At 51.1% G+C, this 68,677-nt stretch overlaps 3 protein-coding genes across 12 annotated transcripts; 2 read left to right on the forward strand and 1 right to left on the reverse strand.

Annotated features, from left to right (window-relative positions):
- The first annotated feature begins 1,430 nt into the window (after nt 1-1,430).
- Nucleotides 1,431-5,629, forward strand: MARVELD1 (MARVEL domain containing 1). Of its 4 annotated transcripts, XM_045438464.1 has the most exons (3): nt 1,431-3,613; nt 4,672-4,888; nt 5,029-5,629. In XM_045438464.1, exon 1 carries the CDS (start codon nt 1,567-1,569, stop codon nt 2,086-2,088), a length of 522 nt encoding a protein of 173 aa, XP_045294420.1. In that variant the 5' UTR covers nt 1,431-1,566; the 3' UTR covers nt 2,089-3,613; nt 4,672-4,888; nt 5,029-5,629. The 4 variants fall into 4 exon arrangements, with proteins under 4 accessions (XP_045294420.1, XP_045294419.1, XP_045294421.1 ...); XM_045438463.1 differs by having other exon boundaries at nt 4,672-5,629; XM_045438465.1 differs by lacking the exon at nt 4,672-4,888.
- An 11,037-nt stretch (nt 5,630-16,666) lies between these two features.
- ZFYVE27 (zinc finger FYVE-type containing 27) lies at nt 16,667-36,643 on the forward strand. Of its 7 annotated transcripts, none has more exons than XM_045438471.1 (13): nt 16,683-16,877; nt 18,119-18,316; nt 22,517-22,587; nt 24,187-24,373; nt 27,214-27,309; nt 27,655-27,767; nt 28,502-28,641; nt 29,226-29,297; nt 30,882-30,902; nt 31,067-31,211; nt 33,588-33,634; nt 33,942-34,023; nt 34,438-34,729. In XM_045438471.1, the coding sequence occupies exons 2-13, from the start codon at nt 18,120-18,122 to the stop codon at nt 34,710-34,712; spliced, it is 1,446 nt and encodes a 481-aa protein (XP_045294427.1). In that variant the 5' UTR covers nt 16,683-16,877; nt 18,119; the 3' UTR covers nt 34,713-34,729. The 7 variants fall into 7 exon arrangements, with proteins under 7 accessions (XP_045294425.1, XP_045294429.1, XP_045294427.1 ...); XM_045438468.1 differs by lacking the exon at nt 34,438-34,729 and adding an exon at nt 35,023-36,643 and having other exon boundaries at nt 16,771-16,877; XM_045438469.1 differs by lacking the exons at nt 30,882-30,902; nt 34,438-34,729 and adding an exon at nt 35,023-36,643 and having other exon boundaries at nt 16,667-16,877.
- Nucleotides 36,644-42,330: 5,687 nt separating this feature from the next.
- On the reverse strand, nt 42,331-48,577 carry SFRP5 (secreted frizzled related protein 5). The gene is made up of 3 exons (XM_045438474.1): nt 48,004-48,577; nt 45,811-45,888; nt 42,331-44,124 (listed from the first exon to the last, which is right to left on the reverse strand). The coding sequence occupies exons 1-3, from the start codon at nt 48,524-48,526 to the stop codon at nt 43,778-43,780; spliced, it is 948 nt and encodes a 315-aa protein (XP_045294430.1). The 5' UTR covers nt 48,527-48,577; the 3' UTR covers nt 42,331-43,777.
- Nucleotides 48,578-68,677: the final 20,100 nt, after the last annotated feature.

The raw sequence follows: 68,677 nt of genomic DNA on the forward strand, positions 1-68,677 counted from the left end.
CACTCTGCTGACATTTACTGAGCCTCCTACATGCCAGGCAAAGGCAGATAGAGGTGACAGCCAACAGTTGCAACGAACCAGACTCGAAGTACTGCAGAACTAATGGATGCACCCAGTGAGGGCCTGACGAGCCGGGAATCAACAGTGTGGGAGGCTGGACCAAAGGGAGGAGCATCTAAACCGGGCGTGGAAGGATAAGTAGGAGTTTGCCAGCCAAGTGCGGGCCTGGGGATGAAGGGCATTCTGAGCTTAATCGGGTGAACTTAAGAGGTTTGGTGGGGTTGGCATGCTGGGTGGGAGCGTGGGTAAGAGAAGAAAGTGTAAAACAAGGAAAGTGAAAGTCAGTTGGAGCCGTTTTGTGAAATCTGCCCCCGGAAGAGATAGAACTCTAACCCGTGGTCAGCGGAGGAAGCAGGGCAACAACGGGACTGTGCTTTAGAAAGATGTCACACAGTGCACAAAGGTTGGATGGGATGGAGAGAGAAGAGAGACCAGCTGCGATTACCAGCTTCTTGTCTTAGCCCCTCTAGCCCTCATTTCTCCTCCTCGGTAAAACCAGGAAAATAATCGTGTGTATCTCTGAGGCTGTCTTGACGCTTAAATGGGCGTACAGGCAAAGGACGGTGTGAAGCATCATCAGCTTCCACCACCGGCCGTTTTGCCTAGCAGTTAAGCACACGGGCCTTGCTGTCTCTTACCTCAGGGTCCGTGTCCCGGCCATGTTGGGTAGCGCATTTTTAATCTGGGCAACCCTGGACGGCAAGGAGGCTTGGAAAAAGTCGGATGGACCGACAGGACTTGGTTTTGTGGTGTGTGGGAGGGGCAGTGGGGCCTCTGGTGGGCGCTGGTCCCTTTCTCTGATGTCTGAGAGCCCAGGAGAAGTCCGAGGTGGACCCTGGTAGCATATTCCAGACGTCCACGTGAGAATGGATGTCAGCTCAACACCAGCACTGCTCTCCTCCAGCGCCAGGAAAAGACCAGGGGGCCCGGGTGGGCGCTAGGGCAAGAGAAAGTAGAAAGAAAGGGGCCCAGCGAGAGGCTGAGAGAACGCTCCAGAAGACAGCTTTCCCCTCCGAAGCTGGACCGGAGCAGGGGAGGCCGGGCGGGCAGGGCGGCCCCAGATGTGCCAAACTTGGCCGGGGCTGCCAGAGCGGAAGGCCCGCGGTCGGCTGGGGGGTGCGAGTGCCCTCCGCCGCGCCCCGGGGAGGAAGGAATCCGAGCTGGGAGTCTGGCGCCGGCAGAAAAGGGGGGCCGGGGTGGTGAGCGAGGCCCAAAAAGAGGTGGCTGGAAGCCTGGAGGAGCGAGCGGGGGTGGAGACGGGGAGGGGAAGGGGAAGGGCGGGTAGGAGGGGTGGAGAGAGGGAGACAGAAAGAGAGGAGGGCTGTGGGGAGGAGAGAGGGGAGGAAGGGTGGGGAGAAGGGGAGAGGAAGCGCCGGGAGGTCTCGGAAGGACGCGCGGAGGCCGCCGCGGGCGCAGCGGGCACGTCGGCCGGGCCGCCCCCGCGAGCCGGGCGCCGCCATTCCGCTGCTCGGGGCGCCGCCGCCGCCGCCACCGCGCCCGGGGGCCATGCTCCCGCCGCCCCCGCGCCAGCCGCCGCCCCAGGCGCGCGCGGTCCGCGGGGCGGTGCGCCTGCAGCGGGCCTTCCTGCGCGGCCCGCTGGGCGTGCTGCGGCTGCTCCAGCTGCTGGCCGGCGCCGCCTTCTGGATCACCATCGCCACGAGCCGGTACCAGGGCCCCGTGCACTTCGCGCTCTTCGTGTCGGTGCTCTTCTGGCTGCTGACCCTGGGCCTCTACTTCCTCACGCTGCTGGGCAAGCACGAGCTGGTGCCCGTGCTGGGCTCGCGCTGGCTCGTGGTCAACGTGGCGCACGACCTGCTGGCGGCCGCGCTCTACGGCGCCGCGACGGGCATCATGATCTCCCAGACGCAGAGCCACAGCTACTGCAACCTCAAGGATTACCAGATGGCCTGCGCCTACCACGCCTTCCTGGCGGCCGCCGTCTGCGGCGGCCTCTGCCTCGGCCTCTACCTGCTCTCGGCGCTCTACGGCTGCTGCCGCCGCTACCAGGGGGAGCAGGAGGTGGCGTGAGCCGCCGCGCCGCGGGGCGGGGACCCTCCCGACACCGACGCCCCCGTCCTTCCTGCCGCCGCCGCCCCGCGCCCGTGCGCCCCGGCACCCACCCGTTGCCCCGCGCTCCCGCCGCCGCCCGCGCCCAGGCGCCCTGGCCCTCAGTTCCCGCCCGACGGCAGCGCCGCCGCCCACGCCGTTCGTTTCCAGGGACCCGGGCAAGGCCACGTCCGAGGAGGTGGCCCCCACGCTCAGCCTGGCCGCCCGAAGCGAAACCTCGCGGTTCCTCGTTCCCTTCCCTGCCGAGAGCGAGACGTGTACAGGCGCCGCGTAGATCCGGGGGAGGCTCCCAATTGGAACGAGCGTTTGGCTGCGCCACTGCCCCCTCCTTCCCTACCCCGCGGTCGGAAGAGCACCCCCGTTCCCTGGCCCCTCTTCCAGCCTCGAGTGCCGTGAAGGGCAGGCTCGCAGCCGCGGGCGGAGCTGGGGACAGGCCTCCACGGGTCCTGGGACGAGCGAAGAGTTTTCGTTTTCGTTTGGGATTGTGTGAGCATCCACCGCAGTCTGTGCTGTGACGTTGGGGTGGGGCCTGTCTGCAGAGGTGAGGTTGGATTGGAAAGGCCCGCGGGCTGCACCTTTGCACCTTTGGAGTCTCCTCTCCCTCTGCCTGCTCAGCCTTTGTCCTCGCGGTTCTTGGAGGCCAGGCCCGAATGCACACGACTTTCCCAGGCCTCACCTTACCAGCCTTCCTCTCAGGGGCTTCTACTCCACCACCCCCCACCTCCCAGTTTCTTTTTGCCTTAGGGATCCCACAGGACCGTAAGGAATGTCAGGGTGAGCCTCACCCCTTGCTCTTGGGAAAGCCGGAATAAGATTGGAACCCCGTTGCGGACCCCATTGGAACCCTGTTTCCAGACTCCCAGTCCAGCAGTTTACATTAGAGCAGTGGGTGTTCCCAGGAGCCCTGGCTCAGGAGCTATCCTCTAAAAGGGGGCTTCACTGCCAAATGGGTTTCCCAAAGGTACTGTCTCCTCTTGGAGATTCACGAAGCTCGTTGGCATATCAAAGGTTCTGAGAAGTCCGGCTGTAAAAGAAGCCCAAGTAATTTAGTTTACAGTGTTAACTGCCTCTGGACCTGGACCAATTAGTTTTTGCCACCTAAGGCTTCCAAGCATCCCTGTGCGGGCCTGGCTGTCATTCATTCCTAAGGGATACAACCCACCGGCTACAGTATGATTGAAGATCTGGGGTGCTCCTTTTATTTACCAGGGAATTTCTGTAGCTGAGGGAGGGCCTGGCCCAGTGAGGGAGAAGATGGCTGTCCCTGCCAGGCCCCTGAGAGACCTGGGAACTGGTGGATCTGAACATTCCTCTACATTGTTTGCAAAATGAAGCCAAAGTCATCCAGGTGGCTTCCAAGTCAATTGGAACATTACCTGTAAGAGATGCTGACATTGACTGTGACCAACTGGCAGGAGTGGGGCACAGTCACCAAAGAGAAGAAAACTCGGAAGCTGGGGTGAACAGCTGGCCCAGCCTCCGTAAGGTAAGGTGCTTCTTGATTTTTCTGGAGGGGTGATAGGCCTTGGAATGAAACACACAGAGCTCCCTTTTCTGAAAAAGTTAAGAGGTTTTTATTCAGAGCAAGTTGGACAGGTGGCCACAGTGTCCCAAGAGTTGTGCTAATTCAGCCTTTATGCTAAATCCTTCAAAGATCTGCTCTTTGAAAAAGTTCAGCCACGTCTGGATTAGAAACTAGAATAGGGATGGCCACAATGTGTTTGCGTGAGTGTGTTTTTAAAGCCTAGGCAGAGAGGTGTGAGGCTTTGCTGTTGCATTTGTGAAGATCTGGATGGGAGTGTGGAGGGTCACAGCATCTATCCAGGGCTCCTTTGTGCCTGGCACTGCCTGAGGCACGTGCCATGTGTTTCGATCTCTGAACAACCATACTGAGGTGAGTTCTGGTGCTCCCATGTTGCCTAGGAGGGAGGTGAGGCACAGAGAGGTTAAGTATCTTGCCCAGAGTCTCCCAGATGGTGACTGGGGAGCTCGGATCTGGACTCTGGCAGTTTGGTCTCTTCAGGACCGGGCTGGACTGGTCCTGTCCAGTAGGGAGTCAATACGTGTTAGATGCTGTTAATGTGGTTACTTTAAAAAAAAGTTGGGGTGAAGTATAAATATACATAGCATAAAATTGACCATTCAACCATTTTAAAGGGTACAATTGGGTGGCATTGAGCATTTTCACATTGTTGTGCAGCTGTCACCCACCATCCATCTTCAGAACGGTTTTCATCTTGCAAAACTGAAACTCTGTCCCTGTGAAAATTGTGGTTATTTTTGTGGTTGTTGTTGTTACTGTTATCTTCTGCCCTTCGGGAAATCCTGGAACACCGAGCCCTTCGCCGTCTCATTTAGGCTGGAGTCCTGCTGCCTTACTCCGGGAGGGGCACCGGTTCCTTCAGTATATGTGCTGCCGAAGCGAGCACGGGCACCGGTTCCTTCAGCTCGCATCACTGGTGCCAGCCAGAGCCTGGGGCTGGGCTTTGCCGGGGTACTTGGAGGTGCGTGGGACGCCCAGTGACTTCGGTTCTTCTGTTGCAGGTTTCCACGTTGCTGAGGCCGTGGAGGTTCCCATAGCCGGTCATACGGTCATGCGACCTCTCCCCCCCGGGCTTGCTTCCCTGGGCAGGGGACGCCTTTCTGGCCTGGGCCAGCAGAGGGCTGCGGAGTGGGGAGAGCCAACGACGACCTCTGCCCAGCAGCTTTCCTCCAACACTATCCAGTGGGAGATCCGAGATGAGTGAAGATTCGTTTTACTGTAACACAAGAGAAATCCTGATTCTCCTTGTGCTGACTTACTTGGGCACGAGATTCCAGACACCTGGAACTGAGCCGTGCACCTCTGTGCTCTAAACAGTGGGTTTTGGCTCCAGCTTTTTTCTTTTTCTCTTTTTTCAGATCACCATTTAAGCTGCGTATTCAGCTCAGAACCAGCCCCCCCGAGGATCTCTTCTTAGCCCCCCTGCTCACGGTGCTCTGTCTGTGGCCAGGTGACCTTACTCAGGAGTAGACATCTCCTTGGCCTTCCTTCATGCTACCTTATCCATCCAGATGTGCCTGAAACATTCCAGAGCTCACTGGCTCTTCTAGATGTGCCTTCCTGCTTGGCCTCCAGCTGCCTCTCGAGATGTGAGAAGGACCTGTAAAACGGCCCCCTCCCCCACCCCCACCCCCTCCTTCCCCTTGAGACCCTGTACCGTGGAAAGGGCTACCTGACCTGGCCCAGAATTTTTGAATACTGGAGGCAGTCTCATTGGCCTCCCTCATTAGACTCCAGGATTCAGTCCAGCCCGAGACCACTGTGGGCTCCTACCAGTCCAAAAGACTAGGACCGCTTGCGGACCCAGGAAAGGAATTTTCTAGTGTTCTACAAAGGCCAATAGAGAGGGTGGGAGTGGGTGGGGTGAGGGCCGGTGGCGAGAGGGGACGAATGTGCCTCATTTAATAGTTTAGTTGTGATGACTAATTTGCTTTTCTGAATAAAGTTTGATTTGTCTGATCTTGGTGTACGTGTCTTCCCTCCTGGCCTCCTGCAGTAACTCCGTGTACTGGGTGCTCCCGGCCTCCCTCCATCTTCTCATTATGCCGCACTGTCCTTTTGTCTGCCTCCCCAGCTTCCGATTTCCTTCTGGGAGGAAAAGAAACATGAGTTCATGGCTTTTCTGCGCACTTAGGGCAGGACACAGGGACCAAAGGGAAGAAAACTGCCTGTGTCTGCCCCTGACAAAAGCTGGTGGGAATTCCAGAGGCTCCTATCCTGGCTCTCAATGGTCCCTCTGTTGTCGGAAGCTCCACTGCCCAACTGGGAGGCACAGAATGACTGTGGTTATGGAGCCACAGAGTCCTGTTCTTATCCGACTCCGGTATTTTGCAGAAAGGGAAATGAACCCCAGGGTGGAGTGGCAGCTTGCCTCCTGTCACAGAGCTGAGCGGGGTCTCCCGGGGCTCAGGCTCTGGTGCTCTGGCATTGCCTCCTGGACACACCCTACCTGCTTTCCTCTGGGTTCCAGCCACGCCCCGGTGAAGAGATGTTTTGGAAAGGGCAGGAAAGAGGAGTTAGAAGGCTTCCTTGCCAGCTGCTCCTTCCTGTGCCCTGAACCTGAAGTCTGCAGCCAGAACATAGTATAATACTGGCAGATTGCAAAACTCACTTAGAACAGCTCCAGGCAGGGATCTGACGCTGGGTGTGTTCACACACCCTTCATGGTTTGGATTTCCAGGGTTGAACTGAGCATCCGACTTTGGCTCAGGTCATACGGTTCATGGGTTCGAGCCACGCGTTGGGCTCTGTGCCGACAGCTCAGAGCCTGGAGCCTGCTTCAGATTCTGTGTCTTGCTCTCTAGGCTCCTCCCCTGCTCATGCCCTGTCTCTCTCTCAAGAATAAATAAACTAAAAAAAGAAAAAAAATATGCTTCTCCTTGCGTGACCTTGTTTGATCTAGTCAACAATCTTAATGGTTGGCATTGTCACCCCCAGTTAATGGGGAAATAGAGCCTCAGAAGAAGGGCCTTATCCATGGTCACACAGCTGACAGCGGTAGGACTGGGACTGGGACTGGGAGGTAGATGTTCTCTCACTACCCTTGGCAGCTGGTAAGTCCTTGTTGTCCTCTGGCATCTCTGAAGTTTAGGTGGAGTTTGGTTTTCACTCTTGGAGACCAGGTGTTCAGGAATGGTCTAACCTGACATTTCCTGCTCATGGGGGGGAGGGCACTTTGAAATAAGACACTGCTCTTCAGGGACATAATTGAGCCCATTTGAGTCTGGGGAACCCGAGGGATTTGCTCATTTATGTCTATTACTTTTCCTGTTTTTCTAAGGATGGGGGTGGGGTGGTCAGTGGTGAAAAAGGAAAGCTCATAAACCTACATTTTCAGGGATAAAAGGGAAGAGCAGGGTGTGAGAGAGAAAGGTCTGGTTAGCACCACTGATTTACATTTTTATTGTTTTGTTACAGTAGTTACTTGTAAAATAAAGTACCAATATATACCCATTAAAAAAAACTAAACTATACAGAAGGATACAAAGTAAAAAGAGAAGCCATTCAATCATCCTAATCTCAAACCCTAGAGATAAACCATTGCTAACTATTAATTCCCCTTCTTTAATTTTTATAACTAATGAAACTTCTATGGATCTGTGTGCACACACGTGTATACATATATACATTAGACTCTTCTACAACTTGCTCTTTAAAATTAATGATAATATAATTCTAACCCTTTCTAAATGCCCATGTAAATAGTCAGGGACTGCCAAGAATTTTTTTGTACTTTCTGGAATCTTTGTAAATTTCTCACATTGGTTAACTTTGTCACTCCCTTGGCTGCTTCCTGTAGAGATCTTAGTAAAACCCTTAAAAGGGGGTGGGTCCTCTTTTAAGGATGAGTTGAATGGAGGCTTAGGAGGGGATGGGACTCTCCAGGTCTGTGCTCTCTGTACCTCAACGCGGCCAAGAGTAGCAAGGAGTGGAAGGACCACCGGGGTGGCTGCATTCCACTTCATAGCCAGTCTTGGGGGAGAGGAACACCAGGGACCAGGGTGAGGGGACAGCTGAAAAGAAGTGGGGAGGGCCTGAGGCTCTCTGGGCCCTGTAAGGCAAGGGAGAGGTATGTCGGGGAGGTGGCCAGAACCCAGAGGAGGGCACCTGGCAGAGGCAGCAGGAAGGTGTGGAACACCCACACGAAATCCCGGTTAGGTTCCTCATCTAGGTTCCATTTTGCCGCCCCGTCCCACAACCCCATTCCTTTTGAACTGGATGGCTATTTGGGATGCCACAGGCACCAAGGCTGTGATGGTCCTTCCTCAGCACTGAGATTAGGGCAAGCTTCCAGAGTCAGTTCCTCTGCAGGCTCTTATCTGTATCTCCCCCGGGCTGAATGCAGGGTCTCCTTGCTGCCGTCTCCAGGAGTCCTGATGGGGCGCTCTGATGCCCCACTTTGTAAAGTGCTTCTTCTTCCTCTTCTTCTTCTCCTTTTCCTTTTCCTCCTCCTCCGTCTTCTTTTAAGTTTATTAATTTATTTATTTGGAGAAACGGAGAGAGCTCAAACGGGGAAAGGGCAGAGAGAGAAAAGGAGAGAATCCCAAGCAGAGCCCAGTTCGGGGCTCGAACTCACAAACTATGAGATCAAGAGTCAGATGCTTAACGACTGAGCCTCCCAGGCACTGCATAAAGTACTTCTGAGTCAAGGTTGGCAAGAGGGGAGAAAGGGAGCTAACTTGCCAAAGTGGCTGCAATGAACCAAGAACAAGGAGAATGAATACCTCATATAACATCTCTTAGCAACCTCACAAGCCCAAGAAGTATTAAATACCTCCATTTGCTAGACGTGGAGATAGGCTCAGAAGGGTAAGCTGATTTCCCCAGGTCACTTGACTTAAGTGACAGTAACAAGATTCAAATTCAAGTCTGTGCTACCATGCCATGCTGTTTCAGAGGATTTCCCAGCAGAAAAACTGTTTCTTCCTGCCATCCAAAGACCCTATCTAGAGCTACGCTGGAGTTTGTATAGTTGTATTTTGAGCTAAGGCAGGAAGGAAAGCCTGTGAAGAAAGCTATATCGTTACAAATCCAAATTATGTCAGTTACTCTCTTCTCAGTGGACGATGAAGTTAGGTTTAATCAGCTCCCTATGCTGAAACCACGCTCCGGATTCCTGGAGACAGTCTCTCTGTCTGCCTGATGTAGGAAGGACTAAGACTGCCCCTGCACTCAGCCCCCCTTCCTCTTGAGGCCTCATGCGGTATGTATGGCCACCTGACCTGATCCCAAACATGTATACAGAACCCTCTGCCTTTCGCAATCTTGTTCTATGCTCTGTGCTGTCTCCTGTGTTCCCCTGGGCAGTTAATATGACTGGCTCTGATTTTTAGGTGAGCTCATCCTGTGATGTCAGAAGTGAGGCCAATCTCTTATTGTCTGCTCCTAGGCCTTTTACTAAAACTCTTCATGTCAGTTTCATCACTTACTACATGGAGTTAATGCGGGTGGCTACCTCACTGGTCTGTGGGAAGGGCTCACTGAGACGATGCACCCAGATCAGAGCGCCTGGTGACTGATCACTGCAGGTCAGCTCTCAGCTATGTAATGTTGACCTGGAGAGGGGAGGAGGGCTTTGGATATAATGCTTATAAAATGCTGAGCCTGAGCCACAGTAAGTGCTCACAAAAGTTAGTTCCCTTCTCCCCGACTCCACCCTGGCTCTCTCCCCACCTGAGAAATGACAATCTCACCAGCCATGGATTGATCCCTCTACTGTTCTTTCTTGCGTTCAGATTTGAATTTTCTTGAAAGACAGCACAGAAGTGTTAAAAATTAGTTATCTGCGTGAAGGTCGGGACCTTCTACTTTTCCCGAGGATCCAAGGGCCTTCTTTGCTTTCTTTTTTACTTATTGCTTTTTCCAGTCCTGGGAGCCTGCTTTGTGCTCCAAGCTGTATCCCCTTCTGCCTCCTTTTGGCCTGGAAGGAGGACTCCCTATTCTCATCTAGTTTCTTTAAGTTCTAGTCTATCCAGAGAGAGATGAGCTGATCATGGATTCTCAGTGCCAGCAGTGAGATGTTATTATGTTTGCAGGCTCCTTCATGTGTTTGCAGTCAAATCAAACTTTGTCCAGGCGCGGGGGGCGGTGGGTGTTTCTAAGTGGTTGGCTTCCCTAGCTATTTCGTATCTGGGCATTTCACAACATGTCTTTCCTCACTTCCCTGGTAAACTGTAAACTTTGCTGTATTTATTGGCTTGTCACCTTCTCCTCCCAGCCATCCCTAGGAACCTGCAGGGTGTGTTTTTTCTTTTCAGTTAAAATGATGAACTCCTGGGGCGCTGGCTCGGTTGGTAGAGCATGTGACTCTTGATTTTGGGGTTAAGCTCAAGCTCCTTGTTGGATGTAGAGATTACTTAACAATAAGGTGCCAGAAGACCTAGGTGATGGAGTCTTTTTGTAGTGACCATGATAGTAATGACAATACTATTGTCGATAATGGCATTAGTAGTAATAAAGATTACACAATGTCCCTGTATTCTTGTATTCACAGTTTGCAAAATATTTTTACATCATTATTTCATCCCATCCTTATATGAACAGATAAACAGTTCAGATAATAACTGCATTTTGTAGGGGCCCCTGGGTGGCTCCATCAGTTAAGCATCTGACTTCGGCTCAGGTCATGATCTCACGGTTGATGAGTTCCAGCTCCACATCGAGTGAGCTTGAGCCCCGCTTCACGTGAGCCCCGCGTCACGTGAGCCCCACTTCTCTCTCTCTTACCCTTGTCTGCCCCTCACTCACTTGCCCTCTTTTCTCTAAAAAAAAAAAAAAAAACTGCATTATGTAGATGATGCTCAGAAGGGTGAAGTGTTTGCCTAGATATTTCTTTTTTTAAACAGGTTTATTAGGATATACTTGATGCACATTAAACTGCCCATAGTTTAAATGTACACTTTGATAATTTTTGACATACGTATACACTCATGAAATCATCACCACAATTAAGACAGTAAATATATCCACTGTTTTTTTAATTTATTTTTTATTTTTTTAATTTTTTTTATTAAAGTAATCTCTACACCCATCATGGGGCTAAAACTCACAACCCTGAGACCAAGAGTCCCATGTTCCACCCACTGAGCCAGCCAGGCGCCCTGACATTAAACATATCCATAATGCCCAAAAGCTCCCTTGTGCCCCTTGATAATTCTGTCCCATCTCCCCTACCCCCAAGCAACCACTGATCTACTTTATGTGACTATAGATTAGTTTATATGAACATAATATATATGTATGGTATATGCTTTTTTTTTTTTTTTTTTTCTGGGCGGAAGGGGAGGTATTTGGCTCCTTTTAACCCAATAATTTTGAAATTCATTCATGGTACTATGGTAATAATAGTTCATTCATTCCTATTGCTGAGTATCATTCCATTGTATGAATATATTATAATTTGTTTATCCATCCTCCTGTTGATGGACTTTTGTGTTGCTTCAGATTTTGGTTATTGCAAGTAAAGCTGCTGTGAACGTTCAGGTACCAAGCTTTGTGTGGACATATGACTTCATTTCTCTTGTATAAATAGCTAGCGGTGGAAGGGTCAGTCACATGGTAGGTTTTATTGTTTTTAAATTGGCTATGTTCAGGTGATACTGTTTGTGCGTGTGCACTATTATCTGGCACTTGTAACAGTGATGGTAATTCTGGACTCACAAATAAATTGAGAAGGTTTCCATCTTGTTCTGTTTGGAATAGTTTAACTATATCATTTTATTGATGGGCTTGATAAAAATTGTCTACAAAATAATCTGGGCCTGATGCCATTGAGGAAGTTTATTTGTTAACTTTTTTCTTTTTTAAAAAAAATGTTTTAATGTTTATTTTTGAGAGAGAGAGAGAGAAAGAGAGAGAGAGAGAGAGAGCAGTGGAGGGGCAGAGAGAGAGGAAGACACAGAATCCAAAGCAGGCTCCAGGCTCTGAACTGTCAGCACAGAGCCCGATGTGGGGCTCGAACCCACAAACCGTGAGATCAGGACCTGAGCCCAAGTTGGGCACTGAACCAACTGAGCCACCCAGGTGCCCCTGTTAATTCTTTCAATTTCTGTAATGGTTAATGGTCTATTCAGGGTTTTTGGTGGGTTACCTACTGCAGTCCATTGGTAGCATATTTACTCAAGTAGTCTCCCATCTAATTCTCCAATCTGTAATTCGAACTTTTTTTCTTTAAAGTAATGTCTACGCCTAATATGGGCCTTGAACTTACAACCTTGAGATCAAGAGTTGTGTGCTCTATGAATTGAGCCAGCCAGGTGACTGTAGAATTAGAACTTTTTGAGGGAAGAATTCCAGGCTATTCATTTCTATATTCCCCATGAAAGGCACATAATAAATAGCCATTCAGTGGAATAAATGAATATTGGTGTTTAACTGCTGTAATAAATATCTCCCAACAATTCAGTAGCTCAATGTAATAAAAATCTCTTTGTTATTCACGTACAAATCTATTCCTCACCTAACTGTCCATTGTGGGTATCCCAGGTCAGTGGGAGCCTTCCCACTGTGATGATTCAGGACTCAGGCTCCTTCCACTATGTGGCCTGGCCATTCCCTCTGCGTTGAGCTGGCATTTGGGAGAAGAGAGGAAGGAGTAGGTTTCTGACTTTTAAATGCCTTGGTCTAGAAGTGACACTCAATGCTTCCATTCACGTCCTTTGGTGAGTCACGTGACCCAATCTATATGCAGCAGGGGGGCTGGGAAATGTAGTTCCTGGCTGGGCCTCGGCTGCCCAGCTGCAACTCTATACCATGAAGTGGCGAAAGAGACTTTTTAGTGGACAGTTAACTGTCTCCTTCACAGGAGGCCACAAAGTTTTATTGCTGAGGTTTTTCACTGCTTTGCTCTGTGAAGCTTTTTTTTGCTTGTGTCTGATGAATGGCTGTTTTCATGGCTGCCAAGAGCTATTGAGTAAGAATGTAACTGCAGACATTCATTTCCTTGCTGTGTTTGTCTGACAACTCACTGTCTCACAGCTGGAAAACTCATTACTCATGGGTACTTCTTTCCCAGGTACAAGAACATAAAGATGTATTTATTGAACTCTTTTCAGAGCAATGGCGATGAGCTATTAATCAAAAACTATACTCAAATATTAAGAGTAAATACTAGAGAAAATGCAAATATTAAAGACAACCTAAAAATACATACCAGTCAAGTATTTCATTTCACTCACTTTTTAATTGAAATATAATTCATAGAACACAAGATTTCACACAACATAACATAAAAAGTCTCATTTTTAAAGTGTACAATTCAGGGGTTTTAGTATACTCACAACGTTGTGCAACCATCACCACTATCCAATTCCAGAACATTTCCATCATTCCAAGAAGAAACCCTGTAACTGTTAGAAGTCACTCCCAGTTCCTGCCCCTCCCTCTCGCCCCCAGTGCCTGGCAACCGCTAATATACTTTCTGTCTCCATAGGTTTGTCTGTTGTGAACATTTCATGTAAATAGATTCATACAACACGTGGCCTTTGTGTCAGTTTCTTTCATGCAGCATACCGTTTTCAAAGTTCATCCTTGTTGTAGCTCGTACGAATACTTCATTTCTTTTTGCAGCTGATTTAATATTTCATTGAATGGATATATTCCACCTTGTTTACACATCAATCTTTCATTTAAAGATTTTTAATTGTGGGGGCCTGGCTGGCTCAGTCCGTTAAGTGTCCGACTTTTGATTTTGGCTCAGGTCATGATCTCACAGGCGTGGGATCAAGCCTCATGTCAGGCTGAGCGTGTGGGCCCTGCCTGGGATTCTCTCTCTCCTTCTCTCTGTCCTTACCCTGCTTGCACACTGTCTCTCTCAAAATAAATAAATAAATAAATAAATAAATAAATAAATATTAAGGAATTTTAATTGTGGCCAGATACATATAAAATGTACCATCTTAACCATATTTTAAGTGTTCAGTTCAGCAGTATTAAAGTATGTTCACATTGTTTGTGCAGCCATCTCCAAACGCTTCTCATCTTGCAAAATTGACAGTCGATTTCCATTAAACAATAACACCCCACTCTCTCCTCCCTCCAGCCCCTGGCATTTGTATTCTACTTTCTGTCTCTATGAATTTGACTACTTTAGGGACCTTGTGTAGTGGAATTGTACAAACTTGTTGTTTTGTGGCTGGCTTATTTCACTTAGCATTCATGTCCTCAAGGTTCATTCATGTTGTAGCATGTGTCAGAATTTTCCTACTTTTTCAAGGCTGAATAATCGTTTATTGTGTGTGTGTATATATATATATATATATATATATATATATATATATATATATTTGTTTATCCCTGCATATTTTTTTGTTTTAAATTTTTTTTTCAACGTTTATTTATTTTTGGGACAGAGAGAGACAGAGCATGAACGGGGGAGGGGCAGAGAGAGAGGGAGACACAGAATCGGAAACAGGCTCCAGGCTCTGAGCCATCAGCCCAGAGCCTGATGCGGGGCTCGAACTCACGGAGTGTGAGATCGTGACCTGGCTGAAGTCGGACGCTCAACCGACTGCGCCACCCAGGTGCCCCTATCCCTGCATATTTTGTCTGTGCATTCATTAATGGACACTTGGGTTACTTGTACATTCCTGGTTATTGTGAATAATGCTGCTATAAACATGGGCGCATAAATATCTCTTCGAGATCCTACTTTCACTTCTCCTGGGTATATACTCAGAAGTGGCATTGCTGGATCATTTAATTTTTTGAGGATATGACATGTCGTTTCCCATAGAGGCTGCACTATTTACATTCCCAACAATGGTGCACAAAGGGTCCAGTTTCTCCACATCCTCACCAACACTTGTTATTTTCTCTGTTTTATTCATTTATTTAAAAATAAGCATTCATTGAATACTTACTGTGCCAAAGCTCTATACTTGGCAGAAACTGGGGCTGCCAGGATTTTAAGTTTCAGTTTCTCTGCTCTCCCGAACAAAGGGGGGGGCGGGGATTATAGACACAGGTTGAAATGCAAAGTGATAGGTGCTTAATAGGGATGGATCAGAGTTCTGTGTAAACACAGAGGAGGAAATGAGAAATTATTTGGGGAAAGCTTCACAAAGGACTTGACATTCAAGCTGGATGTTCAAAGGTCTGCAGGAGGAGGTCAGGTGGAGGAAGAAGGATATTCTAAGCCCACAGAGCAGCACATAGCAGCAGCTAGCCTCCAATATGGCCTCCAGGATGGCCCCAATGACTACCTCCTGGCAGTCATGCTCTTGTATAAGCCTCCCATTATACATTGGGACATTGAATAGTTCTGACCTGTAAAACCAGTAGGATATTGTGAAAATGACAGTGTGTCCTTCTGAGGATATATCATAGATCTTGTGGCTCCCTCTTGGATCTCTTGCTCTGGAGGAAGTCAGCCACCATGCCAAGAGGATGCTCAAGAGGCCTTCTGGAGAGTGCCAAGCCGTGGGGAACTGAAACCTCTTCCCAGCCTATCAGCATAAGAATGCCAGCATCAACTTGTCAGCAGTGCAAGGAAGCCACTGTGGAAGCCAGTCCCCCAGCCTCATCAAGCCTTCAGATGATAGCAGCCCTGTCCAACATCTGACTGCAGTCTCACGAAAGCTGGAGCCAAAACCGCCCACGAAGCCACTCTCCATTTCCTGACCAAAATCACCCAAAAGCCAAACACCAGTGTGAGAAAATATATATTTATTATTGTTTTAAACCAGTAAGTTTTGAAATAATTTGTTACACAGAATGAAATAACGAGTAACGCTCAAAGCATGACAAAATCTGGCGTGCGGTGGAAATGGTGGCAGGAAAGGCCACCGACAGAAACTCCCAAATTCAAAGGCAGCTCTGAAACCCCAAGGTTTATGTAAGAGTGGGTGAGGGAGCCATCTGGTGGAGGTAAGCTGCTTAGACATTCTCTTCTCTCCCCACTCCTATTTTCCAGCTTGTTCTACCCAGCATTTCCCACTAGTATTTCTCCAAGGGCCACAGTGAGGTTTATGAGTCAATCATGTGGGTCATACACACTGTCGCTTAGAGGTGCAAAGACTAACATCTGGGAAATGTCAAGTTATTACTTATCTTCTTTTACTAGTTTGTTCTCCTTCAGTCTCTTTCTTTCACTTATCAGTGGCACTAGGATTTGGAGCAAAGAATGAAGACTCAGAATGTTGGAGAAGGGAAACAAGGAACTGGGAGAACTTCATTATACTAAATTCAGAGGTAGATTCCCAAAAGCAGAATCCAGCTGACCAGTCTCTAATTACCAAGGGAAGTCTTTGTTCATCGATATTGGCCATGACTGTTGTCCCTTTCTGGCCTTTAGAGCCTTCTTGTATCCTCCAGTGTTCCCCCGGAATAATGCCTAGTTCTTAAATAATATCTCTCAATTGCGGAGCTGCAAGAAGACAGAACCAATTATACTACTAGCCACAGCTAGTGTGAGAACAGTGATCCGGGCCCACTCAAGGAGGAGCTGCAAAGACACTAAAATTTACCTTCGGAGTAAATTGCTGATGGTGAAATTTCAGGTAGTTAAGATATTAAAGAAATCTTTCTCACGAAAATCTTTCTATACTTCCCCTGGACTCATCCTACAGGAGCAGAGGCAGAGTGCAGCCGACAAGCCTGACCTAGACACAAAGCCTCCTCTGAGAAGGGAGAGGATTTCTGAATACAGCTTGGTCCGGGTGGTGATTTCGAATCTGTTCACATTCTAGCTGTTTGGAAGGGAAAGTGATAGTTTCCAGTTGGGGCAATCAAGGAAGGGGTACAGACATTTGACTCCTGCTTATACGAATCGGTTCGATTTGTACCAGAGTGGCGAGAAGCGTGACCCTGAAGCACGTGCTCCCACCGATCTGCGGTATTTTGCGAATCCTGATCACTCAGGGACCCAGCTGAGTGTGGGCGAGGCTGAGGGAGGAAAGACGCGGAGGCACAGGGCTGAGGTGGGCGCTCACCTGTGCTAGAGTGGTTGGAGCTAAACGCAGCAGCAGGGGCCGGAGGCGGGGCGAGCGCGATGACGTCACGGGCACGCCGCCGCTGAGCAATTCGCGTCCCGGAAGCGGCGGCGGCGGGGTAGGCGGAGGAGGCTCCCCGGTTTGCGACTTCTGAGGCCCTTGGAAGAGGCTTGTCGTCGGGGTGGGGCGGGCCTGAGGAAACGCTCCTGGGCCCAGTGGCCCTTCCAGTGCTCCCTGGCCGTCCCCGCCCCTCCTCTACCAACCCAGCGACCGGGCAGGTGAGGTGCCACCCCCTCCCCATCCCCTTGTCTCTGCCAAGGGCACGGAGTTGGGCTCCTGGACGCCGCAGGGGCCGTCACCTGCGGCCCAGCGGCTTTGGGCGTGGCCTTCCCTGGTCTGGGCCGAAAGGCCCCATCAGATTCCCTGCGCTGCGGTGGTGGTAGTCCAGGCCTCTGCCTGCGCTGACCGGCTCCTCGCCCACACGGGCTCTCACCGCGCCCACCCCGGGTCCTTTGATCCGATCTCCTTGCGCGGACATCTCGGGCTCCCAGTGTCCTCTTTGTCACATCCCCACCCCCTTCAGGTCGCAGTCCCCTGCGTGGGACTGGCTTATGTTGCTGTGCTCCGAGGTTTTGATCACTTGTTTTCTGCTTAGCATTTGGGGTAGGACTTTGAAATTAGGAAAGAGGGTGAGGGTTCCTGCGGTTCTCCCCATCGGAGAGGGGAGATGGGAACGGGGCCTTATGGAAGGAGGTGACTGCCTCTCCGGGTTCAAGGGAAAAGGGAGGGTAATGGGCAGGAATGGTACAGGAAGTGGTTGGGAACAGAAGGGAGAAGAAAGGGTTAGAAGATGTGACAGGGCAGGAGAAAGCACTGGAGTCCTGCAGGATGGGCAGTTCATTCACTCATTCAGTTCATTCACTAATTCACTGATCATAAATTAACCGTCCACTCTGTGCAGAAGTAGTGGTAAATGGAAGACATAGTTTTTGACTTGGTGGAACTCCTACTAAAGTTAAGAAGTGTAGACCGACAAGAAAGCAGGGAGTTTTACTTTGGTGTGATAAATACTGTTAGGGCAAGTTCATGATCCTTTAGGATCATTGGGGATGGGCGCCCATTCCAGACTGACGGTGTTGCAATGTTTCAGCCAATACCTGAAGGATGAGTAGGAATTAACCAGGTAAAGAGTGGGTGAAAAATATTCCAGGTCATCATTTCTTTTTAGACAACAGACTGCCTCTTCCCAGCAACCATGTGTTCTTGGTCTTTATGGTTTATACTCTTGATGGATCTGTGGGGAAAAGACATTAGATGGAGAGTCAGATGAGCCGGGTTTTATATCTGGGTAATTCGGTTCACCCTGCTGAATGGTGTTTCCTCTCTGTGAAACGGGTATTCCATCTGTAACCCTTGCTACTTTGACAGGTTTATTCTGTAATAAACCTCATGCACCACATGAGATAGTGTGTTGGGATTGGAAGTGCAATGCAAATGTCAGGAATTATTATGGTTACAGGATGCAGACATCAGAGCGTGAGGGGAGTGGGCCAGAGGTAAGCCCCAGCGTGATGCCTGAGGCTCCCCTGGAGTCTCCACCTGCCCCTACCAAGTCCCCGGCGTTTGATCTTTTCAACTTGGTTCTGTCCTACAAGAGGCTGGAGATCTACCTGGAACCCCTAAAGGATGCAGGTGACGGTGTCCGATACTTGCTCAGGTAATAGACTTTGTAGAGTTGCTCTGATTGCTCTGACCATCTGGGCCTTCTGCTTTCCTGCTCCATAGTTGTGCTAGCCATTTAGGCAGTGGCTGGGCTGTCCTTTCTGCCCTAGTGAAGAGCAGTTCTGGGAGGTCTATTGGTTCCCCGGGCTTATTCCAGGCCCACCCCTGGAGAGGCAGGCCCTGGAAACCATATGGCCTTTCACCAGAGTTTCTTTGTGGTTCAGTAAGATCATACCTCAGGACTGCTAACTAGCCTTGAACATCGGGCCTTCTAAATCTTTAAAGCAGGTTTTTTTTCCTTTCTCAGTATCAGCATAATTAATATTAGAATTAGAATATAATTTTTAACAGAAGTTAAATGTAAATACCTATGAATTAGCAGGTACCGTTTCCACTAACCTTTTTTTTCAATAATCTTTTGAGATATGGATCTCAAAATTTTTTGTTCTTATTTTGCTTTGATTTTCATTCTCTATAGTTTTATTTTTTCCCTTTTCAACTCACTTTCTTAAAGAATTTTAATTACAGATATGTACTATTTCACTCCATAGATATGTCAATTTATTTCCAAGTAATAAGGACATTTAAAAAAATGTTTTATTTGTTTTTCAGAGCGAGAGTGCAAGCGAGGGAGGGGCCCAGAGGGAGGGAGACAGAGGATCAGGGGTGCTTACCGCAGTGAGCCTGACATGGGGGCTCCAACCCACAAACCGCAAGATCATGTCCTGAGCCGATGTCAGATGCTCATCTGACTGAGCCACCCTGGTGCCCCCTGGACATTAAAAAAAATTTTTTTTTAAATGTTTATGTATTTTTGAGAGAGAGAGAGAGTGCGAACTGGAAAGAGGCAGAGAGAGGGAGACACAGAATCTGAAGCAGGCTCCAGGCTCTGAGCTGTCAGCATAGAGCCCAATGTGGGGCTCGAACTCATGAGCTGTGAGATCATGACCTGAGCCGAAGTTGGATGCTCAACCCACTGAGCCACCCAGGTGCCTTCGGACATTTTTTTTTTTTAATAAGAAAAAGCAACATCACACCTAACAAAGTTAACAATAATTCCCTGATATCATTTTATATTCAGTTCACGTTCAGATTTCCTCAGTTGTTGCAGGAATGTCATGTTTTGGCCAAATCAGATTCCAATCCAGGACTGTGCATTCTATGTGGTTATTGTGTCCCTTAAGTCTCTTTCAATCTAAAATGGTTTCTTTTTCATGATACTGACTTGCTGGAGACTGAGCTGACTGTCCTGGAAAATTTCCTACTTAGATTTGTCTGGTTGCTTCCTCATGGTGCAAATTAGAAGTTAGATTTAAAGGCTAGATCAGATTCAAGTGAAACCCCAAAGGTTATGTATTGCTAATATTGGGAGCCACATAAAATCTGGTTGTCCTACACAGTAGACGTTCATAACCTGGGGCCTGAGTGGGACTTTATGGGGTCACTGAATCTCTTGAAACTATATATATATCTTTGTGCACACATGTGTATTTCTAAGGAAGAAGCTTCTAATTTTCATCAGATTCTCATACAGATCTCCAACCCTCTAAGATGCCTGAGAGAGACAGGTAGGAGGCAGGGTTAGTGCAGTTGGATTAATCTCTAAGAGTACTGTTGAGTATTCATTCTTACCTCAATCTGGAAGTAGTGGGGGAGGTTTGTTTTTTAATTTTAGAGAGAGAGCGAGAAGACATACTTGTTGGGGGAGAGGGGCAGAGGGAGAGAGAGAGAGAATCCCAAGCAGGCTCCACGCTCAGCACAGAGCCTGATGTGGGGCTCACTATCACAACCCTGCAGTCATGACCTGTGCCAGAACCAAGTGTCAGATAGTTAACTGACTGTGCCACCCAGGCACCCTGCAAGGTTTGTTTTTAACTCTCTGAACAAGGCCCCCTAAATTTTTCTTGTTCACCCCAGAACCCCCTTAATTTATGGCATTAACCCTAGAGTTGAGCTAGTTTGTGTTCCAGAGGAATGTTCTCTATTAGATCGCTGTACTCTTGTCACGAGAGATAGGGGAGAATGGACTAGGGGCTTGTTTTATAATCCCACCACGACTGTCCAGCTGAAATGAATTTTAGTCTTCCTTAAGGCAGGGGGTGGGCCCTGGTGTTTTCTGTGCACACATGCAAGCATGCGTGTGTATGTGTTTTACCCTTTTGTGGCAAAGTGCAAAAGTAACTATATCCTGTCCTCCTTTTCTACCACTGGTCTCTTAGTGCTTCTTGGAACTCGTGTTAAGGTTTTTCCATTTTATGAAATTAGAAATCTGAGGATGTGATGGGATTAAAGCTGGATGGGGGGGAGGGGAGCAGCATTTGGTCTAAAAAGCCCCCAGGAGCTTGTCTTCTGTGCCAGGGGAAGACAGAGCACTGGTCTGTGAAAATGGCTGTCAGATTAATTTGTGCTTTTGATTGTTCTTTTCTTAGTAAAGAGGATTTGACTTTCAAGAGGGACCTAATCTTGAGCTTTGTCTGTTACGTTCTGAAGCCTAGAGCTGCGTTAGATTTTTAAAAGACTCCTCTTCTGGGATCAGCTACTCTAGTGGGTGGGTCTCCATGACCAAAGTGTCAGTGAAGATATGAGACAGAATGGGAGAGGCTTTACAATGAAAGTGACTTTAGTGACTGTATGATGTTTTTATTTCTGAAATGAGATCGGCCTTAGACCTGATTTTTAATTTGCTTTTACGCTGGTACCTGCCGCTGGATGGTTCTGAGGCCTAATTAGGATGGTATAGAGGGAGTATGCTGAATTTTTAGAGAAAGGTAGAGAAAGGTCATTTTATTCCCTTACTCAAAGTAAAAACAGCACATAAGTTAATGAATCTCATTTAGCAACTGAAATACCTCAATCACAGCGAAAGAAAATACATTGGAGTTCTGAATATGTTGCTTACCAGCAACTTACCTGTTTATTTTTCTTTGACTCTTCCTCTGATGGCTGACCTTAGAAATGCTATACTGGCTCTTTCGAATATGGGTGTCGGGCTTCACTGCCACATCTCTGCTCCTTTTTCCCTGTTAAATGTCCTTTATGAGGGGCGGAGCCAGCAGCCTTTGCTGGTCTTTGTCAGCTCGAGCCTCTGGTCTTCTTTCTTTCCTCTTTGGGGGCTTGTGCACTGCTCTTTGGTGGTGGTGGCCGGCTGGGCCTGCGTGGGCCCCCAGCGCTGCCGGTTCACTTAGGGCGTGGCTGCTGAAAGGATGCTGTGTGCTGGTTTCAAGTTCGGTTTTGATAGATTAAAACAAAACATCATTCTTTCTCCTTATTTATTTATTTTTTATTTTTATGTCTCGAGAGAGGGAGAACATGCAATTTCACTCGAGTCAGGGAGGTGCAGAGGGGGAGAGGGAATCTTAAGCAGGTGCCATGCCCAGCAGGGAGCTCATGACCACGAGATCATGACCTGAGCTGAAACCAAGAGTCAGACACTTCACCGACTGAGCCACCCGGGCGCCCTGACTTATTTTTATTTTTTAAGAGAGGGCAAGCACGCACTCTCGTGCAAGCCAGAGAGAGGCACAGGGAGAGAGAGAATCTTAAGCAGGCTCAGTGTCCAGTGTGGAGCCTGACCCAACACTCCGTCTCACGGCCGTGAGATCATGACTTGGGTCGAAATCAAGAGTTGGACCCTTAGCTAACTGAGCCACCCAGGCACGCCCCTATTTTTTCTCCTTTTGAATTAACGTATGTTAAAATCACAAAATTTGAGAAGTAAGAAAGTCACAACTGGGGTCACAGAAATCCTTCATGTTTCGTCCTCTTGATTTCTGTATTAGATGAATTTTGCACAATGAATATATGGTTCATGTATTTTTCTAAGGGAAAATTTTAAAGAAGAAAGTTTGTCATTGTCACCTCTTAAAGAGACCAGAACCTTATAAAACACAGGTTAAACAGGATTAACTGGGTTTCTCAACGGATATTTAATAAATTCTTCTTCTGGGAGAAAGTTCCATAGGTATTCGAGTTCTGACAGGATACCTTTTCTCATCGCAGGGCCTAATGTGTGACCTTAACTCCTCCCCCAGGCGCCTGTCCACATGAGGGGCCCACTTTTCATTTCTCCTTGACACTGTGAGCTCCAGGCCCCCTCCTCTTGCTCCTGGTTTTGATGACCCACCCGTGGTAGCCATCTCCCCTTCCCACTGGAGGAGTGGCCGTCTTTGGTGACCAGGCCTTTCTTGTGTTGTAGGTGGCAGACACCTTTGTGTTCCTTGCTGACCTGCCTGGGCCTCAACATCTTGTTCCTCACTTTGAATGAAGGTAAGAACTGCTTCCAGGGGCCAGGGGGGTTTTGGGAATGAATGTGGGAAAGAATTTCAAGAAGTGGCTGCCTAGACGTCTTGCTCTGGAGGTGGCTTCCTTCCACCTCTTGATGTCAGAAAACTGGCTCTGGAGAGACACTCTGGGCTAGAATCTGGCTGGGTGGTTTGGATGACTTTGGGCAAGTTCTTGAATCTGTTTGTTAAGGCCTACTTTTCCTCATCTCTAAAAGGAGGGTGCTTTCCTCCGAGGGTGGTTGTGTGGAGTGAGACAGTCTATGTATAACATTTAGCACGGTGTTTGACACAGAGTAAGCAGCCGATGTATGATAGCTATTATTATTATTTTTGTTTCCTTCTTGACTGACTGCTGGTGGATTGACCTTTTTCCATTTTGACTTTCAAGCTGATCCTGGGGTCATTGGGGCATGACATGGGGTCAGGATACCAGGAAGGTGAATAGATTTTTGTAGAGATTTTTTCCACATCTCTGGATTTTCTCTGGCTCAGCAAATGAGCCTGGAGGGGGGCTGCTGGGAAGTCACCAGCAATGAGGGGTCTGTGGTGTGGAGCCTTCGAGGGAGACGGGTGGACAGGTGGGTGGCTCTAGGGGTCTTGGGTAGTGATGTCTCCTGGGGACCTTTTGTGACAAGATATACGAGGACCCAGCCGTTTTCCTGTTTGGAACTGGCAGATGGCTGCAGAAAAAGCTGAATCCCTAGGGTGAATGTGTGAAGGGCCTGGGACAGAATGTTCTGAGGAGCTGGGACCTTTATTCACATTTTCACTCTTCTTTCGAACTTGCATTTCTCAAGTTTCTCCTTTGTTTCCTATGGAGATATGGATTTGATGGGTTAAAAATAAACCCAGTTCACAGAAGACCTCGTTTTTTGTTTCTTAGTAGGACTCTTTGCCTGTTCTAAACTCAGATATCCTTCTCAGGCTGTTAAGATTTTTCTTAACATATTTCCAAAGTAAATCATATGACAGATACTTAACAAGCATTTACTCTGTGCTCAGTGCTCTGTTAGCTTGCTTTGGGGGTACCGTACTGCATGGACCAAGTTTCTTCTTTGGATTTTCTTTCAGCATTCCCTTTTCTTAGTCCACAGTGGTCTGGTCTGTGGTATTCCAAAAGCCAAAAGAAAGACTTCTAATCTGTCCCAGTGTCCCAGAGGTCAGCACGTCAGTCACGGGGTGCTCCAGCAGCCAGACTCCAGGCACGAGCCACCTACTGTGTGCTAGCATGAGTTTTTTAATATTAAAAAAAAAAAAAAAATGGGTCTGGGGCTATAGTGACCAAGCAAATGAAGTCCCAGCACTCAAGAGCCTATATTGTGAAGGAGACAACTATACATATCATCAGTTGTGTGGCTATAGGAATCCTATTGGAGGGCGATAGGAATTCTATGAGGAAGACTAAAGCTGAGTTAAAGGGCTGGAGAGGGAGCAGGCCAGATATTGTGTCATGTGAGGTGATCAGGGAAGGCCTTCTGGACGGAGCCCTGGAGGAGGTGAGGGAGCTAACACGTGGGCGCCTGGTGGGCAGAAGCTGCCGGTCCTCACTACCCGTTCACCTGCAGTATCGTCGATCCCATAGGTGCGTGGTACTCGGTGGGTGCCCTCATGATTTCAGTGCCCGCCCTCCTCGGCTACCTTCAGGAGGTCTGCCGGGCACGGCTGCCTGAGTCTGAGTTGATGCGGAGGAAGTATCACAGTGTGAGGCAGGAGGACCTCCAGAGAGTTCGCCTGTCTCGCCCCGAGGCTGTGGCTGAGGTGAAGAGCTTGTGAGTATGAAAGGGGCCGGGGAGGTGGGAGGCAGTCACGGACCGCCGCACTGAGTACTTGCTCTGTGCCGAGCATTGTGTTAGGCAAACCACAGATGTTATTTCCTTTTGTCTTTCCACCAGTTCTGGGAGGTAGCTGCTATTATTATCTTCCATTTGTGGTTGAGGAAAGAGGCGCACACAGCTAAAAGGGGACCATGGTGGGACGAGAATCCAGATCTAGCTGATTTCACAACAGTTTGTGTTCTTTCCACCAGAGACCCAATTTAGGGTCTTGACTAAGCATGCGCGCACAGGAGCCAGGGTTCAAATGCCAGCTCTTCCCTTTACTTGCTGTGTGACGTCGGACAAGCTGCCCAGCCTCCCTGTGCCTCGGGTTCTTCATCCGTTAAATGGGATAGTAATAGACTTACCTCATAGGTGGGTGTGGAGAGTAAATGAGTGTCTGGTACCCAGGAAGTGTTCAGTAAATACCAGTCACCATCACTGTGCTGTTGAGAGGCTTCCTAAATGTGACAGAGCTGGTACTTCTGAAGAAGCACCTTACGACTGGTGAATAACAGTAACCATAGCATCTGCAAAGCTGCAGACAAGAGTTACAAACAGTCGGAGCCTGGGCCTGGCCTGAGTCAGTTATCTGGAGTGGGTCTGGGTATCTGTGTTTTTAAAAAAAAAAAAAAAAAAAAAAACACACAACAAAAAACCTTTTTATTTTGAAATGACTTTAAACTTAAATGGGAGTTGCAAGAATAATACAAAGAACTCCCCTATGCCCTTTACCCAGATAAAACAATTATTAACAGTTTGCGACATTGGCTTCATCTGTTGCTGTATCCTTGCACATTATTTTTTTTCTTCCTGAACCATTTGAAAGTAAGTTGCAAACATCGTGCCCGTTTACCCCAAATGCTTCTTTCCTAAGAGCAAAGACATTCTCTTAGCTATCCATAATCCTATAATCAAAATTAGGAAATTTTACATGGCTAACAGCATTAGTGCAATTATCTAATACACAGTTCATAATCAGATTTTACCAGTTGTGCTAATAAGGTCTTTTATATGAATTTACCCTGATCCAGGATCCAGTCCTGAGTCATACATTACATTTAGTTTTCATGTCTTCTTAGTCTCCTGTATCCTGGAGTAGTTCCTTAGTCTTTGTTTCTCATGACCTTGACTTTTTTTTTTTTTTTTTTAATTTTTAAGTTTGTTTATTTTTGAGAGAGAGAGAGCAGGAGAGAGAGAGAGAATCCCAAGCAGGCTCCACATTGAGTGCAGAGCCCAATGCAGGGCTTGTACTCACAAACTGTGAGATCATGACCTGAGCTGAAATCAAGAGTCAGACGCTTAGCCGGTTGAGCCACCCAGGTGCCCTATGACCGTGACATTTTTAAATGAAAAGAAAACTTTTTTTGACATTTATTCCTTTTGAGAGATAGAGCTCAAGTGGGGGAGGGGCAAAGATGGAGGGAGACACAGAATCCGAAGCAGGCTCCAGGCTCCGAGCTGTCAGCACGGAGGCTGATGCGGGGCTTGAACCCATGAACCGTGAGATCATGACCTGAGCTGAAGTCAGATGCTTAACTGACTGAGCCACCCAGGCACCTGGTATGTTTTTTTTATGTTTGTTTATTTTCGAGAGAGAGAGACAGAGTGTGAGTGGGAGAGGAGCAGAGAGAGAGGGAGACACAGAATCGGAAGCAGGCTCCAGGCTCTAAGCTGTCAGCACAGAGCCCGAACCCACGAATGGTGAGATCGTGACCTGAGCTGAATGAAGTTGGATGCTCAACCGACTGAGCCACCCAGGCACCCCACACCTTGACGTTTTTAAGTAAAAACAAGATTATTATTTTGTAGAATATCCCTTAATTGGGGTTTGTTTGTTTCTTTGTAATTAGATTAAGGTTATACATTTTCGGCGGGAATGCCACAAACAGTGTGTGTGTTGTTGTCAGTGTATCCTGTTAGGAGGTACGTGATGTCAGTCTGTTTTGTTATGGGAGATACTAACTTTGATCAGTTGGTTAAGGTTTCTCTATCAGACGGCGGCCATTGCTGGGTCTTGCCTTGATCAGTTTATTACTGTGATAGTTACAAAGGTGATTTTCTAATTGTCATTGTTAGCTGGTATTCCGCTGTAAGAAAGAGCTCTTCCTTTTACCAATACGAACTCAAGATTCTTAGTTTTATTTAATGGGTTATAATCCATTACTGTCATTATTTTGATCTCAGGCTGTCCTAGGTTTGGCAGTAGGAGCTCTTTTGAAATGGCTCTTGTGTCCTTTCAATATGTCCCCATTATTTTTGAGTACATGTGATGTTCAGATTTATCTCACGCTTGTGCTGCCCCCACTCTAGAATCAGCCATTTCTCCCCAGAGCCCTTCAGAAACCAAGATCTGGGTGCAGCATGCGTTCATTGCTTCTGGGGGTGCAGCCATTAAAAAAACCCTCCCAAGTGAGTCTGCCTCACAGCCCAGGTGGAGACACACTGATATCCATCCTACCATTTATCCCGTAGCTGCAGTGTGTTGGGAGGTGGGTACCCTGCTCCTCATTTTATGAATGAGGAAACTTCAGCCCTGGGAACGTCAAGTAGCCCAACATCAACAGCCTGGAAGAGACCCAGGCAGGAACCTGTGTCCCGTTCACACCTCAGGAGGGGTCCTGAAAAGGGGACTGAAATGTATGCAGTTTCTCCTGAGCTCTCTGGCCCCTCTCGTGGGTTTGAAGAGACCAGCTGTGCCTAGCTAGCCGTCTCTGTGAAGTCCTGGGCTCTGTGGCCCTGAGCTCCGGCCGGCCCCGGGGCGCGCGGCTCACAGAAGCCCTGTGTGCCCGCAGCCTGATCCAGCTGGAGGCCTTCCTGAGCCGCCTGTGCCGTACCTGCGAAGCTGCCTACCGCGTGCTGCACTGGGAGAACCCTGCCGCGTCCTCGCAGTGAGTGGCCCTCGTTCCCCCCGCTGCTATTCTGCTGGGATTTGCCGCTGGAGTCCCTCCTCGCCTAGCTCAGGGGCAGAGAGCCTCTGAGACTCTTGTGTGTAAACCTGCACATAAACCTGTGAGCTGGAATGTACTGCTTTTGTTTAGACACTTTCGGGGGTGGTACAAATAATCATAGTAGCAGAAACATGTCCCTCCGTGTAATCTCTCACCCACTTGTTTGACGGGCAGATCTCGTTGGTTTATTATGAAGTGTGCCTATTGCCATGTGGGTGTGCTCCAGATTGGTTTCCTTCTGATCTTAAGAATTTCTGACCCTGTGGTTCCTCTCTGTCCATGCAGGTTCTATGGGGCTCTTCTGGGCACAGTTTGCATGCTGTACCTGCTGCCCCTGTGCTGGGTCCTTGCCCTTTTAAACAGCACGCTCTTTCTGGGGAATGTGGAGTTCTTCCGAGGTAAGCCCTGGACAGCTTGACAGAGTTGGGGCCCACGCTCTGAGGGCTCGGTTAGGCTTCCCCCGTTTACCAAGTCTCTACAGCTAACCGTCTGTTTGCTGTGCCATCCACAAGGGGGCAGCACCACGCCAGGGTAGTTTCTCAGAGGGTCCCCGGGATGTGCATCTCTCAGATGTCAGGTGGGATACAGGGAAACAGGTAAAGCTGCTGCTGTAGGGTCCTTCTCCCTTCCCAAAGCAGGTGAATCCCTGTTTACATGATGTGGTGGCTTCTAGGAGGTGAGGGAGGGATGTTTTCCCAGTGCTGCCATCCGCCTCCTGAGATGCTGCCAGTACTCTGTGGTCCCAGAGTTCTTGTCGGCTGTCTTGCTTCTCAACCAGTCAGGCAGTCTGGAGAGGCCCTCAGTCACAGAAGTCTGGGCCTATGCATACGTTTGGGTGATTGCTGTATTTTTCCTCCTCCCTGTGGTTGAGTAATTAATTACAGAAGCTGTAATTTGTCAAGCACTTACTATGCTTAATCTCTGTGTTGCAATCGCATGGGGTGGGTGGTAGTATCTCTGTTTTGTTTACGAAGCTTAGGTTGGGTGACTTGTTCAGAGTTAGGAAGGGGACTTTCTTGCTGTGGAGAGTGGGCCGCTGGTGGAACAGGCCAGCCACCTGCAGAAGGGGGTTCCCCAGGGCACCACTCATTCCATCCTGTTTCTGCCTCCCCCCCGTTCTTGCCCTGAGTAGTGGTATCTGAGTACAGGGCATGTCTGCAGCGGCGGATGAACCCCAAGCAGGAAGACAGTGTCTTCGAGAGCCCCCCGCTGCCAGATGCTGGGGGAAAGTGTGCCCTGCCGGACTGCACGCCTGCGCCCACACCCACGGAGGTGAGCGCCCCCCACTGTCAGGGCAGAGCCTGCTGTGGGCAGGTTGTGGGGCCTTCCCGTTCCCAGCTTATTTATACTGCACAGCTCCTGGCCTTGTTCTGGTTCCCGCTGCTTCCCTGGCCTCATTTCCTCTGAAGTGTTTAATAATAATAATAGTAACCGTAGTAGCAACTGGGCGCTTTGTTGACTGCTTACCCTGCTGTAGGTGTCAACCCTTGGAGGTGTAGGTTGTCTCTGAGAATGAGAGGATCCTTTTCTGCAGAGGAGGTGGCCGGGGCACAGAGTAGTTGCCTGCACATGGTGCGGCCAGGACTCAGACCAGGCCCTGTGGTTCTAGAACCCATGCTGTCGGTCACTGTGCTCTGCAGCCACCGTAGGGCCACCTGTGGTGTCGGGCCCATCCCCCTGTCCTTGGAGGTCAGAAGGTGCACTCCTTCTCATGACTTCTTTCTTGCAGGTGTGCCACCTCTTCTGGGCAGGGACAGATGTTCTGGGGAACCTGGGTGCTGGCTCTGCTGCCGGTGGCCTCTGCCTAAGTTGGCAGGGCCGTGTCCCTCCCCTTCTGTAATCCTCTCTTTTCCCAGGACCTCACGCCCGGAAGTGTGGAGGAGGCCGAGGAGGCTGAGCCTGATGAGGAGTTTAAAGATGCGATTGAGGTGGGTGGTCCTTCCCTACACCCCCTACCCACCAGGCAGATGGTCCGGGAGCCAGCTGGCTTTTTGTGTCCCAAATGTAGGATTTTTCAGTTCTCTTCTATCCAGATCAGCAGCCAGCACTGGTTCTGAGCTAGAACATACTGCACGAAAGGGTGCCTGTGAACTTCCACTCATACTGTAGCTGACCTACATCTCTCAGGGTGCCCAGGGCAGGGAAGCCTCTGGGAAACACTCTGCAGTGGGGGTGGGTGGGGGGTGGGTCACTTCCCACCTAGACTGGGGACTCTGGGCTTGGTGCCTTTGATGTGGGGAAGGCAGATTCAAGGGAGGGCATTGCCCTGGGCCTCTGCCTGCCCTTATGCAGAATGAGATTAGAAAGATATCTCTTGGAGGCAGGAAGGGGAAGCTGGAGAAAGTGGTTGCAGGTCAAGTAATAGGTCAAAGAGTCTTCCTGATTTTAATTTTTTTAAATGTTTTAGTTTTGAGAGAGACAGAGACAGAGTGTGAGCAGGCAAGGGGCAGAGAAAGAGGGAGACACAGAATCCGAAGCAGGCTCCAGGCTCCAAGCTGTCAGGCCTGATGTGGGGCTTGAACCCATGAACCGTGAGATCATGACCTGAGCCAAAGCTGGACACCAAACCGACTGAGCCACCCAGGCACCCCGAGTCTTCCTCATTTTAAGACAGTGGTTCAAACTGGTAGTTCACAGAAGTGTTTTATTTGGCATGCAAGACTTAAAAAATTTACAAATGGAGAGATCTTAATGAAAAGTCTGGATTTTCAGTGCCTCTGAAAAATCAGAAGCTCTGGTAGCCCTGAGTCTTCAGTGGTCAGTGTAGCTGAGGAGTGACTGTCCCCTTTAGAAAAATCACCTAGTCCCCACCACTGCCCCCACTCCCCTTGTCCCCAGTCACTGAGTCCTTATGGTGGTTACTGTTTATTGTCACAGCTGTGCTATTGTATTTCTGTATAGCAGAAAGTCATTTCTATGTTCCTTTGTAAGTGGGAAATTGAGGTATAAGAAATGGGGTTTTGTGAGTTGCCCCTGGGCCTGTGATTTGCCCTAGCTCACCTCTCTTGTTTTAGTCCCATCCACGTAGGCAGTTAAATTTTCAGCTACTGAAAGATTTCTCCAAGACGTTAATACGTGATTGCAGACTGTGCATCTTGGTGGGGGTGGTGGTGGTGGAGGATATATACAGCCAGGACTTTCAAGTGTTTTTGTTCATAACCCACAGTAGTGAACACATTTTATATCTTAGTCTAATTCACACTTATGTCTGTAAAATATGTACAGCTTAAATGAAGGAAGTTTTCTGAAAATACATTATAAATTTCTGCTCTGTTAAAATAACAATCCACTTAATTTCACCCAATTTGAAAAACAGTAATATACTGCTGCTCCCAGTCCTGGGATCCTTCTCTGGGGGCCTCTCTGAATGGGTCACCCTTTGGGACGTGCTCAGACAGAACTCAGAGTGGCACTTCTGTGTTTCCTTTTGCCTGGGGGCCCCCTCCCAGCAGCTTCCTTCTTCTTGCTATCTCTCTGTTTTCTCTCCTTCTCCCCTGCACCTCGGGAGGCAGGAGACCCACTTGGTGGTGCTGGTAAGTAGGAGCCTCGGTGAGCCGGGCAGGGGCTGGGCAGGGGGGAGGGTGACTGAGCCAGCCATCACCATGCCTCCTGGGGTCTGCTGTGCTGGGTGCCTCTGCACGTGGGTCCCGGAGCCCCGCCGCGAGGTGGGCAGGACTGGAAGGAGCTGTTCCCGCAGGAGGATGACGAGGGTGCCCCGTGCCCAGCAGAGGATGAGCTGGTTCTGCAGGACAACGGGTTCCTGAGCAAGAACGAGGTGCTGCGCAGCAAGGTGTCCCGGCTCACGGAGCGGCTCCGCAAACGCTACCCTACCAACAACTTTGGTATGGCCGGGGCTGAGGGACGGGGGCACCGTGGGCACCGTGGCCACAGGGCCAGAGTCTTGGAATTGTGGGTTCTGGTTTGTGACCAGAGCAAGGAGTGAAGCTATGTCCCCAGGCCCCTGGGAAGGTAGCAGACACACAGTAGGACTGCCAAGGGAGCAAGTGTAAGTTTCTTCGTGTCCCTCTGTCCTTACTGAGTATTAGCTTGTGGGAAGTTGAGGCACTCAGTTCGAGAAATGCCGCTCCAGGACTGTAGAGAGAGATGTAACCCTGAGACAGAGCCTCAGAAGGCAGTGGAGCCTAATGACTGAGAATAGAATGTGCAGTCTGATTGCCTGGTGTAAATTCCAGCTCTGCTGGGTGTCTTTGAGCAAATTACTTAATTTCTCCGTGCCTTGGTTTCCCCTTCTGTAAAAGGGCAGTAAGAATAGTTCTTAGCTCACAGGACTCTTATAGGTCTCTAATGAGATGATGCTTATTAAGTGTTAGCACAATGCTGGCTGGGTCATGGTAAATGCTTAATAAGGGGTGCTGTTAGTATGAGAGGGCTTGGTCCATTCTGCAGGTGCCGAGGAGCTTGTCTGGATCTTTCCTATCCAAGTTGAAACAAGTTGAAGCAAAGATACTTTTGTATCTTCCTCTGCCAGTGATAGAACCTTGAGGTCCCTTCTCCTCAGCCAAGTGCTTACTTTACTGGGAGGTGGGTGTGGGTCAAGGATGGCAGCTTTGGAGAAGGGTGGACTTGACTGTTAGCTCTGTGGGAAGCCTGACTCAGGCCAGAACAGCGATTAATGAGCCACATAGAATTCTGGCTGAAGAGCGCGGGTGATTTGAGTGCTACGATTGAGGAAGAGCCTTACTTGTACCTAGTGTCAGCTGACAGGGAAGAGGGTGGGGTGGCTATACTGTGTGTTCTGGTGGGAGTGAGTTCTACGGCCTGCTCCCTGGGAGAAGCCCCTGGGATTTGTTTTGAGGAATTTGACCCAGAGCATCCGGGGACCTCCCTTCCTGCCCTTGTAGCACCCAGCGCAGTTGTTTTTCAGGATTAGAGGTCCTCCACATGCTGTGTCTTTCAGCTGTGTGAGTGTCCCTCAGTCATTTCAAGTTCCATTTTATTCATGATGATCACCGGCTTCTCTGGAGCTCTGTGTTCAGCGCACTTGCATGTACATGGTCTCATTTAGTTCCGATGGGAGATGTGATAGGGACAGGCAGTTCTTAGGGCTTAGAAGCAGCCTGGGTTCCAGAAGTCCCAAGTGACGTTACAGAAGAATTAGTACTCTTGCTGTAGCATGTGATTCATTTGTATCTGAATTTTAAGTAAAGGGCCTTAGGTGTTCTCATTTGCAGGTGAGTAACCTTGGGTGAGAAGAGTGATTCGGCCCATGTTCTCAGCCAGTAAATGGTTGAGCTCTGACTCAAATCCAAGCCATCTGCTCTGGCTCCTGTGTTCTTGTTTTTCTTTCTTTTTAAAAAAAAATTTTTTTTTCTTAATGTTTATTTATTTTTGAGACAGAGGGAGACACAGCGCAAGTCAGGGAGGGGCAGAGAGAGAGGGAGACACAGAATCTGAAACAGGCTCCAGGCTCTGAGCTGTCAGCACAGAGCCCGATGCGGGGCTCGAACCCACAAACTGTGAGATCATGACCTGAGCCGAAGTCGGACGCTTAACCGACTGAGCCACCCAGGTGCCCCTGTGTTCTTGTTTTTGTAACTCATCTTCCTCCTTTTGCCGTAGTGTCCGAAGTCCTCTCGTTTTATGTCTGTCCCATTTCAGTATTTGATTTTCAGTTCAGATAATCCCTGCTGGGATGGGTGAAGGCCTTTTAGGTTCACATGAAGAGGGCAAGGGCAGAAAATGCTTCTTTTTCCCCTCTTAATTTTACATTTTTCGAAACTGCTCTCTGTCCCTTCCTTGAGATGCTCTCAGGGTCTTTGCCATGAGGTCAGCCGTAGCAGCTCGCTTCTGGGTCTGGCTCCTGCAGGCCAGCATGGGGTGAGCCACTTTCAGGGCCACTCCGTTCCAGATGCCAGTGGATGATGGGGGTGCCTGGGAAAAATGAGGACAGGCTGCAGGGAGCAGATTCTGCTGGATGTTCTTCGGTTTTGGCTGGACCTACAGGTGGAGCCTTTAAGTCCTGGGAAGGCCTGTGGACCGGCAGCTGTGTATGGTCTGGAGACATGGACTCCCAGGGACTGTCAGCTTGAGTCCTCCCTTCTGTCTGCAGATCTGGACTTCGCTCCCTTGCGCACCGCTCCTAGCACGGTGTCTGGGCTGGGCTGGTGTCCTGAGTGGGCCTGTTTAGAAGAGCCAGGGGCAGGTGAGAGTTGAGGCCTGGGTTGGGTCAGGGCTGAGCTGCTACCTCTGTTTGTCAGGGAACTGTACGGGCTGCTCGGCCACCTTCTCAGTGCTGAAGAAGAGGGTAAGTCTCGTTGACGGTGTGTTTTCAGGGGCTTGGGATGAGATGCAGGGGAGTAGTGGGGAGTCGCTGGGCCACATTGGTCCTGGGGTCCGAGGTTGGCTCAAATGAGCAGGGCTTCCCTGCCCCCATGCCCACGCCTTCACCAGCCCTCCCGTTGGATGTTGTGTTTGCTTTGTCCTGCCCCACTTGGGCACCTCCCTAGTCCCACGGTAGTCTCTGGTTCCTTGGGTGGGATCACCTGGTGGAAAGGAGATGGGCTCTGGGCGTGGGGGACGCATCTGATACTGACCTTGGCTCTTCTCTGCAGCGAAGCTGCAGTAACTGTGGAAACAGCTTCTGCTCCCGGTGCTGCTCCTTCAAGGTGCCTAAGTCCTCCATGGGGGCCACAGGTGAGTGATGCAGGTGGCCGGGGGTCAGGCTGTTGGTAGGGCTTGGCGGGTTCCCGCTTCCTCCAAGGGGTGCTGCAGTGTGGGAAGGGAGTAGGGGCTCAGTGAGAAGGCAGGGGAACTTGGGATCCTGTCTGACCCGTAGAAACATTTTCCATTCTTTAACACACAAAACACTGAAGTATTTGATGCATGCAAAGGAACCTATTTAACATATCTGAATTATAAGGTGTAATCTAAATACCTGTGGCTGCTTCACTGAAGTTAAAAAAAGAGAGCATTAGCGACACTACCGAGCCTCCCTGGTACCATCCTGCCTTCCCCAGAGGAAGCCACCGTCCTAAATTTTATTCTTGTTCTCATTACCTTGGTAACACTTAACAACAACAACAAAAATAATTTCTTTTCCTTCTATAGAAGCTGTACATACTCATTGTAAACAAAAGATACAGATAAAGGGAGAGCACCAGTGTGCATGTAGGATAAATGCATATGCATCTTCTAAAAAAATTGGGAGCATATTTTTCATACTGCCTGAAATATGTTATAATCACAAATCGAGGTTTTCTGGTTTTCTTTCTGGTCATGCAAGTAACATGGTTATTCTAGAAGATTTGGAGATTACGATACAGAAGAAGAAGGAAGAAAAAAATAATCCTGTAATTTTATTACCTAGAGATAACCACTGTTAAAACATTTTGGAAAATGAGCTTTTGGTGTTGTATTTAAAAAATATTTTCAATGGGGTTTTGTTGGTGCCAAAATAATTTCTAATGTAGAGCACCTGGGAGAGGCCTGCTGTTGGTGTGGTCACTCCTACAGTCCCCTGTCCCCATGGAAAGAGAAGTCTGAGGGCAGGCTAGTGAGCTGGGTTAGTGAAGATGTGGGCTGGCTGGTGGGCAGCTCTTGTGGGGCTTTGGGGGTTGGGGAGGTGGTTGTAGTATTGGGGCCGTAACCAAGGGGCATGAGGAAGTGTCTCACCAAGTTCTTCCTCCTTTTCAGCCCCCGAAGCCCAGAGAGAAACTGTGTTTGTGTGTGCCTCGTGTAACCAGACCTTGAGCAAGTGAGAAGAGGGGCTGGGTCCAAAGTGGGCGTCGGTCCCTGGGGCCAGCAGCAGGCCTCACCCTCCCTAGCCGCATGTGGTGTGTGCTGGGCAAATGTGGCCTGAACGCTAGGTAGGCGTCCCCTTCCTGTCCTCGCTGTCTCCAGCCGGATTCTGGAGCTGTTCCCCACTCCTGCGGAGGGCTAGTAAGCGGCAGTTCTCGAAACCCAGAGGGAAGAGGAGCCCCTGGAGGGCCTGGCATGTGTGCCCTCCTCCGCCCTGGACTGATCAGTGGACTCAGAGCTGGGCAGGGAATATAAACTAGAGGGCAGGAGTGAGCTAGGCCTGGTCTCTGTAGGGTCTCTGAGCATCAGGGCATCTCTCCACACCTGACAGTTCTAGGAGACCAGAGATCAGAGACTGGGAAAAGAGATTCTTCCTCTGCTGGTTGCTGGTCCAAGCCCTTGGCCTCTGAGAGCCTGCAGAAGGGCCTGGACGTGCCGTGACCCCACTCTGCTATGCGAACGTTCCTTCAGGCATCACCATCTCCTTGTTTCTCCACTAGAGGGTATGGCCAGGGCTAACCAGACCGAAAGTCCTTCTAGAAACAGGGTTGAAATTTCCATGTTCTCTCAGAGGAGGATGTGTCTAGGAGGGCCTGTCAGAGTTCTTTAGTATTAAGTGGGAAAAAACATAGGGATCCCTAGCAGCTCAAAGGGCCTCAGCTTTACCTTGCAGAAACCTTCACTAGCAGAATCTCAGGCCACATATTACCCTGGTGACAGCTCCATTGGGTAGATGCCAGGCATTCAGATCACTCTTGTTTCTTTTGCTCGGAGCCTTGGGCATCCCTCCTCTGGCACAGAGCTGCATTTCTCTCCCTGGCCCCTTGTCCCATGGAGTGTGAGATAGGCAAGCAGAGCAGAGGTCCTGAAGCCCTTGACCCTCGGGGGCCTGGGAAATGTAGGATCTCTCTGGGCTGGGTCCTAGACTCTGGCACTGTTCCCCAGCAGGACAGTCTCACGGGTTAAGGCCACTTGAGGTCCCCATCCTCTCCAACAGTTTTATGTTCACTCTGGACTTTTAGGCCGTCAGTGTCTCTCCCTAAGCCTTGAGCAGGCTCAGGCACCATTTCCCTCCCTTGGAGCTGCCCTGCCTTTTTGAAGTATTTATTTATTTATTGCATGGTTCCTGGGAGCAGGTGGCACAAGGAATGGAATGAAGAAGAGTGGGGTGCTTCTGTTCTAGGATGCTTCCCCGGAGCCACGGGCTGCCGGGGACCCAGGACCCATGGGAGGCTGAGCAGGGATCCAAGGAGACGGGCTGGGGAGACAGAGGCCATCTGAGGCCAGCTTTCTTGCCAGGCCAACCAGTGTAACTAGGGCCGGCAGTCGGGCCTGCTCCAGGCCAGGGAGGTGCAAGTCCCTGGGGAAGTGGGCAGGCCTTGGTATACCCCCTTCCTCGGGCTCCTTTGTTAACAGATGAGAGTGAAGTACCCTGTGCTTCACTTACACTGGAGAGGAACGGAAAGGATCTCTGTGTGTATGGAGAAATGTCAATAAAAAGGCCTCAAGCTTCTTATGTTTTTGTCCTGGTCCTTGCACTAACCCTCCTCCTGAGGCTGGAGAGCCAGACTCCCCCTGCAGTGGCGGAGTCTGCAGGCTTGAGCTGTGCCTGCAGGACAGGGCTGGAGGGGTGTGGACGCTGAAGTCTGGGTGTTTGCCGGGGCAGGGGAGGAAAGCCGTGCCTTGTGCAGGTGGGGCTCAGCACATGTGTGTCGGATTGACTTGAGGCTCTGTCTTGTGACCAAATTCTGAGGGGTTGGGGTTAGGACCAGGGCTTGGCCAGCACTAAGCAATGCAGGCTTTAGAATGGAAAGATTTCAGCTAATCCCTCTTAGAAAGCAGAAAAGGATTGGCCCTCAGGCTGGGGGCGGCCGAAAGAGGATTGGCTGTGAGATGGGACAGATTAGCAGTTCTCTGAAAGCAGGGTTTGTGGGGTGTTTACTGGGTGCCAGTCTCAGTGGTAAGTGCTTTACACACATTATTCTCTTTATCCTTAGGATGGCCCTGTGAGGTAGGCACTGTTCCCCCATTTTATAGGTAAGGACATTGAGGCCCAGGGAAGTTAGGTAGTGGTAGTGAAAGGTTTCACCTGGCACTTTGCAGACCAGAGCTGAGTTTGAGCTGGGTCTTCCAGACGGAGGCCTGGGGCAGAGAACAGGGGAGGAGAGACCCTGCCTCAGAGTTGAGGTTAGGTTGCAGCCACATTGTCACGGCCCCCTGCATATGCAGCTCACAGAGGCCTTGGTCTGTGGCGATTCTTCCTCACTCAGGAAATTCCATATGGGAGAGCCCTGGCAGCTCTGAGGGGCCTTGAGAGGCAGGGAAGCAGCCAGGACCCCTTCCTGGCAATTTTTACAGAAGACCATGTTCACTTTAAAAAGCATCAGAGTGGCCTCAGCAGCCTGGTGGTCCATAGGAACAGTAAAGATGTTGGAGGAGTGGAAAATAGGGCCTTGGAACCAAAGGGGACAGCAGTGATCGTGCAGGCCCAGGGGAGAGACTACTGGTGCTGTGCCTATGCTCTCGTGGATGGCGTGTGTCGCGGGTAGTAGCTCAGTTGGCAGCCTGTTCAGAGATCATCCAGACCAGCCCGTCTGGGAGCGACACCACATCCATTTGAAGATACGTGTTCCCCACAGCATTAGAGGATGGAACCAGAAGGGCCTTTCTCAGAGCAAGAGCAGCCTGTGTTACCCAGGGACAGTCTGGTGGCAGTAAGGAGCAGGCACTGCTATGGCCGGCCCCACACGTGGCCCTGCTCTCCCATCGGCGGCGGCCATGCTGGAGTGAGTTGCCACAGGGGCATTGCCTCTAGGCCTTTCTTTCTGTGCTGCTTTCCTTTGTAAAATGGTCATGATAGTGACCTCTACCTCTTAGGGCAGCTGTGAGGAGTCAGAGAGCATGGAGCAAGGCATGGAGCACGGTGCCGGGCACAGGCTGAATGCTCCATAAACACCAGTCTGTTACTACCATCCTGGCAATCTTACAGTGAAGATAACTCTGTTCTAGATGGCCTGGATGGCTTAGAACGGTGGTGTTTTATTTATTTATTTATTTTTAATCAGAGAATAATCTTAGATTATTATTCAGGAAAGAGTCAGGCCAGTGTGTAGTTTGAAAAAGCAGAGTCAATATTTTGGGAAAAGGAAAACAATGCCTAACGTTGATGAAATAGTCTGTAGCATGAATAGCGTCTGGGACATGGGATACTGGGGCTTGGGAAACGTGGGTTTCACCATCCGGGTTCTGGATCTTCACAGAAGGGAAGCCAGGGATAGACAACTTTCAAGTGCAGGTACCGCTGGGAAGATGGAACCATGGAGGGATTTACCAGGATCGGATTGTGTCTTCCAGCTGGCGGGGGTCCACGGCATGGAGAGGACCGAATGTGAGGTGGCTTGGAGGACGGACTGGCCATCAGAGAATTGGATGCCTGGTTTATTATTATTTTTATTTATTTATTTTTAATGTTTATTTTTGAGAGAGCGTGAGCAGGGGAGGAACAGAGAGAGAGAGGGGGACAGAGGATCCATAGCGGGCTCCACGCTGACAGCCCGATGTGGGACTCAGACTCATGAACCACAAGATTGTGACCTGAGCCAAAGTCGGATGCGCAACTGACTGAACCACCCAGGCGCTCCTGGATGCCTGGTTTAAAAGATGTCCCCAGTTTGTTCTCAGGCACCCATCGGGAGGGACAGTAGCCAGGTTCTGCTCCGGCTCTGGTGCCCGTTGGGACAGACCTGGGAGAGACAGATACCTCCCACAGCCTGGCTTGAGTTGAGGGTTCTGTCATCTTTTTGTGGTTTGGTGGGGGTGGGGAGCAGTCTCCCGTGAGCCCTGGCAGACTTTGAACTGGCCCTGGTTTCTGGGGTCTTCAGAATTTGTAGTCATTTATCACCTGGCCCTCAGAGCTGAAGCCAAACGAAGTTCCATTTTCATGCCCTTATCTCCATGGAACCTTCTAGGCACCCCTTTTGAGAGGCCGTGGTTCTAGCATCTCCCCTACAGCTGGCTCTGAGATCGTGAGAACACCTACGTTTGTAGAGCACCGTACCAGGCAATGTGCTGAGCACGACTGTTACTTAAACCTCATGACAATCCTAGAAGCTAGGCTCGATTATTAACTCCATTTAACTGATGAGTAAAACGGAGGCCTGGAGAGGTCAAGTAACCTGCAAAGGTCACGTAGCTAGTAAGCCATGGAGCCAGGGTGTGGATCGTGCCACAGGTGCTTGCAGATGCCTCATCAGAGAAACTTTGGGTGAACGTAACAGTCCTGGTTCTCACCCTCCCCTCTGTTCTGCCTTGCTCCCACTAGCTCCAGGATCTTCTGAGCCACCCCGGAGCTAACTGGAGGAGCCTGCCCATCCCTAGCCCTAGCAAAGTGGGCTCAGCCTCCAGGGGAACAGAGGCAGCCTTGTGGCGGGAGCTCCCCGCAACTGCCAGCACCACTCCCCCCTTGGTTGGGTCTGTTTCAACACCCCAGAGCAGCACATTCCATTCTGTAGCACAGCTGGGGGCTGGGGATTCCGGATTCCCCTGGCCGCCTGCTTTCTTCAGGGCCCCAGCAGAGCCTGCTGTCTGGGCTGGGACACTGGGTCCCAGCCACACACATTCCAGCAGCAACCACCCCCCACGTTGGATTTGCCAAGGAGTGAACTTTAGCCAGGATTACAGCCGACTAAACAGTTGTGGGATGTGAGCTTCCTTTGTGGGGCTCAAGAGGCTGGATGCTGATGGGGCTGAGAGGGGAGGAGGGGTTGGGGGTGGGCTGCTTTAGGAGTCAGGAGAAAAGCCGCCGTCTGAGGCAGGCTTCTCTGCCGCTGTCATGGCCCCTGGAGGGGGATCTGAGCGGGGCTCCCAGAAATCTTCCTGTAAGGCAGGGCAGCAGAGGCATTGTACCCCACCCCCGCTGGGCTTCGCCCCCCGTAGTATAGTGGTTAAGAGCATGGGGTCAAATCCTAGTGCCACCACTATGTACAAGCTGTGTGTCCTTCGGTAAGTTAATTAACTTCTTTGAACCTCAGCCTCATCATTAAAATGGGGATAATAATAGTACCTACTTCCAAGGGCTGTTGGCAGGATTAAATTATAATACCAAAGTGCCTGGGGTAGTGCCTGCCACCCAGCATGGGCTTGACATTTTTTGATTGCTAGTATTATGTCTTCTCCCCTCCATTGGCTTACATCGCACCTGGGTGTGTATTTTCTGAAGCAAACTCCCAAGTGTAGGTTCTGTCCTCCTGAAAGTAACAACTCCGGGTAGGTAAGATGTTCCCGTCTTTTCCCTGCCTTTCTGCCAGTAGCGTTTCTTAGTTAACCAATCAGGAATGTACTGAGCACCTATTATGTGTAGGCACTGTGCTAGCTAGGTCAAGGCCTTTGGTTAATAAAAAATATTAATTAGCATTTAATGAACATTTTCCAAATGCCAGGCACTGGCTCCAGGAGCTTTTCATATATTTCCCTATTTTTTCAGCCACCCTGTGAAGTAGACATTATTACTCCATTTTACGGTGTTCCCAATGTCACGTGGTATCTAAGTCACAGGATTGGAACCCAGAACTGGGCTCTCCTACCTCTTTTCACCTGATCCTGAGTGTTTAGCAGCCTGCCCCAAATCCTTCCTGTTCTTTATCGGAACTCTGAGTTTGCACCCAACTGAAACACTTGACTTCCTCTGCTCCCTTGCAACTAGGGATGGCCACGTGACTCCGTTCTGGCGGAGGAGCTACGTAGTGGAAATCTACCAGGTGGGACTTGGGAAAGTACTGTTTTCCTGATCAAAAGGGCCAGGGGCAGCTGACAGGCTGCTTTTGCTTGAAGCCCTTCCCTGCCCTGCTGCCTGGAATGTGGTCGAGAAGTGGGGAGGAGGAGGCGACCACGAGAACAGAAGCCACCCCTGGCAGGGCAGGAAGACAGAATGAGCCAGGGACATGGACCTCCCACCAGCCCATCTCCAGACCTCTCGTGTGGAGCAGCCCCACTGTTTCTTGGGGTTTCTGTCAGAGGCAGCCGTTCACCGACACACAGCCCAGATGCTCGCCGGGCAGCACCAGCTGTCTGTCTCCAGGCCGGCCAGGAGGGAGCATGTTGTGACTGAAGGAAATGAAGGGTGGGCTCAGGCCGCGTGGGGCTTTGCCCGGTCTTTGGAAGGATTCTTCTTGGTCCCAGGGGAGAGACTGCCGGGAGGGTCCCACAGCAGATGTCGGGAGCAGAGCAGAGAGCAGGGCTTGACCCCTGTGTGGGGGGCGGGGGGGGAGTGCTTTACTGGGGCTTCCCAGGATGGGCTAAGGGAGCCTCTCCCCGCCCGCCGCCTCTCACTGGCTGCCAGCACCTGACAGAGGTCGCTATTGTGCTCTAGCCAGAAGTTGCTTTGAGTCCTGTGTGTTCAGTGGAAAAATAATCCCTGGTCCTGGTTGACCATAGAAGTGTCCGTAAATATTTGGTCGGGGTAGGAGTTTGGGAGACAAGGGGCAGATTCAGGGAGCTGGAGGGCTCTGGGTGAGGGTGGGCGGCAGCGGCTTCCTCGGAGCTGAGGACAAACAAGCAGGCCTCTGCTGCTCCTGACCTGTGGTGAGGCCACCTGACTGCCCGGGGAGGTGATTTACGGGCAGGCTGTCAGACCACCTGTTAGCTTCCCCTGGCCCCACAGCAGAATGTGGGCCCTTTGGCCTGCCTCACTTCTCTGTGGCAGCCTGCTTCTCTGAGAGCCCTGGAAGCCAAGGTCCTCCTCACAGGACACGCCCCATTGTCTTGGAGGAGCGGGGAGCCTGGACTGGACTTGGCAGCTGTACGCACTGTCGCTGGTGAGGAAAGCTGCTCTGGGATGTCCCCAGCCCCCCTGCCCTGGGTACCTCTGCCTCGTCGCTCGGCATTCCTGACAAACCCCCGGGATTTCCTCACACCACCCCTTCCCTGAGTAGCAGGAGCCTGTTGCCTCCATTTTAAGCCTTCTCCCCTCCCTGCCCCATTCAGTTCACGGTAGCGGCCCGCGTGTGCCCTGAAGTCGCTGAAGAAGCCCCTCGGTTATTATAGCCACTTCCTTCCCGCACGCAGGACCAAGAAGCCCCAAGCCTGAGGTAACCTCAGCCCCTCACCCTCCTGCCTCAGCGGCTGGCTTATCTAGATCAAGGTTTTCAACACAGGCGGCATCCCACCCCGGAGAGCATCTAGAGATTCAGATTTCCGAGCACCCTCCAGCGATCCAGATTTAATTGCATAGAGTGGGGCCCAGTGTTTTGCAAAAGCTCTCTAGATTTGAAGGTTTATGTGTCAAAATGCAGATTCTGATACAGCAGGCCTGGGGCGCCCCCTCCCCCCCCCCCCCCCCCCCCCCCAGCTTGTATTTCTAACCAGCTCCCAGGGGATACAGATTCTCTGGTCCCTGTAGCACAAGTCTATACCATTATCCCTACAGTTCAGGATCAGTGCCCAGTGTGTGTGTGTGTGGTGGTGGTGGGGGGGGGGGGGTGGCGGGGAGCAGGGGGGTCTGAGTGCTGAAGGGGTAGGAGAGACATGTTTAGACCCCTGGCTCTTCAGAGTAGTTTCCTGTGCTCCAACCTTCTTGGGAACTGAGGGCAGACATTGTCAGGGAGGTGTGGCAGGATTGTGAGAGCCTTTTGACCATGGGAGAAGGCTGGGGATCTTGGCATCTCCCTCTTCAGGAACAAAAGGAGGGCCATCTCCATCCCTCACTTAGTGATGGGGATGAGAAGGGTGCTCTCAAGGGATCTTACAAGAACATGGGCATTGCTCTTAGGCGTTCCAAGTATGCCTGTGTGGACAGGCCATGGGTTATGACAAGGGCCTCTTCCTAAAAGTCCCTTCTGACCCTCCCTCTCTCCACCTCTGGGGACCAGCTGACAAAGAAATAACCTAGTCAAAACCAACTTATTTTTCTTTGATTTAATTAAAAACAAAAAAAAAATTAAAAACCAAACCTTGCCTGCAACTAATCTAGTACCTATGGCCTTGCTGCGTAGCAATAATTTACTCATCATCAGGGTAAAAGGGACATGCGGAGGCTGAGGGATGAATCCCAAAAAGCAGCCTGTGGGAGGGGGTCTGGGCTGGGCTTCTCCAGTCTAGCAGGAAGGGAGAGGGGAAGAGATGGGGAAGGTGGGAAACTGTAGCTGGAAGGTGCTACGACCCTAATGCCCCTCCTTTGGGGGGACTATGATGACACGAGGGAGCAGTGGGGGTGGGGGACTGGCCCCCAAGTAGCTCAGCCTAATAGTGAGACTTTCCGAGGTGAGGCCTCCCCACCAACAGAGTGGAGCTGACAGCATGGTCTGTTCTGGAAACCACCTTGTGAGGCTGCTCAGAGCCCCTCCATGCTTCCCTTGCTCTCTCCTCCCACCACCTCCTTTCTGAAACCCTGAGCTTTCAAATGAGAAAGCTCTGCTCCTAAGAGAAGTCCCCAGGGACTCCAGAACCCCTCAGTCAAGGACAGCTTGGGTTCCATGCCCATTCCTTAGGGCTTGTGCTGGTAAGAGCTCTGCTCTGCATGGAACCGCTCTCTGTCAGGGCTGGGTCAGCCTGGGAATAGAGGTGAGGCCAGATGGGCAGGAAGAGAGAGAATGCCCCAGGGGTGGGGACAGAGAGCAAGGCACAGCTGGCTGGATGGGGCAGGGAGGAGCGTCCTTCAGTGGGGTTCAGCAGCCCCATAGAAGAAGGGGTAGTAGAGGGAGCAGGGGTAGGAGAACATGAACTTGACTGCGAATTTCATCTCCTTATTCTTCTTGTCCCAGCGGTAGACGGCCATCAGCAGCAGCTGTCCATCCACCTTGCGGCCCATGACCAGGAAGCTGCCGGCCAGGCTGTCCAGCTGTGGACAGGGGCAGCTGGCACCATTCTTCATGTGCAGCACCAGCCTCTTGGTGTCCTTGCGCTTCAGTGGGCCTGGCTTGAGCAGCTTCTTTTTTTTCTGGGCTCCAATCAGCTTCCGGTCCCCATTCTCTATCTTGATCTCCTTGATGCGCATTTTAACCACTGTGTGTGGGGTGGGTAGACAGAGGGACCGTGTGAGAATGGGCAGGTTTGCTCCGGCTGCTGGTGGCCCCACAGTTGGTGCTCAAGCCTGAAGTTCCAAGCCTGGGGCTTGGGAAGGTGGGCTTATATGGGTACATTTTTGAAGCTCCTATCATGTGCTGGACTTTCACCGGCACTATCATGTTTCACCCTTGAGGTATTGGGGGGGGGGGGGGATGAGGTTAACCCCAGAGCCCCTGCCTTTCCATGACACCAAGTGCAGGGTGGACAGCTCCTGGTGGGGAGTGGAGTAGGGTGTTGGGGTCCCCAGGAAATACCGCAGGTGGAGCTGCCCAACTGGAAGGGGAGGTTTGGTGGGGGGTGGGGTCCTTGTGACGGAGGGAGGCTGGACTTCATGATCTCTGGGGGTGCTTTGAAATGCGATTTCTGGCTGTGTGTGTGTGTGTGTGTGTGTGTGTGTGTGTTTGGAGCAATGATGGGCTGATAAATGTTTGACAGCTGGCCCTAGGGAGGGGGCCCGCTCTGTAGCATGTGCTGGTTCCCATGGGGTAAATCCCCCCACCATGGCCCACCACATCACAGAGCACTAGGTTGGGAAGCGTGCACAACCAGCTCTTGCTGGTGCAAACACACCACTGTAATCTGTGTGACTGTAGAATGGGTTCGGAGTGTGATGTGTGGTGCTGTGTATTTTATGTATGAGAGTATTTCTGTGGTGTGTCTGGAGTGTGAATGTAGGGGTGAGCGTGGGGGAGGTGGTTGAAGGCCTGAGTGATCGGGGTGATCAGGACATTCAGGGTGGCTGCAGAGAGCTTCATACAGTTGGGGACTGGGAGTCTGGAACATGGGGGTCACTTGGGCTAGTCTCCCCCTTCTACAGGCATCTGGATCCCCCATCTCTGTGAGCAGCCAGGGAGATGCCAGAGAATGATTCTGTCCACCCAGGGAAGGAAACTTATAAAACCTTTCTAGCTCTCTCTTTCTCCCCTTACCCCCTCTCTTTCCCTCTCTCGGATACACACATACCTTGCAATAATAGTAATCTCTTTACAAACGGACTAACAACATAAAAGACTTGCTGAAGTAAGGATTTCATTGCTATCTCTTTTTTACAGACAGGGAGGCTAAGACACAAAACAGGAGTCAACTTGGCAAAGGCCACATGCTGGGTCGTGTGGGCCTGACTAGACTTGGCTCACTGTCCCAGGAGTGGAGAGGCCCCAGGACGAAGCCGTGGGACAAGTGACTGCAGCTCGCCTGGCCAGCGGTGCATCGGGTACCAGGCCGAGGTGCCCAGGGACGAGGGTGCTGTACTTCCACCCTGGGGCCCATCTCTCCCCCGGGTGCCCCCATCCATCTCTGGGCTTAGCCTGCTTCTCCTAAAGGGAATCCAGCCCTGGAGGCCCCTCTGTGGGCCAGTGCCAAGGGAGGACTGGAGGAGCCCTGGCCAGGGATGGACCATGGCCTTGAGGGGCTTCTGAAGCCCCTGAGATAACCTGCAAAAAGAGCTGCATTTCCCTGGGGAGAGGGTTCATGGCCCTGATCAGATTCTAAGAGGAATCCATGATGCAGAAACTGTTAGTATTCAGTGTGATGGTTGTGGATGTGTGTGTGTGTGTGTGTGTGTGTGTGTGTGTGTGTCAAGGAGAGGCACTGGGGCAGTGGCCATGTGGGCTCCACACTCACCGAAGTCGCTGGAACACATCTGTTCCATGAGGCCGTCGGCACTGTGCTCCATTTCACACTGGGCACAGATCTTGGTCACTGTGAAGAGAGAAGCAGGGGTGGAGGCGAGGGAGGCTCATGAGGGGATCAGAGTTCAATAAACCACTTAGAGCCCAGGCTAATGACTGAAGAGCCACCTCCCCCTGCCAAGGCTCCACTCTGTCATCAGGAACTGGAATGACGGTACCGATGGTCACTGAGGGGTTGTGAGGTTCAAAAGAGATAAGGTTGCATGGGGACAAAACTGTCCCAGTGGGCACCACTGCTCCATGGCCCTGGCAACTGCAACCGTGACGTGGGCTGTCTTCTAAACTTTGTTTCATTTAATCCTCAGACTATGAAGTATTACTATTCAAGAAAAGAAAATTGAGGTCCAATGTGGCTACCCACTCTGCAAAACTATTGAGAAGTGAGTGTAGGACTCAGGATTTGAGGCTCCCAGGCTAGTGCTGCAGTAGGGGTAATCTGCAGGGGCTTTCTAGGAACACAGGTCCAGGAAGGTGGGGAACAAGTGACACTGCCAGGACAGGGACTGTGGTAAACTGAGGGGACCACCCTCTAAGGTGGGCAGCTTAGCGTGGCCAGAAACTTCTGATTTTTCCAGGGAAGCCACGACTCTTAATTTTTATATGAAATATTTTGCTTTATTGGCCACACACACGCTTTGGGCTGCCTCTGGTTCTCAGGCCACCACACAGCACCTGACCTCTGTCCCATGTCTCTGCCTCCAGGTAGGTGCCCCATCACAGGGGAAGGTGGGCTTCAAAGAGGGCAGGACTGTGCAGCGGGGCCAGGTAGAGTTCCGAGCCTGGGATTTCCCTGCCTTACAGGCTGTTAATATTGGGGTTCCAAGGAAACCAGAAAAAGGAATCATGCCAGGATCCCTGTTAGGGACTGCACTGTCTCTGCTTGAGCTGGCTGTCTCTCCCCTGCTTCCTGACCCCAGCACAGGGTATTTCCCTTCTCTCCACACTCTCCACACCCAGTCACAGGACCCCTCTCAGGAGGGGACGTGGGGGTGCAGGACCAAGGGCTGTGTGGGTGAGGCGAGCCCTGAGGGGGTGGGTAGGGTGGTCAGACAAGAAAAGGGGAAAGCAGTGCTGCCTCCTGGGGAAGTTGCAGCATCAGGGGCTCCTTAGACTCCTGACAAACTGCCCAGACACAGCTCTCCTGCTCATGTCGCTGTTTATTCCCCGGTCTGGTGCCCAGCCCAGGCTTACTCTGCTTGGAAGGAGTTTGGCGTTTGGGGTGGGCCATGGGGCGCACAGGGAAGGGAGGCTGAGGCCAGGGACAGATTAGGGGTAATGGGACTGGGGGCGGTTGGGAGGTGGCACGTAGGATCTCACGGGTTTCTGGAACCTGAGCTGGCTTCCTATATTATGGGAAAACCGAAGCTCCAAGTTCAGCAGCTCTCCCAAGGGCTCCTTGTCAGTGGCAGACGCTGGCAATCTGCTCTTTCTTCCTGCATTGAGCTTTTACCCCAAGGCCTCCCAACCTGGGGGATTGGGGAAGAGAGTGGGAGAATTTGGGGTTCCCAGGTGCAGAAAATGGGGGGTGTGAGTGTTGGGGGGTGGAAACAATAGCCCAGGAGTGTGCTTACCCCAGTCTTCGCTAAACCCCTTCCCTCCGCCCTTCTCCCCTCCCGAGGTCCCAACACGGGATGGGAGTGATGCTTGTTTTGGTGCCCTGGGGTCCAGAGCTGTGGAGGAGGTGAACGGGCTTGAGCATTGTTCAGCGACCCTGGGCATTCTTGGGCTTAGGCCACAAGGCATTTATGGGGATGCCCCAGGATGGGGGGACAGCATTGGGGCTACCCAAGGATTCCAGAGGTTTAGAAAGGTGGGCGCTGCCAGGGACCCCAGGGGAGTCTTCAGGAACGGAGCTGGAATGGGGAGAACCCGCGAGCTTTGTCCAGAGCCTGGGAAGGCACTAGTCTGGCAGTGTGTGGGAGGTGGGAAGGCTGGAAGGCTGTGGGGGACAGTTCCCGGGGTACGCAGGGCTGAGCGAAGAAGGTGTGTGTGTGTGTGTGTGTGTGTGTGTGTGTGTGTGTGTGTGTGGTGGGGTGCCATCTCCGGGAGGCTAAGGGCCCAGCTCGCGGGCGCCCGGGGCTGTCGGAGCGCGCGGGGGCAAGGGTGGCGGCGGCGGCGGCGCTACCTGGAGGCGCGGTGGCAGGCAGGTGTCCGAACTGCACAGCGATGCAGAGGTCGTTGTCCAGGGGGAACTTGTGGCAGTGCAGCATCTCGGGCCAGGGGAAGCCGTAGGCCTCCATGAGCGGCGCGCAGCCGGCGCGCACGGCCTCGCACAGCGAGCGGCACGGGTAGATGGGCCGGTCGAGGCAGACGGGCGCGAAGAGCGAGCAGAGGAAGACCTGCGTGTCCGAGTGGCAGCGCTTGGCCAGCAGCGGCAGCCAGCTGCTCGCCTGCTGCTTCACCTCGGCCAGGCTCTCGTGCTCCAGCAGGTTGGGCAGCCGCATGCGCTTGTAGCCCACGGTGTGGCAGAGCGGCAGGTCGGCGGGGATGTCGAGGCACTGCGGCGGCTTGGAGTACGAGCGCCCGTGCAGCGGCTCGGCCTGCCAGCCGTAGTAGTCGTTCTCCTCGCCGCGCGCCGGCGCCCCGTGAAGCGCCCCCAGCAGCAGCGCCAGCGCGGCCGCCCGCGCGCCCCCCGCCGCCGCCCGCATGGCTGCGCACACCCCGGCCTCTCGGTGCGCGGCGCCCTCAGCTGCCCCGGCGCGCGCCCGCCGCCCCGCCGCTCCCCTGCAGCCGCCGCCGAGGTGGCCCGAGTGCTCGGCTCCCGGGCGCACCGAGTGATCCTGGCGCCTCCCACCTCGGGGCTCCGGGCCCGGCCTCGCCGCGCGCCCCAGCCAATCTCCGGCCGCCCGGCCCCCCGGCCCCGGCGGGGAGTCGAGGTGGAGCCCCCTCGGCCCCTCCCGCCGGCTCCCGTGCGTCCCGCCCCGCGCCGGCTCGCGCTCCCCTTTCTCGCGCACCGGCTCCCCGGCCTCAGCGCGGGGCCGGCCTCGCGCCGCTCCCGGGGCGTCCTCACGTCCCTCGCCTCCCTGGGCATTACGTCGCAGGTCGAGTTCTCCATCCTTCCTCCTTATCTCCCTCCGCCACAGCCTCTCCTGTTCCTTTTCTCACTCACTTCACTTGCTTATCTGTCCGTCTCGGCCTTTCCCCCTCCGCTCTGTTTTCTCTTCCCTGACACCTCGGTTCTCCCTTCTCCTGGCGGGAGGCTCCTGGCTGCCCACACCCTCCTGCTCCAGGAGGGCAGTTCTTCACCCGTCCGATCTGGAGCATTTGTCTGAACTCCCCCTGGTGCCCGGCACTGTGCTGGCTGCCGGGGAAGCAGAGATGGATCTGACCCAGGACTTCCCACCTCCAGGGACATCGTAGCCTAGTGGGGGCGCAGGTAATCATAACTGCCATTCATGGAGCTCCCAGGGCTGTAGACACGGCGCAGCACTTCACGGCTTTATCACCTACTATTTCTATTGCTAGTTAATGCTTATTGGATCCTTACTGTGTCTGTTCTAAGCACATCGCATAGGTTACCCTGTTTAATTCTCAGAGCAAAGCTATAATAAGGCGAGTGGGTAGTTATTATCCCCACTTTACAGATAAAAGTATCCAGGCAAAGAGAAGTTAAGTAAGGATAGGGGCCAGGACTTGAACCCTGGTGGTCTGGTTCCAGAGTCAGAGCCAGGGCACAACCAGGAGGTCTGGATTCGGAGTCTGCAGGCTTCCTGGCTATGGGGTGCTTAGGGTGAAGTAACTGGCCCTCAGTCACATAGCTAATAGGTGAAGGAGCCAGAATTTGAATCCAGGCTTGGGCTCCAAAGAGGCCAGGGCTTAAGTACTCTGCCCGAAGGTAATTTCCAACCCAGGACAGGAATGGCTGTGGGAGGAGGAAGGAATTGAGGATATCCAGGGAGGCATCAGAGAGGAGGCATTCAGGAACCCCATGTTTGCCCCCTGCCTTCCAGGGGCTTTCGTGTGGGAGGAGCCTTTGGATGGAGGCTTGGGGGTGGGGAAGCTTCTTCTTGAGAGCCTGACCTGAGACCTGACCTCCCCGGTCTTTGGTGGGGAGGTCCCCTGGGAATGTGTCTCGTAGGAAGGCTTGGGGAAGTCTGGGGCTTGGGTCTGTGCTTGCCCCTTCCACTCTTGCCCTTATACCTCCTACCCCCATCCTCCTGAATGTTTCCAAGGCTCCTGTCTTCCCATGGATCTGTCCTTCCTGTGGTAGTGGAGAGGGGTGAGGGGCCACTCTTCCTAACGTTCAGCAGACACACATGAAGCACCTACTATGTGCAAGGCTTGGGGTGTGGTGTACACACCACAGATGGGATGCTTTATCTGATCTAGTTGTGAAAAAAAGACAAAAGGCAGGACGGAAGAAACAGAAGCAGTTCAGCAGATAGAGCCCAGGGTGGGAAATGATGGCTTTTGATGTCCAGGATGACCTAGTTGGGTTCAGGTGAAACAGGCAGAGGACCTTTGCCCTCCTTTCTTCCTCTCCCAACCCCCAGCATGAGGAGGTTCTGTGGATGAAAAGCCAGAAGGTACAGGACCTCTCCCTGCAGGCCCAGGCAGCGGAGTGTAGTAATGGTACAAGAACCAGGACTTTGCAGACAAAATGAGCCAGGTTGAAGTCCAAGTGCACTTTTGCGTCGACCTTGGGCGACGACTTAGCCATTCTGACCATCCATTTTCTTGTTTGTAAATGGAACATTCTCAGTAGTTATTGCGAGGGGCCAACAAAATGACGCCTGGAAAGAAAGCCCCCTGCATAATGCCAGCGTATAATAGGCACCTAGGAATGTTAGATCTCTAAGAAATGTATGACTTTAGGGTAAGAATGTGATGTGTGTTCTGAAAGCTTCCTTGGCCTTGGCTCTGGTCTGGGGCTCTGAGCAGCGATGCTGTTCTCTGTGCTCCAGTTCGCTCTCATCCCTGATTCAGGCTTGGCAGGGTTTCTGCACTTCAGGGAGGTGTGGTCCTGGGCACTGGCAGGGTGTGTTGGCGCCCCCCAAGTGGTCGTGCAAGGTGCAGGCTCCCTGGGCAGCTGGTCGCCTGTGCTGTTCTTGGAGTCCCAGTGCCCGGCCTGTTCCTGTTGCTGGTTATGTAAGAACTGTGCAAGGCCTAAGAGCCAGGTGAGTCTGTACCCGGTAGCTCATGGGCTTCTAAGGGCAGAGGGGCCGAGCTGGGAGCCTCCTGGAAGGGGAAGATGGGCAGTCTTTGCCCGACAACTCTGCCTTGGGGACTCCCAAGACTCCCTGACATGTGAGATTAAGGAGGGAAGGCCTTCGTAGGAATGAAGCCTAGGTGGGGGCTGTCAGGAAGAGCCCTCTCTCCAGCCAGGTCAATGGGTCACCCTGGCTCTGTGGCCCGGGCAGGGAGGAGGCTGCACTCTGATGTCATGTCTTTTCCTGATGAGCCTGTTCCAGGGCCTAGGCAGCTGTGGGGAACGCTTGGCGTGCTGGGCATCTGTCCATCTTGGAGCTTCTGCAGTCTGTCCAGGTGCACGTTTCCCCGAGGTGAGTGAGGGACCGTTCGTTCAAAAAAAAAAAAGCGTATCTGTGGTTTGTCGTGAGCAAAGGTCTACATAGATGCCTGTTAGATCAAACTTGTTAGTTATGTTAGCAAATCTACGTTTTTCTACTTTTTTATTGCCTACTTCAGTGATTCTCTGAGTGTGGTCAGAGTTCTCCTGAGGGGCCCCAAGTCCCTTTAAGGGAATCTACAACTGTCAGAATTGTATGCAATTCAGAGATTCACTCTAAACAAGATAGACTAATGGATCTTAAGGTAACAGGGTAAGAAAAGTTTATTGATATGGATTCGGATTCTACATTACAACCAACATTTAAGGAACTGTCACATGGCAGGTTTTTAGTAGTATCAAAGAAGAATATGTACAATATCTGAAAAGGCTGTTGAAATATTCTATTTTGCAGCTACATTTCTATGTGAGGCCAAATTTTCTTCATATGCTTCAAGCAAAACAACACGTAACAACAGATTGAATGCAGGAAGAGGTATGAGAATCTAAATCTATTAAACCAGACATGAGAGAGATTTGTAAAAATCAAGACAATGTCACTCTTTTCACTATTTTTTTTTTGTTTTGTGAAATATAATTATTTTCCACAGAATTTGTTATTTATGTTAACATATAAGAGGTTTATTTTTGTTATTTTAAATGGGCTAATAAATAAAATTTCCCTCAGTTTTAATTTTAAACGTGTAAATATTGGTAGGTATAAAAGCATATAAACAAAAGGTCTTTAATTAATCTAAAAACCTCAATCACTTTTAAGAGTATAAAGGGTTCCTAAGACCAAAAAGTTTAAGAACTGTCAGTTTACATATTTCCTTCCTTCCTTCCTCCTTCCCTCCTTCTTCCCTCCCTCCCTCCCTTCCTCCCTTCCTCCCTTCCTTCTTTCCTTTCCCTCCTTCCTCTTTCCCTCCTTCCTCCCTCCCTTCATTCCTCCCTTCCTCCCTCCCTTCGTTCCTCCCTTCCTCCCTCCCTTTCCCTCCTTTCTCCTTCCCTCCTTCCTCCCTTCCTTCCTTCCTCCCTCCCTTCCTTCCTTCCATCCTCCCTCCCTCCCTCCCTTCCTTCCTTCCTCCCTCCCTTCCTTCCTCCCTTCCTTCCTTCCCCCCCTCCCTTCCTTCCTTCCGTCCTTCCTCCCTCTCTCCCTTCCTTCCTCCCTCCCTTCCTTCCTTCCTCCCTTCCTTCCTTCCTTTCCCCCCTCCCTTCCTTCTTTCCGTCCTTCCTCCCTCCCTCCCTTCCTTCCTCCCTCCCTCCCTTCCTTCCTCCCTCCCTCCCTTCCTTCCTCCCTCCCTCCCTTCCTTCCTCCCTCCCTTCCTTCCTTTCTCCCTCTCTCCCTCCCTTCCTTCCTCCCTTCCTTCCTTCCTTTCCCCCCTCCCTTCCTTCCTTCCGTCCTTCCTCCCTCTCTCCCTTCCTTCCTCCCTCCCTTCCTTCCTTCCTCCCTTCCTTCCTTCCTTTCCCCCCTCCCTTCCTTCTTTCCGTCCTTCCTCCCTCCCTCCCTTCCTTCCTCCCTCCCTCCCTTCCTTCCTCCCTCCCTTCCTTCCTTTCTCCCTCTCTCCCTCCCTTCCTTCCTCCCTTCCTTCCTTCCTTTCCCTCCTTCTTCCTTCCTTTCTCCCTCCCTCTCTCCCTCCCTCCCTCTCTCTCTTTCATAATCCCTACACCCAGGGTGGGACTGGAACCCACAACCCTGAGCTCAAGAGTTGCATACTCTACTGACTGAGCCAGCCGGGCGCTCCTATTCTATTCATTTCTGATAGAGGTGTATAAAATCTACTTTGATTGTGGGTTTTCTTTTTTTTTTTTTTAATCAATTTTGCTTTATATACTTTGAAGCTATGTTAGGAGCATAAAGTTTCATGACAATTATATGTTCTGGTTGGATTATAATTTCCATCTGTATGAGATAGCCTTCTTCATTCCTTTTAATGCTTTGGTCTTGGGAATAATAATTCCAGGAACCAACATTTAACTAGAGCCTGCTGTGGACTGGGCATATACATGAAATAGTCTCAGTCCCTGTCCATGCGGAGAATGTGGACACACAAAGGCAACGTAGTGTGGCAGGAAGAATCTGGGCTTTGAGTCAGACTGACTGGTGGTGAATTCGGAGCACTTGCTAGCTGTGTGACCTTGGGCATACGTCTCTTGAGCTTTGAACCTTAATTTCTTCACGTGTAGAATGAGGTGAAGAACGTTTATTTCCTGGGTGTTAGTGAAGACATACTGAGGGAAGGGAGGAGAGGAGCGCCCAGCATAGTGCCTGGCATCTGGTAGCTCTGTGATCAGTACTATAATGGAGCCATGAGCGAAAGGTCTGCCCCTCTCATGTCTCTTACAAGGCCCCCAGGGAGAGGCAGTGCATGACAGTGGGGAGTGCACCAAGCTTGGATTCAGAAGATTCAGTTGTGTGTTTTCAACTCAGTAGGAAGTCCCCTCCCCCCACACACCCTGGGTCTCATCTGGGGAGACCCCCAGTGTCCTCATCTGGGAAATGGGGAGGATCACCTCTGCTTTACATTCTCCATGGGGCCATCTCGATGATCAAATGAGATAATGAAGAGGAAGAGAGTTGAGATGATGATGGAGGTGAGGCTGGCTGTGTCCTTGGCTCAAGGCCAAGGACCTCTTCTGTCCCGGTCTGTGAGGAGGTCCTGCTGGCACAGGATTGCCTGCCTCCCAGGAGGGCTGGGATGCCCAAAGCGTTGAGACAGAGCTAGCAGGAACCCATTGTTGTTGTCCCCCAGCGTCTCCTCCCCTCCCATTGCCTAGAAGAGGAAACTGGAACTTGGCCTTCCTGGCTCCCAGCCCAGTGCTCTTCCTACCACACCTATAACACTGTTTTACTTTCCATCATTTAGCTTTGTTGACTGCAAAGTCAACATCTGTTGCAGAGTCCCAGCTCTGCAGAGTTTTCCTGCTGCACAACCTATGCTCTGGGAAGCAGTTCAGAAGGGCCTATCTGGGATCTCTGGGTGCCTTCTAGCAGTGGGGGCCTGGTTGCAGAGGGGCTGGATCTGGGCCCGCTGTCATTGAATCAAGTGGCCAGGGAGACAAGTCGCAGTCCTTCCTTCTATGACCCTGGACACCAGCAGGCACACTGGTTGTCCTGGACCTCGGGGGAACAAAAGCAGAGACCAAGCACGTCTTGGACCTGGGGCATGTCTGGCTCTAAGAATGCCTGAAATGCAAAAGAAAGCATGCAGGTGGGCTTTGCTAATATTCTCAGGACAGGGCTGGGGACAGAGAGAAGGCTCTTCTTTTCTCCCTGGGTTCCCAGCACACCTGGGACCCCCAGTGTCTGGCTAGTGGGTAACCTTGGCTAGAGAGGCAGCCAGATGTTCCGGTTAAGACCGTGAACTCTGAAATGAGACTGGATTCTGATTTCAGTAATGCTGCTTGACCTTGGGCAGGTTATTTAACCTCTCTGGGCTTCAGCTTTCTCATCTATAAAGTAAGGATAATAACGATAATTCCTTTTTGGAGTACATAGAGGATTAGAACTCATTTAACAATTGCTGACAGCAGTGCAGACCGGAAGAGCTCTCTATATAGCTGCTAGTGAATACTATTGAACATTGACATGACAGTGGTCTTCAGAGGCTGTCACCAAATTATGTGGCTCCTTGCTCCTCAATTTCTCTTAAATCTGCCTGTGCTCTCCCTCCTCCTGGCTTGTCTTTCCTCACTGCTGAGGGCTGCCCTCTGGTCCCGTTGTTTTCCTTGCTGCAGGAGAGAACTGACCATTTCACACTGCTAACCTGCTGGCCTCTCCCTTACGCTCAGGACCCTTAGTTTCTCCAATTGCCTTTAGCATAAACTTCTTCCCAAGACTTTAGTGGGCCAGGCCTCCTCCTTGGGCTTGCACATAGAACCTGAACCCCGCCGCCACCCCCCCCCCCCCCCCGCCCTCCCTCCTCCGGCGGCCTCCTCACACTGGTCATCATAGTACTGGGTTTATTTTCTCAATTTCTGGCATCCCCAGAGACAGAGTGCTGCACAAGGGCAAGAGCTTGTCTTGTTCGTCTCCATTTCTCTAGTTCCTCGTACACTGACAGTCATGTAGTAGGTGCTCAGTAAATGTTGCATGAATGAATGACTGAACGGGTGGATGAATACTTGGTGGGAGGACGTGGCTGAAGAAGGGAGTCTTCAGAGCCAGCCGGGCTCAGGCTGGAGCCAGCTTCCTTTAAGCTGTTTTGGTCTCTGTTAGAATTCTTGGGCGGCTCAGGGAAGATCAGCAGGGCTATAGGGTGACTGTGGACGAGTGGAGTAAATTGAGAAGCATTTCATGCTTGCTGAGGGATTGCGGGTGATGGACGAGCACTTATGCTCATGTTGACTTCCCTCCCTCCCTCTTTCCCTGTCCTCTCCTGAACACTTGTTTAGGGCATCCTGGGTGCCTGGTATTAGGCTCTGTGCTTTCCCATACATTATCTGATTTAATTATGCACTGCGAGGTAGGTATTATTACCCCCAATTAATATGAGAAAACTGAGACCCAGAGAGGTTCAGTAACTTGCTTCTAATCACACAGCCAAGAAGTCAAAACTTGAAGCCTGGACTTCCCTTTGTGGCTGCATGTGAGAAGTGGCTGGGGGGAGTTGCATCTTGTTGAGCACTGACCCCAACTGTCTTGCAGAGGAGGAGGGCCCTAGGGCCAGAGTGAGACTTCCACGGGACTCAGGTAACTGAGGCTGCCAGTAGGTTTGACCCTGCTCGGCCAGGCCACTGCCCTTGGGGAGCTCAAGATCTAGAGGGGCCGCCAGGCAACGAACAAAATTCACGAATAGTTTATAATCACAACTACAGCGACTTCTTGGTTGGGATGTAGAGAGGTACCCCAAAGCCTCCTCTTTGTGGGAAGGAGAATGAGCACTGGACACAGAGTCAAAGGCACCTATTACTAGGCTTTGCCTCTACCATTTATGGACTGTGGGATTCGGGTGAGACACAACTACCCGTGCTTTAGTTTCCCCCTCTGCAAACAAGGACTTTCTACTGCAGACGTGTGGTAAGATTACATGAGAAGTACCTGAAGGTGCTGAAAACTGCCAAGGTGCAAGTGGTCAGAGTTTGTGCAATCATGGGAGGGAGCCTGCGCACGGCCCCCACTCTCTCGGTTCCAGCTATGGCTATTCGGGCCCTCAGGACCCCAGGTTTAGAAAACATTTCAGTTGAAAGCTGTTCACTATTCTTGTGGTTCCTGACCATCAGGGTCTGTGAAGGCACTACTGAAGGTTCATAAACTGTTCTCCACGTTTCCCCAAATCAACACAGAACGGCTCATTTGCCCATAAATAAAACAACGGATTGCTTTGCTTTGGGCTGGAATTACAGGCTCTCAGGATGGAAGCCCTTCTCTCGCTGAACAGGAGTAGATTGGCAGTCCATGCATCTTTGATTAATTTAAAAAACGGAGACTGGGTGAGGGAAGTGAGTGGCCAAGCAAGGGGAACTGTAGGTCAGAGAGGCCCCAGGGGCCTTTGTGCTCAGGGTGTAGGAGAGGAAGTCAGGAAGCCCCCAGGAGGTGCTGGAGGGCAGGACTGCAGAGGGGAAACCCAGGGCAGGAGTGGTAGGGGTGGGGGCCAGCTGTTGGGGCACCCTGGGCAAACAATGGCCTCATTAAGGAGAGGGTGTTGGTGGGGAGGAGCCCAGCAGGGCCAGAGAATCTCCAATCCCCTACCCTGGCCAATGGAGTGATTGTCCTCTGTTAGGAGGGAGCTGGGGCCTGGGCCTGAGAACTGCTGGGTGCTTGCCCTGAGGGCCACTGAGGTGGTCCCAGCCTCTTTGCCTGGATTCAGAATGGCTCCTCTGTGCTCAATGCTTAGCTTCAGGCTACCTGGTCCTAGTGCTTCCAGCTGGTGGTTCAGGGTGTGGGTGCTCGTACAAGGCTCTCTGAAAAAGGGCCCCTGCTTCCCTCCTGCCCACTTCTGGAAAACTGAGGCCTGACTAGGTTGGTCTGAGGCTCAGCCCAGGTTTTGTGGCTCTCCTGTTCTCCACTTGCATGCTGCACTGTGGCCTTGGGCTGGTTGCTTGACTTCTCAGGTTTCAATTGTTTCACCTATAAAGCTGGGGAGCATTAGGCTCAAAGTACTCAGCTGCATGGAGAACCTGCCCCACCCTGCCTGGGTTTGGTTATCAGGGAGCCCGGGGCTGATACCGGCATTTAAATGGGCAGGGGCCAGGGATGCCTAACTCCTGCAGTGTCCAGCCTAGCCCTTCATGACCAAGAGTTGTCCTGCCCCAAAGGCTGATAGAGACCCTGTTGAGAAGTGCTCATAAATCAATGCTTTTCATCATTGGTGTTTTTAAAGTAAGGCAACTCTGTTTTCAAACGATGTGGCTTGTGGGAACTCAGCAGATAAAACAGATGAGGGCTGGGGCGGGGCCCAGAGCCTACCCACAGAGCATTCCCAGACCCCACAGTGGCTCCTGTCCAGTGTGAATTCTCTCCAGGGCCTCATGCGGTAGGCTAGGCCCGATTTGGCTGCTCTGGGTGTTCTGACTGATTGGTGGGCATCTATTCTCAGCCATTGGACATCTGCTAAGATCAGGCAGTGTCTGCACTGTGCCTGTCATTATGCCTTACCTCTGCATATGCACCATGGTTTGTTTGATTTTGTTTAATTGATAGAGAGGTACGGTGGGCAGGCAGATGAGATTTGGGGTTAACTTCCTACGGTTGTAAGTTGTCCTTGGCTTCCTTGGTCTACCTGGACTAGGCTGGCCGATTTGGGCCATCGTAGGGCACACCCACAGCCAGGAGAGGAGAGAGGTTCCCAAATTTGCAGTGGGAAGCAATCACCTTGGAAGCTGGTTAAAATACACGTTCAGATTGTTGCTGAGTTACCTACAGATTTCAGTTCAATACACATCACCCAGGTGGTCCTTTTTTTTTTTTTTTAAGTTTATTTTTATTTATTTTGAGAGAGAGAGATAGAGAGCAAGCAGGGAGGGGCAGAGAGAGAGGGAGACAGAATCCCACGCAGGCTTTGTGAACCACGAACCATGAGATCATGACCTGAGCTGAAGTCAAGAGTTGGACGCTAAACCGACTGGACCACCCCAGGTGGTTCTGAGGCAGTGGCCTGGGGACCAGGATAAGAAACGCTGGCCTCAGAGAGGACGCTCAGAGGGGACTGTGCCTGCTCCCCTCTTCCATTCGGGCCCCCCCCCCCCCCCCCCCCCCCCCCCCCCCCCCCCCCGCTTGTTGCAGCCTCACTCCAAGGCTCATGGGCCCCCTTGAGGCGGAAATGTAAAAACTCTCCCATCTGGAAGCTTCACACAACCTGCCTCCTCTGCCTGGGGAGGAACTTGGGTTGGGTTCCTGTCCACCTTACCGTCTCCAGTGTGCAGCGCAGGGCTCTGATGCTCTGATTAATAACAGCGTCAGCAGACGGTTCCTTGGCCGGCCAGCGCTGTGCTAAGTGCTTTATCATCTCATTTAAACCTCTCAATGATGCCAAGAGGCAGATGTTCTTATCACCGCCGTTTACAGATGAGAAATCAAAGGTGACTGGGGAACTTGCCTGAGGTCACACAGCTGGGAATCTTCCAGACGGATGGGACTCCACCACATACATTCTGATACAGATGGGGCAGCCATCCTATCCCTCCGTCTGGGATTTCATAATCACCCTTCAGTGAGTCTGGCATGGTGCTGTTATTAGTATTATTATCAGCAGCGACTTGGTTTCGACTTTCCAGAGGTTTGTGCTTAAGGGGAGATCCTCATGGGAACAGTAGTAGAGGACAGCTGGGGTCCTGGTGGGGATAATTCGTCTTTACTGGGTGTCTGGGAGTCACGTCTCTTATCTTGCTTCATCCTTGCAGCAACTGAGGGAGACAGGAGCAATCAGTCCCCATTTCGCCAATGAGTAAACTGAGGCCCAGAGAGGTTAGGGGAAGTAAACTGAGTAAGTAAGTAAGTAAGTTAGTAGGTAAACTGAGTAAGTAAACTGAGTCCAGGTCACCGAGGCAGTAAAGTGAGGAGTTGGAATTGAACAAAACTCTTGACTCTCCCTACATTCCCAGCTTTCTGCCTCCCCGGGAGTCCAGACCATGCCACGGTCAGGAAAACATTCAGGCCTTTTTAGCCTGAGATGTGCCCCTCCCCAGCCCACCCGGGGGGACTCTGAAGACAGCTCAGGGTCCGCTAGAGACGGAGGTCTGTGCCCTCTTGACCGAGTTCTGTGGCCAGGCAACTTGGGGTCAGGGAAAGGTGCATTCTTTCCCTCCACTCACATTACCCGGCCTCTGGCTTCCTGGAATTTTTGTTAAAATTCCAAATCACTTGGCAATAAGTCAGTCCTCTTCCCCACAGTTTTTGCAAACAGGAACCAAACACCCTTCATCTTCCAGACTGCACACTTTCACACCCTTTCCCGTTTGAAACTGGTGCCAGGGCCCCTTTGGGAGAAAGCAGATCGAGAGGAAGCTGAGGCTGCTGTGTGAGCAGGACGGCCGGACGGCCAGACACTTTAGTTGTTGCTTCCGGGGCCCAGCTCTGAGGGAGGCAGAGAGCATCCCAGACCCGATGCCCGAAGACCCCAGAGCAAGTGCCTGGCCTGCCACTTCCTGTGCAGCCATGGGGTCGCACAGCCCCTCTCTGGGTTGCCCCATCTCTTAATGGAAATAATGCCATCCTGGCGACAGGATCAGAGAAGGGATGTGAAGAGGTGTTATCACCTTGATTTGACTCCCTGAAGGTCAAGATTGTTTAAAAAACAGCAGTTTTTCCTGGATGGAAATGTTCTGGATCTGGATCTGTGCTCTCCAGTTCGGTAGCCAGTAGCCACATGTGGCCACTGGGCACTTGAAATGTGGCTAGTGCTACCGAGGAACCGAGTTTTTAATTTAACATTTTTGGTGCAATGAAATTCACATAACATGAAATCAGCCGTTTTGTTAAAGTGAACAGTTCAGTGGCACACACAGCCCATCCACAGCATTCTGCAGCCGCCGCTTCGGGTTCTGAAGCATTTTCGTCTCTCCGAAAGGAGACACTGTATACACATTAGGCCGTTTCTCCCCATTCCCCCTGCCGCAGCTCCTGGAAACCACCACGCTACTCTCCGTTTTCTCTGTCTCCGTGCATTTGACGCAGCTTGTATCATGCGTCAGTGTTGCGGTCCTTTCTAATGGCTGGGAAACGTTAATGTTAGTTCATCTAAATTTAAATAGCCACATGTGGCTGGTGGCTACTGCCCTGGACAACCAGGAAACCTCCTGAATCCTTCTGGGCAAGGGAGGAGATAGGACCTCCAAATGTCTGCTGGTACCTGAAGGGACCCTAGGGGAGCATAGAAGGAGCTGGGAGGATGCACAGGCTGGGATGGGTGCCCCAGGCTCCCTAAAGGAGCTCAAAGCTGTGGCCAGTGACTGACATGCTCCATTAACTCATTCCATCCTTGCAGTTCCCTTGATAGAGCTCTGTCTTTCTATCATGCCCATTTCACAGAGGGGAAGACAGAGGCTCAGAGTGATTAAGTCACTTGCCCAAGGTCACACAGCTGCTAAGTGGGAAGAGATGGGTCTATGAACCCAGGTCTGGTCCCTTTCTAGGCCGATGATCTTCATGAGACTGTCCAGCCTTTTTACCCTGACCCTGGGAGCTGCCCAGATGAAGGCAGATCCAGGACCCCACCTGCAGCTGCACAGCTTGAGGCAGGGCTTTCTAGCACCATCCCATGTCAGCTTTTCTGAGCTAAGAACTGCCTCTTTGAGAGTCAGGAAGGAGTGGCTGATGGGACACCTCAGAACAGGATTAGGGAGTAGGCTCCATCAATTCCCCATTGTTCGTGCGTGAGTAGCCTGACCTGTCGGGGCTCCCAGTGCCCTCTTTGGGCCCCCCACTATTAATTGATCTGGGAAAGAGACTCTGTTAATTGCAGACCCAGAGTAAACAGGGCTGGGATAAATGGGGCTGATAGTAGATAGCTTTCATTGGCTGTGCTGCCCTTTGCCCTTTGGGAAGGGGCAGTGGGAAGAGGCAGACATTCAGGGGGAAGGAGTGGTCCTAAGAATGTCTTTGGAGTGGGGGAGGGAAGACCGAGTTTCTGGGGCCCCTGAGAGTCCATCTGTAGGTCCTTCTGGAAATGAAATCCTCTGCTGGGCTCCTTGTTTGCGGTACTTTCATAGCGATGGGGGACGGGGACCAGTGAGACTCTGACATCCATCTCTCTTTATCCCACCCCTCATCCATCTGTCCGTCCATCCCTCTCTCCATCTATCCATCCATGTATCTCTTTGTCCCTCCATTCTTCTATCCTTCCTTTCTTCTATTTGTCCACTCCCCGCTTTTATCCAGCTGTTTTTTTCCCCTTTCTCATTCCATTCATTTTCCCTTTATTCTATCTATTCATCTGAAAGTCCACTCTCCTCCCCCCCACCCCTCCCTCATCTTCATATCTCTCCTCCCCCCTGCTTAGTGACCATATGTTTCTTGAGACAGCTAGGGAAGAGGTAGGTGGGAGTCCTCTGAGCCTCTGGACCCCTGCATGGCCTTGGTGGAGTTAACTGCCTGACTTCAGATGTGCTCAAGGTTGGATGGAGTCTCTCTGTCCCTCTGGGAGGATAGAACCTTGTTCTTCCAGCCTAGGGACCACATAACTGATTGTCCAAGGAGGGACAGCTTGGGGAGTGAAGGGGATGCCACTAGCAATCGCATCTAGGCAGTGGAGTAACCTGAGACTTCCCTGGGCACAGCAGAGCATCTGGTCCCTCCTCCTCAGTCCTAGCCAGAAAGGGTCTGTGACTCAGGTGGTCTTTCTCCTCGAGAGCAGAGCCTGGATTTGGGGATTGGTTCTGTGAGCAGCAACATATGTTAACTTGAACCCCTTGGTCAGAGTGTGGTATCTGAACCCCTTTGGGAGCCCAAAGCCCACACTCCAGTATGACATGGAATAGTCCCAACAGCTTTCCAGAAGTTTCATCCCAGCGATGTTGTGTGGAGGCCAATGCAGAGATTATAATATTGCTTTCACAAATGAAGAAATTGAGGCTGAGTGTAAAGGGGTTTCCTAAAGCCTTATAGCTGGATAAATAAATCCCTAAATCCACTCTGAGGTCACTCAATAAAATAATATCAGACCTAGAACCCTGTTCCCAAACCCCAAACCTAAGCCCATTTTATAGATGGGGCACCTGAGGCTGGAGTGGGGGATGACTTCCAAGTTCGCCCATGGGCTGTCCAGTGGTGGAGACTTTGACTAGCAAAGTGGGGCAGATCAGCCCCAGGGCAGGCACAGGTCCAAGGACTCCAAGAGCTGACAGTAGGAGAATGGAATAATGGTTACCATTTATTGAACTCCTATTAAGTGTTAGGCACAGCTTTGAGTGCTTTACACATTTTGCAGTGACTCAGCCAGTTCAAGTAGGAGAGCAAGATGGCAGCTGGAGAACAGACCCCTTGGTGCCCTCTCCTCCTGCTTCCCGCCCTCTTGCAGACCTCTCAGGTTGATCTGGGGGGCAGAATCTGTCCTCCTGGGGCCCTGCCACTACCCATTAATCCCTAACTGCTGCAGCTGGGAGATAAGATAGCACCAGCCCATTAATCAAGGCAGCCTGGCAGGGAGGGTGGGGGTGGGGTGAGACAACATCACCTCACAGGTGGAGATAAGCCCCCTCCTCCTGGCTCCCTCAGGGGCCGGGGCAGTGGAGGATGCTGGGAAGTTTGGCCTGTGGTTCCAACCCCAGGTGTCAGGTGGGTGGCCGGGGCGCACAGTGGGCACTGGGGTAGGCGATACTGGGAAAGGCAGCCCCTATGTGCAGGCTGGACTGAGAGGAGCTGGGAGACCCGGGTTCCAGCTCACTGCTTCCTCGAGTGCCTCTGTTTCCTTAGGTAAGCCACGGCACCTCTCTGGGCCTGTTTCTACGTCTGGAGGAGGGGCAGGGGGCGCTGGACGAGATGATGTGGTGGGGGCTCTTTCGCCGTGAGCATACTCAGTGACCAAGCACGGAGCGAGGGGTGGGTTCCCCTGATAGCGGGGAGAGGGCAGAAGCACGGCCGTGGCTAAGGGACAGCAGGCTGGGTGGGATTCGTCCCAGAACCTGTGTTAGTCACACAGGAGAGAGCACGTGTCTGGGAGCAGTGGTTGGGGGAGGGGGGCGGTGGGACAGGAGCAGGGGATGGGCCTTCGGGGGGGCCACACAGTATACTGGTTAAACACTTGGAGTTTGATTCAAATCCTGCCCTGTGCGATCTCGAGTGGGTTACCCAACCTTTTGGCACCTCAGTTTCCCCATCTGTACAACGAGGGTGATAGCATTTGCCTCTTGGGGTTTTGTTAGGAGGATAAATGGAAAGTACTTGGCTCCAGGCCTGGCAGATGGCGCATGCTCGGTAAATATGAGCTATCATTCTTTCGTTCACGACTAGGAACCTCTTCAGGGCAGGTTTCCTGTGACCACAGCTGTGAAGGAGCCCGGGGCAGCTTGACCCCAAAGCAATTGCTATCCAAGGATGCTGATTCTAGGGCGTATTGCTTGTATCTTTTTAATGAGTAAACAACACACTTAGAACGGCAAACATTTATGAATCCCCACAGACGGCTTCTGTGGGTTAGGAACTCACCAGTGGCTTGGATGGGTAGTCGTGACTCAGGATCTCTGATGAGGTTATGATCAAGGTGTTGGCTGGGGCTGGACGTGTGGACAGCCTGAGTGTCCTTACAACATGGCAGCTGGCTTCTCTGGAGCAAATGAAGTAGAAGCAAGCATGGAGGGAATGCGCCTTTTACTACCTGCTCTCCGAAGCGCACAGCATCTCTTCCACCTGATCCCTTTCATTAGCAGCAAGTTACTAAGCCTGGCACGCCTTCAAGGGAAGGGGGGAGTATCAGACACGTACATGACAATAACGACAAAAGAGAACAGGTGTTCTGTGCCTAGGTGCTCTGTGCTGGGAACTTGACACATTTGATCTCTAATCCCCACAACCGCTTTCTAAGTCAGGAATTAGGTTCCTTTTGCAGATGAGAATATAGTGGTTCAGAGAAGTTAAGTGATTTGCCCAAGGTCACCCAGCCAGGAGATGCCCGTAGTGCTGTCTGGTCCTGGGACCAGGCCGTTCCCCACCCCAGGCACCCTCCCAGCTTCAGCCACCCCAGTCAGCCTTGGCTTTGAAGCCACACATGAGACATCTAGGGTAATGAGGCCTTCTTGGATTAGGACTAGAGATAATATACGAGGCACACATGGACAGGACATGAGAAGAACATGGACTTTTAGACCCTGACCTGGGCTTGAATTCTGACTCTGCCGCTTACTTTGTGCCTCAGTTTCCTCATCCCTATGGTAGAGGTAATAGCATTTCCCCGGCAAGACTGCTGCAAGCATAGTTTGGGGGGTGTGTGCTGGGTGTGTGTATAGTTATGATCACGGGGTGGGCCCAGGTAACTCTCAGGGCTGGGCTGCTAGAGGGCTGCCTCTCCTGTGAATGATGTGCTTCCCTGGTGGCAGCAATGTTCCCCTTCCTGGTGTGGAGTCCCCTGTCCAGCCCCTGCTTGGCAAAGCGCATCGGAGGTATGTTGCTGCTTTCCCAGCCCTGGGAGTGGGACTGAGGTAAGGGGGTGCTTCAGGCTTGCAGGCCTCAGGACAGGAGGCTCCTCACTGGCCTGACTCAGGCCGGGCTACTGACTTCCCCCAGCCCCTTCCTACGCGGGGTCTTTCTGGGCTCAGGTGTTCCCAGTGCTTCCCCCGTATCTCCCCTTTGGTGGGATCTCCAGGCACTTGCCCACTTCTGCCAGCAGAGGGAGCAGGTGCCGTGTCTGGGAACCTGGGAAGTTTCAGGTCGCCTGGCAGGGGCTGCTTCTGTCCAGGAAGCCCCTCAGTAGGGTGGGTGGTTCAGCGGAGAGGAGTGGTTTGGAGCAGAGCTGTCAAGGGTGGGGGCTTCATTCCCCCCCCATCCCCTGCAAGGGAGCAATCTCTGAAGCCCTAGAGCCCAGGAGATATGGCCGTGGGAAAGGAAGAGAAAGGATGGAGTTTCCTGGACCTCTGTGTGCCAGTGTATCCCAACCCCTGCAGCCCCTGGGCTCCAGAGGAGGAACAGCAGTTTTCATTTTTCACTCTGTGATCCTTTCAGCAGATGTCATTGAGAGCCTGCTGTGTGCCCAGAACCCTGGTAGGCACTGGGGGCCCAAGTCTGATGTGGACTCTCACAGCACTGACCTTCCAGTGGGGAGCCTGGGACGAGGTTGGGTGTACACATGGAGTAATTGCAAATGTGCTGCAAAGGAAATAAGCCGATGGCTGAGACAGGCAACGACTGGGCGCCCGCCTCTCCACTCACCCAGAGACCAGGGGGGATTGAGGGGAGCAGTGTGTGAGTCTGTGAGTGGAACTGCCTCCTGCACAACACCCTTCCTGGCGGCGGGCTCCTGTCATCACCAGAAACCACTACAAGTCACCATAACAACCAGGCAGTGACAGCAGGGAGGGCGTTTAGTCCATCAGCCACCTGCAGGAGCATCAGTGGAGCAAACCCACCACGGGCCCCAGAGTCAACAGGCCTGGCTCCCAGCCTGGCTTGGTCACTCACTCTCTCTCTGATCTTGGCTACGACACCTAACTTCTCTGTTTTGGCACCTGCAAGCAGAGACAAAGATTCCTGCACAGTGTGAATCTTTGGCCCGCTGGGAGGCCTTAGGCACATGTATTGGTTTTCTATTGCTACTGGAACAAATTTCCAAGACTTAGCAGCTTAAAACAACACATATTTATTATCCCAGTTTCTGTTGGTCAGGAGGGCCCAGCATGGGTTAGCTGGGTCATCTGCTAATGCTCAGGGTCTCACAAAGTTGCAGTCAGAGTGTCAGCTGGCAGTGGGGTCTTCTGAGGCTTGGGATCCTCTTTCAAGCATATGTAGTATCTAGCAGAATTAATTTCCTTGTAGTTACGGAATTTATGGAGGCCATATCTTCAAGGCCAGCAGGAGAGACTTTCCTTCCTTCCTTCCTTCCTTCCTTCCTTCCTTCCTTCCTTCCTTCCTTCCTTCCTATTTATTTTTATTTGAGGGAGAGAGAGCATGCATGTGAATGGGGGAGAGGGGCAGAGAGAGAGAAAGAAAGAGAGAGAGAGAGAGAGAGAGAGAGAGAGAGATCTCAAGCAGGCTCCAAGCTCAGCACGGAGCCCCACGTGGGGCTTGATCCCACAACCCTGGGATCATGACCTGAACCAAAATCAAGAGTCAGATGCTTAACTGCTCAACCGACTGAGCCACCCAGGTGTCCTGAGAGGCCCTTCTTTAAAAGGATTCGTTACCTGCTTTAAAAAGGACTCACCTGATTAGGTCAGCCCACCCAGGATAATTTCCCTTTTGATGAACTCAAAGTCAACTGATTGTAATATTCTACTATATTCACCAGTACCACTTGCACTCAGGGCGAGGGGATTATTCAGACCATGTACACCAGGTGGCAGGAATCTTAAGAGGCCATCTTAGAATATGAACATAATGAAGTTCTTTTGGCTAATAAACATGTAATAATCAGGAATAATTATTTTCTTAATTTGTTCCACAATTTTGGACCAAGCAAAAGGAAGGAATTTCATTTTTAAAGATACTGTTCAAATTCAGTAATGTATTTCACATATAAACAAATGCTGTGCTTACCAAACAAAAGCATTCCACTTGTCAGTTCTCGCTCTGCATCACTGTTTTGGATTTTAAACACAAACCTCCAAGTTGTTCTGGAGAAAAACAGAATTGAAGGAACTCAATTTCTGTTTTTTTGTTTTGTTTGTTTTCATACTCGGTTGGCTGTCATTCTTCGTTTAAAAAAATTTTTTTTTAACGTTTGTTTATTTTTGAGAGAGAGAGAAACAGCGTGAGCGGAGGAGGGGAAGAGAGAGAGGGAAACACAGAATCTGAAGCAGGCTCCAGGCTCTGAGCTGTCAGCACAGAGCCCGACACAGGGCTTGAACTCACGAACTGCGAGATCATGACCTCAGCTGAAGTCAGACATTTAACCAACTGAGCCACCCCAGTTGCCCCGCTACCAAAAAATTTTTGCCCCGCTACCAAAAAAATGTTTTATTTATTTATTTAAGTAATGTGTACACCCAAAGTAGGGCTGAAACTCATGAACCATGAGATCATGACCTGAGCCGAAGTCAGACACCTAACTGACTGAGCCACCCAGGCACCCCAGTCGTTCTGTATTTTGAATTTATTGTTAAAATGCAGGAACATCTAATATCATAGTGTTTGGGGACACAGATTGCATCTGAATGATTCTGACCAGTTAGGAACTCACCCTAGAAACACACAGGTGGGAAGCAGGCAAGATGTCCTTCAGCAGGTGGATGGATGAACTATGGCACATCCAGACAATGGAATTTTTTTATGGGGGGGAGGGGCAGAGGGGGAGAAAGAGAGAATCTTAAGCAAGCTCCTCACTCAGTGCAGAGCCTGATGTGGGGCTTAATCCCACAACCCTGGGATCATGACCTGAGCTGAAATCAAGAGTTGGATGCTCAACCAATGGAGCCACCCAGGCGCCCCAAGACAATGGAATATTACTCAGCTAGAAAAAGAAATGATCTATTGAGCCATGAAAAGACATGGAGGAACCTGAAATGCATGTTGCTAAGGGAAAGAAGCCAGTCTGAAGAGGCTGCATAGTGTATGATTCCAACTCAGTGACATTCTGGAAAAGGCCAAACTATGGAGACAGTAAAGCTCGCTGGTTGCTGGGCGTTCCGGAAGGGATAGGTGGAGCACAGGGGATTTTTAGGGTAGTGATATTTTTTATCACATATGATACTGAAATGGTGAATACAATTTGTACATTTGTTAAAATCCACAGAAGGTATAATGCAAAGAGTGAGCCCTAGTGTAAACTGTGGATTTGAGTTAATAACAGTGTATCGACATTGGTTCATCAATTCAACAAATGTACCACATTCATGCAAGATGCTAATAATAGGGGAGACTGTGTGCATTCAGTTTTTCTGTAAACTTAAAACTGCTTTGGAAAATGAAGGCTATTAATTAAAAAAAAAAAATCACATGTGTAGCTAGGTCTGCCTGTATGAAGGGCTGGCCGAATACCTGGGAGCTTTCTGAATTAGTGGTCATGTGGAATATGGTGCTTTTTAAAAACTAAGTAATGAAAGTGTGTGAAGTGCCAGTGTATTAAAGGCCAGCAGGAACTGTAGCACTTGTTTAGAACTTAGACCGACAAGGGTGTTTTTTTTTTTTTTTTTTTTTTTTTAAGGGAAGTGTTATATTATCGCTAATACAGCTTAAAATTGCTGCTTGGTGATAATAAAGTGGCGACTG

The sequence above is a fragment of the Leopardus geoffroyi genome, chromosome D2 (genome assembly GCF_018350155.1).
Source record: "Leopardus geoffroyi isolate Oge1 chromosome D2, O.geoffroyi_Oge1_pat1.0, whole genome shotgun sequence".
Lineage (NCBI taxonomy): Eukaryota > Metazoa > Chordata > Mammalia > Carnivora > Felidae > Leopardus > Leopardus geoffroyi.

What these genes read in the sequence shown, in the direction of transcription:
- MARVELD1 (XM_045438463.1), top strand. Translation starts at nt 1,567, where the DNA reads ATGCTCCCGCCGCCCCCGCGCCAGCCGCCGCCCCAGGCGCGCGCGGTC.
- SFRP5 (XM_045438474.1), bottom strand. Translation starts at nt 48,526, where the DNA reads ATGCGGGCGGCGGCGGGGGGCGCGCGGGCGGCCGCGCTGGCGCTGCTG. An exon ending in GCCTGCCACCGCGCCTCCAG is followed by an intron (nt 45,889 to 48,003) that starts GTAGCGCCGCCG and finishes CTCTCTTCACAG; the next exon opens with TGACCAAGATCTGTGCCCAG. An exon ending in GATGTGTTCCAGCGACTTCG is followed by an intron (nt 44,125 to 45,810) that starts GTGAGTGTGGAG and finishes CCCCACACACAG; the next exon opens with TGGTTAAAATGCGCATCAAG.
- ZFYVE27 (XM_045438471.1), top strand. Translation starts at nt 18,120, where the DNA reads ATGCAGACATCAGAGCGTGAGGGGAGTGGGCCAGAGGTAAGCCCCAGC. An exon ending in GGTGTCCGATACTTGCTCAG is followed by an intron (nt 18,317 to 22,516) that starts GTAATAGACTTT and finishes CTTGTGTTGTAG; the next exon opens with GTGGCAGACACCTTTGTGTT. An exon ending in AACCCTGCCGCGTCCTCGCA is followed by an intron (nt 27,310 to 27,654) that starts GTGAGTGGCCCT and finishes CTGTCCATGCAG; the next exon opens with GTTCTATGGGGCTCTTCTGG.